The following is a 71106-nucleotide window of genomic DNA, read 5'->3' as shown; positions in this document are numbered from 1 at the left end:
CTGAAACCTTCAGCATCACTGTAGGAGTAAACTCCCGTGTGAGTTTACCCGTGACCCCAGGAGTTTACCGGATGAGAGCCATGTCTGAGTCTTGTCAAAAGAACAAACTCGAGTATGGGGCGCAGAGGTGCAGCCAGCCGGTTTTTGAGGTAGAGCAGATCCAGTTTGCTAAGGAGTCCTATGTTTAAAAAGCCTATCCTTCCTCTTTGCACTGTACAAAGTAAATATTGTAAAAATAGACATCTTGCTAATCGTTTGTAGGATTTTACTTTCAAGAGACAAAGAATAAGCTAGCTCTGCATGAACTTTTTTTTCTGAAGTGTCTGTCAGCTTGACATGTCACATCCTTTCAGCACAAGAGTTGTTGCTGGTGAAGACCTGTGTATCATTATGTAAAAATGTAAGTTAGTGTGCTGTACATAACCTGTTGTGTGGGAAGAGTAGATAGCAGATAATAAACAGTGTTGTACTTGTATTCCTGAAATGACAATTAAAATGTTGGCAGGTCCAAAACCTGTCTCACCTTCTTTTTGTTTCCTGTATTGTCACAGACCCTGTACCATTTGTCATGCGTGTGTGTGCTCCAGGCTGATGCAGTGCTTTGCTGGTTCTCTGCATTAAAACGTGGGCTGGCAGTTACCCTCATAGGGGAAGAGCTGTTCTGTTATCTCGGCCACTTCAGCACTCTTCCATAAACCCCCTGTACCTGCTGCCATTCCATCTTCCTGCTTGCTGTGATAAGAATGATCTGACCATTAATCAGGATTAGTGTTGTACACTGAACCTGGGGTTAGAGCTCTATAAGGCCATTATGGGAATGTGTAAAGTAGCCCTCATGTGTCCTGAGGTGCTTTTAGACTAAATACACTGGACAGGTGAAGAGACGAAGAGAGAAAGAGAGAAAGAGAGAAAGAGAGAAAGAGAGAAAGAGAGAAAGAGAAAGAAAGAAAGAAAGAAAGAAAGAAAGAAAGAAAGAAAGAAAGAAAGAAAGAAAGAAAGAAAGAAAGAAAGAAAGAAAGAAAGAAAGAAAGAAAGAAAGAAAGAAAGAAAGAAAGAAAGAAAGAAAGAAAGAAAGAAAGAAAGAAAGAAAGAAAGAAAGAAAGAAAGAAAGAAAGAAAGAAAGAAAGAAAGAAAGAAAGAAAGAAAGAAAGAAAGAAAGAAAGAAAAAGAATCCTCAGGCTTGCTTTTTTGAGGACAACAAAAAAAATGAACAACAAAAACTCCAATAAGGAAATATTCTGGATTCCAGCTTTAAATAGTTAAAGCTCATTAAAAAAAAAAAAAAAAAAGAAAAGAAAATACTCGGTGGTGTCCTTATAACCTTGTAAAAATGACTGGAAGTGCAATGTGTTTTTATGGCTCAGCATAGCCTTAAACCAGGAGCAGGGAGACTTTTTTCTCCTGTGTAACTTCACTACAATAAAACATTTCTCTGCATGAATGCTTAACTGTCCGTTGTCAGTTTTTAAAACATCCAGGCCATACACATACTGTACCAACCTTTATACTATTCTACAGGTACTGCAGGTCTGCTTGAACAACGTGGCATAGCTGAGTAGCAGAAAGAAAAGTAAATGACCAGCAGTATCACTGCTGCTGTTGTAAGAGGCTGCAGGCTACAAATCCCTCTCTTTGAGGAAAACAACTTCTGTTGTTACAACCATGTAACAGCAGTTAAACTGCAAAGAGGTGATGCTGCTCTGAAAGTGAAACACATTAAAAATGGCACACCACCTTCTCAAGAATGATGTTTTCCAGGTATAGGTGTTCCCAGGACACAGAGAAAAGGGAAGGAGGGTTCCTGACCTGAGAAGAAATTACATGAGAAAAACCATATTGGTAGTCTGCAACTAGAGAAAACGTCACTTCTCTTGGCCTCCCAAACCGGCACTCTGCTTCCACGCAAGCTGAATGAGAGGGCTCTGATGCAAAAGGTGTTTACCTTTTTCTAGAATCTGCATCTCCTGGGTCACAGGATCAGTGAGGCTTGAGGTCCTCCTGTCCAACCCCACTGCCCAAGCAGGGTCAGATAGAAGAGGTTACCCAGGATCATGTCCAGACAGTTTTTGAATATTTCCGCAGATGGAGGTTCTGCAACATCTCTGGGCAATCTATTCCTATGTTTGACCAGTCTCACACTGAAAAAGTGTCTACTTGCATTCAGATGGAATTTGATTGTATTTTAATTTGTGCCTATTGCCTCTTGTTCTGTGTTTAGTGGAATTATATTTTTCTTGTGTAAAAAACCAGGCATCTTACCTTTGTGGAAGAACAAGTAGGAAGAGATAATCCATGTGCAGTGAAAAGGCTCAGAAGCCATAAAACAGAAAACACGAACCTTGAAATGTAATCTAAAAACAATACAGCTCCTTCTTTGTTAAGTGACTCATTCTTTTTTGACTGTGAGAAGACTAAGTCTCCCAAGAAGATTCCTGCCCTGTAACTACACCAGAAAACCCAGAGAAAATAAGCACGGTCACTTCACCAGAGACAAGGAAAGTCTCTCTTTAGGTCTAAGGTGTCCTAAGGCATATATGACAATCTAACTCAGAAAGTTCACCTGGGCTTAAATATTCAATATAGATGAGTCTAAATCTTCCAGCTCCTGAATAAGAAAAAACATTTGGAAAAGACAATTTTCAAAAGGAAGAGAGAGAAGCTCTACACATTGTTAACAAAAAAGGGGTAAGGTGAAGGAGTTCTATAAAAGAGTGGCCTAGTCCCCCTCACCCTGCTCTTGCATTTCTTCAAGTCCAGGAAATACCATGATTAAAGAAAATCTGAATGCAAACAGACCCCAAAAGATAGTTGCCTCCTCACTGACAGATAGCTTTTGACTTTCTTCACCCCTTCAGACTTGACTGTTTAGTCAGCATTATTTTCATGTCATGTATTTCCATAGAAGTGATTTTTCTGCTATGCAGGCAGATAAGAGATCTCAAAAGACTAGAATGACACAAGAAGTAGAGAACTTTGCTTCAGCACTTACTCATCGGCCTTTGGCTCAGAAAACCATTTCATCATACTCCCAGTCCACTCTACCACATTCTAAGACCCAGACTAACTACCCTGGACTCCAAGCGTAAGGCCCTTTAACTCCTGTATCCACCAAGTGGATTATCTGTTTTACAAGTGCCTTGCCAAAGCTGCCTTTGACTCCTCAGCCAGAAAGATCAAACACCCGTTTACAACTGGGTCAGCTGGAGATGGGTTTTGGGACAAGAGTCGAATGATGACAGTCAGCCTTCCACTCTCCACAAGTTTGTCCGTCATCAGTATTGTACCACTTGCTTCACACACAAAATTTTCTAATTAAATTTCATGAAGACACTCCAAACATACAGGGCAGGTAGAACTGGAAGAGGGAAAAAGCAATATTAAAGCAGAAAATCCAAGCCATTGCCTTGTAAGGCAATGCTGGAATTAAGGCTGGTGATGCAGCTTGAATTCAGTTCCTTATGTTTGCAGCCTGCTGTTTTCAACCACATGGCTCACTCTATTCTTCCCCATAAGATGCACCTGCACCGGTAAGGAATCAAGGTTGTGCAGCAAAGGAGAAAACTTTAGTTCTGGCATTCCCCAGTATAGTTTGCCTAGCAGGCATCCAGGTTTTGGACATACATCTATGTCTCATTTGCCAGGATTTGAACGAGCAAACAGAAGAACAAAGGAGTTCCTTATGGAGTAACTCCTTCCTTAACCATGTTGTGCACCAGGAAGTTGCAAACTTGTTCTCTGCCACTTGAATTAGGATGGCAACTTACAGCAAAAGGATATTGTCATCAACTCTGTGGCCAAACATTAGTGAAGATTGAGAGAAACATCATGCCTGCAGGTTTCACACACAGTCAGACTGCAGGCATTCAAACACTCAGGTGCAAACTGCAGATGTAGACACACATTTATTTATTTATATGCAAGCATATAAAGCCTGTGCTTCATCTTCTGCACAGTCTGCAGAAAATGAGGCAGAGGCTTTCTATGTCTCATCTCTCTGGACTGCTGGGACTGAGCTGAGTGCAGGTGGAACACAGTCGTCTGAAAGAAGGTGTCCTTTCAAGTCATTTGGATATCTTAGGGCCATAGGAGTTTTCTAAGGCATCAAAGTGGATACAATTCCAGACATTTAGGTTGTAAAATCCTTCCCCAAAATCTTCTCTGACTGTGATGTAAGCTTAGACTTTCACTTTACATACACATGCTACATTTAGATACCTTAAGTAGGTCTGTATAATCTAGGGCTGACATTTCTACTGCCACTACCACAGAAACAGTAACACTTGGGATTTTAGGCACCATCTATACCTTCAAAAGAAGCATTCTTGAGCAGGTATGGGCCCTTCTGCTTGCCCCCCTGTCATGGGTTAGCAAAGCATAGTCCCGGAAGTGATGTTCTTGCAAAGGGGTGCTTACAGCTCCTCTATAACCTGACAGAACCTATCAGCGGCCAGTTTGAATATGGACAATTCTTTGAGACACTTAAAATTGTGACCGCCTCTGTGATCCACACTTAAGAATAGACAAACCCCAGGCAGACTCTCTCTCTCGTTTCTGGTGCTGGGACAGGTGGCTGTGGGCCCCGTGCCGGGGCCAGCGGGCCCGGCCCAGGCCCTGCTTGGGCTGGGCCAGGCCAGGCTGGGCCACGGCCATCCTGAAGCTGATGGGCCCTGTTCCACCTGTGCCCCAGCCCTGCTTTGTGCAGACGGAGCAGCTCGGCTCCCCCTCTCCAGTGCAGCCAAGATTCAGCTGAAGCTGCCCACTGCCCAGCAAAGATCATGTGACCAACAGCAATAAGTAACATTCCAGCTGCAAGGCCTAGGTGAGATTAACACTTTTAGTGCTGGGAAGAGCTGAAAACCTTAGGGAGGAGAAAGAGGAGATGCTTAAAGCTGAAATTCTGTTGTGAAGCTATGAGGTATCAGAGTACCCGTTGTAATTTCATGAAGGCATGGGGGGTGGAGCGTTCAGCTTGTACTTGTGAGCAAAAGCACCTGCGCTGAGATAGGCAGATGCTGAAGCAGCTGTAATTTAATGAGAAGTTTGAACAGGGAGAGATGGGAGCGATAAGGACTTTTGCTCCAAATGGGAAAGGAGAAAACCTCAGTTCCTAGAGATGCTCCCAGAGATAGTCCTAGAGATGAAGATGAGGAGGACCCTTTGCTCCCAGGGAAGGAGGAGGGCCTCTATTCTTAGAGATGAAATGCTTCCAGAGATGGGTGAAGAGAACTTTTGTTTCTGAACGGCTCAACCTTAAAATTGTACCCCAGTGACTCAAGATTGGACCCTCGAAAACAGTTGTGGGAAAAGCTGCAAGTCAGGGAAGGGACTCCCACATGATGTGAGCAGAGAACCAACCTGGGCAGCTCTCTCGTTGTGATAATGTCTCCATAGTATGGGCAAGAGAGACTCCTCTTCCTAAATGGACTGAACAAGGTTATTATGGAAGTGGTAAACAGACTGAACATCTCAAAGGTTGTCTTTTTACATTGTCAGTGGGAGAAGGGAGAAAGGTGGGGGGAGAAGTGTTCTGAAGGTGTGGTATGATTTTTTTTTTCTTCTCTTATTCCTTATTTTAGGTCTATTAATAAACTTCTTTATATTCTTTCAAGTTTTGTGCCTGCTTTGCTTTTCTCCTAATTCTTATCTCACAGAAGGTAAACAGTAATGAGTATTAACCAAAGGAATAATGAGTAATGAGTAATGACCAAACCACTATACCCCCTCCAGAGTTTGGGGATTTCTGCTCCATCCCACCACAGAAGACCCTGACTCAGACCTCTATCTTCTCCATCTCTGACTCCTTATCTCTGCCTCATTTTTATTCCCTCCCAATTCCCAGCTTCCATTCCTGACCTCATCCAGCTATTTCTCTTTTAATCGACCAAGTCCCAACTTTTGACTTGTTCTCAAAGTACCAATTTCATTTCCTCTCCCTCCCTGGACCCACTTCTCCCAGTCAGCCAGTTTCAGTTTTCCCCTTCCAATTCTTCCACACTTCCCCCTCTTATCTGCACTGGTTGTTATTGCAATAAGCCCCATCAAAACTCATCTAGTCTCAGTCCCTTCCACATGCCCCACCTTGTTTTAGCCTCTGCAAATATAGAGAATCAGAATAAGAGAAAAAAACTCTCTGCAAGCTACAAGAAAAAAAATACAGAATTTATAAAATCCAGTGGTGACCTCAATTCACAGCTGTAATCATGGAAAGCCTCAGGATGAACCTTCCATGGACAGAGGTCCTTGATTTTTTGGGATTTCAGCAAGCAGTCTGCACATCTCTTGTTGTGTGGAAATACGGGCTGTCAGCTATGATGGAAGGAGATTTGGAGCTAGGTTAAGGTGAAATAAGGAGTCAAAATAAGCCATTTCCCTGTGTCTCATGAAAGCAATTCACAAGCTATGGTGTAAGGGATATTTTTGGTAATTTGCTCATGTTCTCTGAGAAAAGGCATTGTCAGTAAATTTTTTTCTGCCTCTGCAAGCAAGGTCTTGGGGGAGAAACCTTCTCACCTGTCTGACTTCTTCTCAAAGCTATTATCTGAAGGGCACTTATTTCTGGGAACTGTGAAAACTAAAGAGATAATGAATCCTTCACACCTGAGAAAGAACAGCTTCTGGCCGCTTAGCAATGAGGCACAAGAGAATTGTTACTGCCGTGGTCACTTTCTGTGATAGCTGCCTCAACATAACCCAAGAAAGCCTTTCACTAGTCACACTCACACAACAGAACTGCTGCTCTACGTAAGACCTTTCTTTTGTGTCTTCCTCCCATGATTGCTGTGTATCCCAGGCACAAGATGCAACGCTGATGCAATATTTGCTGGTACAAGCCCATGGCAAAAATATTAGTGGATGGAATTACACCAACCTTATTGCCCACACTTTGTTTTTTACATTTACCTCTTTACAACAAGGACAGCTGGCTTTTCCTTTTGTGTGTGTGCATTTGGCTCTTCAGAGTTCCTCATACTTGATGAAATAGGATTTGAAGTCTTCTTTGGACATCGTGTAACCAGTGGACAAGACTGCATACCCTGCATTGACAGGTAATATTAGGGAAGGTAGAGCATCCTGTTGGTCACCCAGAACTCTGTTGCTTTTGGGATTGAACCACTCTGTAGGATGTGACTGCACTCCACAACTCTTTCACTTAAAATAAAGCCAAGAACTTCAGAGGGTTTTTTTGTGATGGGATTGTATCTCTTTGGCCTTTTGCTTAGAACTAGATCTCTAATTTCTTGTAACAATAAAGCCAAAATTGATAGTTTGGGGATTCTGCTTGGGTTATGTATATTTTAATGTTAAAAAGCTAATATTGATGTTAAAAGTTAATAACAAAATTACTGCTTCATAGCTCAGTTACATATTGTAGGGAGTTCCACACAGATGGTTTTTACATAATGTTCCCTCTTGTAATATTGCTATCGAATGTCTCCAATTATAGCATGGAGAAGTATCACAGCTGACAAAAATCCCATATGTGTTGCTTTTTATCTGGGAATAGGAGTTCTTATTTCTGTACTGCCCGTTCTGGTTTTGGTGCTGATACATCACAGGAGACCAGGCAGTTTGCTGCAGCACCACACCAGGTTATTCCCAGGCTGACTCATTCCTTGTTCATAAACTGCAAGTGACAATTTCAGCTTCCCATCCTTACCCAGGCAGGTCTCTTAACCTGAGAAAAGAATATTACTTTTATCACAGTGAGGCCACTTGGCTATCGCAGGGGTGAACTCTGAACAAATAAGAACACGATGCTACCCTGGTAGCATGAGTCAGACCACAGTTAGTGTGGCTATCTTGTGTTTCCAGGAGGACAATTTCTGACTACAGGAAAAGGAAACCCACCTTGGGTAGGCATTCTGGTTACATTTTTCTCTGAATTTTGTTAGAAGTCAGTCCTTATCACAAGTGTCATCAGAACAGAGTGAAAACTTCAGACGAACTTCTGAAAGCTAAAAATTCAGAAGAGGGAGCAACTTTTTAAATAAAAAGTCTGACAGTGATAGAGAAAAAGATCCATGGGAAAAGCGCAACCACTGTTGGAGAAGTGATATAATCCTCATATGGGCAGCTGACTATCATATATGTAGCTGTCTGCAAGTCTCTGTGGATGCTAAGTAAACAATTGTTTTTTCTGCCTGTTATTCAGAAATGCTAATTATCTAATAATAACTTTTTCTAGAAATACATAGCTTTTATTGTTTTAGTAGTTTTACCATTTATTTATTATTTACCAATTTATGTATTATTTACCAATTATTTACCAATAATTTATTGTTTTACCATTCACTGTGATAAATACATCAATTTAAATTTCACTTCTGAGTGAAACCTATTCCAAATTTTACCTGTTCTTCTACTAAGGAAGAGGAAACCACAGATTATTCTCTGTTTCTAACTGAGGTGTCAGCACATAAGTCTGAACAAATGGTTCACAAATTTTAAACACAGTTGACTCCGTTGAGCTCTGCTTCCTCTGATAGGTAATAATATGAAAAGGTTTCTATGAAGGGTTTCACACTTTCTAAACAAAACCTGCTCTTCAGCCAACAAGTCTATTTACAGAACTGATCCAACGGCTGCTCAAAACTCTTCCTTCCTACAACCCACAAACCTCCCACCAACCTCCTCAACAGATGCAACAGCCCATATTCAGGCCTGCACCTTCAGTATCCCACAGGCTACTCTGAAAATTACAAAACAGTATTTAAAAAAAAAAAAATTAAAGCCAAATCCAAGCAGTTTCCAAGTCAGGTGATCAGAGAAGATGCTCTTACAATACAGATTAGGGATTTTTCTGTTCTTCCACATACTTGCTGCACAGTCTTGGGCCATGAAGTTCTCTCTCCATCGTAAAGTTGTGACTTCACACAGCAAGTGCACCTGTGCAGCTGTGCCTGTGATACACCAACCAGATTTCTTCAGCACAACTGGTGACCAGGTGAGACAGCAACCACAGTATCATTCAACAACTTCTCAGGGCGCTGTACTCTGAGGAGTACACAACATTACATGATACAATACAGAGATGCACACCCATCTTGTGAGCTACAGACACCAGAAAACATGGCATTTGAGAAATCCTTGGGTGTGATAAAGAGCAGAGCAGCCACTAGTTCTCCACAGTTCACCAGGGAGGATGATCTTGAGGTAAAGACCAGTTAGGGTGTTCAACATCCTGGTCTGCTTTTTCCAAAAGGCCTCCTACCCAGTGCAGTTTTTGGACTGTGCAGTTTATCTCAAATTAAGCACAGGTGATTCTGATCTACCTCCCAGAGATGTGATAAAGGGTAATTTATATCAAGATGGACAAACACCAAGACTACAGTGAAGGAGCAAGAGAAGCCTTGTTTCTTACTCTGCAAGTTTAGTGCATTTGAACAAGTGCCCTCAATACAGGGAGAGGAAAAATAAGGCAGAACATCCTGAGGCAAAAGGATGGAGTGGGAGAGCCCTGTTCAAGGCAGGGAGAGGTAAGAAGGGGCTGGAGCAGGACAGCAGCACACAGTCTATTTGAGCTTAAATAGGAAGGTCAACAATTGATTTTTTATTTGGCAACTGTAGTGAATGACAGTTTAAAATTCAGTGTGCTCCACCCTCTAAGGTGCTTTATCACCCCTCCATAATTTTTTCTAGTCACTGTCTCTGAAAGCACATGGTGGTAAAAGGCAAGAATGCAGCCCCAAGAGCAGGCTTGTACCACCGGAAAACAAAGTTTGTGGGGAACATGGAGGGAAGGCAACCTAGGGAAAATGGTCCTGAGGGTCAGAGGTGAAGTGGTGGGGGAAATTTTGGCTGGAAATCATGATTAATAAATTCTGGTTCTTCACTAGTGTTAGAGAAATTAAGGTCTTGAGAACCGAAACTTTTCAGTCCTGCCCAACCCCACAAACACAGAACTGCTGCTGCAAAGAAAAGGAAGTTTAATAACTTGGGTTGAAGATACGAGTGATAGGCTCTGCACTTTTTTCTATTCATGTTTACATATCAACAACCCTTCTTAAAAATATATTGATGTCCCCAGCAGAACTCAAGTTTAGCTCCAGGATTTATTTTTCCTTCTATGTCTCTCATCCATCAAAAATATCAGGTTGGCACATTATATTTTTTAAAGCTAAGTGTCTCCCTGTTAGGACCAGGCCTGTATATCTCTGATGCACTGAGCCCAGCTCCTACTAACAGCAGCCAAGACACCATCTGTGGTCTGGCAGACACCACTGATACAATACTGACACAGTATTGCTAATTCTCTTTGATCATGTCTCTGCAGCAAGTTGAAATAGGTTTCAGGGCACTTCTATTAATTGTTCTCTCACAGCATCAGGACAAATAGTACATATACACCTCACTGGGCTCTGTGATTCTTTCATCTTTTTAGTCACACTGATAGCTCTCCACATTTGTTTTGTGTTTTTTTGTATTTCCATCAGACAGGGCATTGATTAGCAGCAGCATGATGATTTCTGGGATTTTCAAGGCTACTACAAGCATCTCCATCCCTGTAGATTTTCAAAAGCTGTCAGGAGAAGGTCCTGACCAATCTGATCTATCTTTGAATTTGTCCTGGCTTTGGCAAGAGGATTACACTAGAGACCTCCAGAGTCCTTTTCAGTCTAGATTGCTCTGTGATTCTTTGATGTCTATTTGAAAGCAGTGGCATTTTGGCCTTAAATAGATTACTTCTAAGACTGGGAGATCCATGCCTTTAACCGCAGGCTCAAGGGGGTAAGAATCATAGATTAAAATTCCATCTCAGGGCCATCGAGAACTAAGTCTAAACCAAATTTCATATAATTACACAGTTTTACACCAGGGAAGCATTCCTGTGATTTTATAAGCAGCCATGGTCCTCCTCCAGACAGAGAAAATGCTCTAGGAAAGCATTATGCTCCTCTCTGTCCTTCCTTGACAGTTAAACATTGCCTATACCCATAAACCTCCTTCCTTTCTTAGTTATGAGACTAAGCTGCAGAAAGTTAAGATGGTAGAAACCGGACTCAGCTGGTCTGCTCAGCACTGTGTTGTATGATGCACTGTGGCACAAGGTCTCTCAATCTAGCAACATCCAAGCTAGGGCCACAGGAAGACCCAGGCTCAGCACTGTAGATCCCTTATATTGTATTTCAAGGTGTCATTCACTAGTTACAGAATGCATCCCAAGTGTTGCAGGAAACAGTGGGTGTACATCTTCTGTTACTACACACTGGCACCTTCACATTTGCTTTGCTGTGAATAAACTTGTTTCACATCCAAAAAAAGAAAGCCAAGGGCATGCCATAAGGCATGGTACAATGCCAGGAGATTCTCATGAAAACAAACAAACAAAAAGGTATGTTTTGGCTCCAAGGCCTTTTAACAGACCCATAGCAAACCTGGAAAGAGATAAAGCCCTTGTTCTGCAGCTTTCAAGTCAACTGAAGGCACTTCAAAAGACCTTTCTTAGCTGCCATATGGGATATGGGCTGATTCATTCCTTGCTAGGTAGGCCTATTTCCCAGGCAATACCTCTGGCACTGCTGTCGTGCAGGTCCAAGAAAATCCTCTAAAGCATATGTGAAACAGTCATTGCTACTATGAGATCCAGAGAGCAACTAATGGCAGCAATCTGATTACAATCAACATGTTTTTGGATCCTGCTCCACTCAGTCTTGTGATGACGCAAAATGTTCCTGAACTCACCAGCTATTTTTAGCAAAAAAAAAACCAAAAAAACAACAAACAAAACAACAACAAACCAACATAAAAGGGACCAAGGGAAAAAAGCTGAGTTTTTTTCTGGGCATAGCTTTGTCACTTATAAACCTGCAGAGACCTTTGCACTGAACTGCTAACTCAGGGGGTAGCAGAGTTTCACAGAGATAAGGAGGAGAGTCACTGCCATTCAACCAACGAACATATTAGCTGAATGAGAAATTCTCCCAAAAAGTGAGACACCAGCTGGGGCCAGCTTAACAAAATGAACCTGTGATGCAATACCTTCATCTTCACAAGATTTGTGTGCAATAGGTAACAGGCAGCTCCTCAGGAATCCTTGCTCCAGTGGTTACAGGCCATCTTCTAGTTGCCCTCCTATCCAGTCCATTCCAGCCCAATTTCTAGGGTTGTTCAGCAAGCACACTCTGGACAGATATAGACTGACATTTTTAAGGCTGTGCTGCAGCTGTTTCTCACGTGAACAGAAACACCAGATCTCTAACAATTTTGGAAAGGTCTACCCAGATTTCAAGTCCCCCATCTAATAGCAGTAGAGCCAACCATAAAAGCAAACTTAAATTTTCAGAAAATGAGTCAAGTTTCCAAAATCAAAGGATTGTATTGGTTCTGGTCAAATTTAAGGACCATAGTACTCTGGCTTGGCTGGATCAAGAACTCATTAATCAACTTGCTTGCCCAGACACAAGCAAATATTGAAGGACTGCTCTCCCCTCCTACCCCAGTGACACTTGCACTGTACTTCTGCAGGCTCATATCTACTTGTCCCACCACCTAGCTAGCAACAGTGGAGTCAACACAATTCCCATTCCTCTATTGACTCTGCAAGCTGCCCAATAATAAATTACAAAAACATTCTTTTTTTTCCCCCTTGCCTGCCACACCTGGCTTTTTGGCAGGCTTTTCTTTTAGTTTGGGGTGGGTTTCTTAACTTGTTTTTCAAATAGTTTCTCCTGCTCCACAGGATGCTTCCCTCATGCCTTTGAGGCCTCCTGTGAAGTACTCTCTGCTGTTTCCAGTTTTTTGCCTGGGACTGTCTACTTGGGGCTGCGGTGGAGCACAGATGTCTGCAGCAGTAGCTCAGATGTCTGAGCTGAAATAAACAGAATTTAACACGTGAATTACATTTAAACCAAAGGTTTCAGAAACAAAGGGCATAGGCTATTTTATATGCTAAATCTTGCTAAAATAATCAAGGTGTATCCCTACCCACGGAGGTTAAAAGAAAAGACTATCACTGTATCAGTAACCCTTCAATGCTTTTATGTTTCTCTTAAAAGAAAATTTTTCCAGAAGCTGAAAACACGTCCTCATGATTTGCCCTGGCAGGGAGTGCAGCTCACCACGGGTGGGATGGCATAGCGAGGATTCACCTCATCTTGTATCTGTCCTCACAGGACACCTTTACAGTATCCAAATCTCCAGCTTGTGTGGAAAACACAAATTTGGAGTGCAGCTGTTCGAGCCGGTACTTCCAGGACACCAGTACTTAAGCCACCAGCACGCCATCCAAAAGGGTTTCGCGACCCCCCAGAAAACCTTCTCAGGCCAGTGCTAGCGCAGATCGGGTTAAGGCACCTCGCGTTTCCCGGGAAAGCTGCGAGTCCCGGGGGAGTTTGTCCGGAGGCGGCGGGAGGACGGTGACACCTCGCGGTCCGACGCCCTCATTGCCTCGCCCAGGGCGGGCCCCGCAGCGCTGCCAAGCTCAACCCGCTGTGGCTTACGGTGATGCTTTCCCAGGGACCGGCGGGCCGGCTCCTCCCGAGGCTTTGGCTCGCTCCCGGCAGGAACAGCTCCGTGAGGGGGAAGGCCGCGCACAGCAAAGGGAAGGCTCCGGGGTGACCTGACCACGGCATTCCAGTACCTGAGAGCCAACAAGAGAGCTGGAGAGGGGCTTTTTACAAGGACATGTAGTGACAGGACAAGGGGGAATGCATTCAATCTGGAAGAGGGTAGATTTAGATTAGATTTTAGGAAGACATTGTTTGCTGGAAGGGTGGTGAGGCACTGTAGCAGGTTCCCCAGAGAGGCTGAGAATTCCCCACCCTGAAAGTGTTCGAGGTCGGGCTGGATGGGGCTTTAAGCACCCTGGTCTAGTGGGAGGTGTCCCTGCCCATGGATGATCCTTAAGGTGCCTCCCAGCCCAAGCCATTCCCTGATCCCCCGAGCGGCCCGCGGCCGCCCGCCCGCGCATGCGCCGCGCGTTGCCCGGGAGACGGACGCCGTTACCGCTCCCTCAGGCCGCGCCCGCCCCGCGCGAAGCCGGAGTCGGAGCCGCCGCACGGAGCCCACCATGGTGCCCATCCGAGCGCCCGAGCTGGACGTGCCCTACAGCTTCTGCAGCCAGCCCCGCTCCCTGCTCCCCCGCCCCAAGTACCGAGAGCAGTCCAACGCCGCCGAGACGTGAGTGCTGGTGTCCGGCGGACCGCGCCGCCCTCCCCGGGCCGCTGCCCCGCTGCCCTCCGCGCCTTTCCCCTCGGCCCAGCTCCCTGCCGGCCCTTCCCGGGGAGCGCAGCCCCCGCCGCCCTGCCTTTCTCGTGCGCGGCGTGCGGGGGCCGCAACCGGCGCTGTCTGTGCTGTGCCGCAGGGAGAAGGGCCCGCGGCGCTACGGCAACATCATGATCGACCCGAGAGTGGTGCGCGGCAACGCTTTGTCCATTCGCCTCCTGCCGGAGGTATGGGAATTTTTAGTGTGGATCATACTACAGTTATGTTGGAAAGTCATAGGGAGGGCAGCAAAGCTGTTCCTGATTTATAATTTTAACTACCGAAGCTGTAATTTTACTTTCAATGTTTCACGTAGTCACAAGCTCTCCAGTTAAACTAGCCTCTGTTTCCAGCTCATTCTTAAAGCATGTAGTTTCATATGAACTTGTGCAGTTCTGATTTTTTCCCTCCCTTTGAGTACTTGATTCCTTCATTTTCCTTCTCCATTTCTTTAGTGCAATGGTCCTGAGCACGGGTCATTACTGGATAATTTGTTATCCTATGCAAGGTGTCATCAGGGAGAATTACAGCTCTTGGGAAATTGAGTCGTGGGGTAGAGTTTGTTTTTTCCTACCATAGAAGCAGAGCTAAATGGTCCAGCTGTATGCAAAAGCTGCTTGTGAGGATACCAAAGTATTTTGTTTGTATTACTGGTATATCCTGATACAATAGTAAATAATGGAATCTTAGAATGGTTTGGGTTGAAAGGGACCTTAAAGATCATCTAGTTCCAACCCCCTGCCATGGGCAGAGACACCTTCCACTGGTCCAGGTTGCTCAGAGTCCCACCCAGATGTGATACTTTGTTTTCAGAGAATATTTCTACATAGATAATTTGATCATATATGAACTTAAAGCAGTCTGTATTTTTTAAAGCTACTGTTGAAAATAGCTTTGTGTTGTTCAGTAGCTGTTTCTTAGAGTGAATTTTATGTAAGTTTTGTTTAAGAAGTTCAAAACTGATGTTTATCTCAATCCATAAGTAGAGTACTGAATAGAAAAGTTATTGTGAGTTTCTTGTTTCATCAACAATAATTGGTCCTAGAATTTTTATCTAGCAAACAATTCTGTTCATAATATGATAACTGGACTTAAGTCCATTTGACCTCTCAAAATTTGAAAACTCTCACTTGTCAGAAAAAACACACCATTTTAATATACTTTATCTTACAAAGTTCTGTATACAATATTTACTTTCACATAACTAATTAATTAATTACTCAGTGTGAGATGCCATTATTATGTGCCTGTAGGCAGCTAGCATAACTTACTAATTTCATGCCATACAGTCTTTACATCAACTGAAAATATAGAGCCAGGACCCAGTAAAGTAAATCCAACATACTAGATAGCTAGCATTAAAATCAAAGAGCAACCTTCATTTTTCTGTAGAGGCAATTGAGTATCATTTTCAAGTACAAAGTTTATTCTGTTTTGTGGGTGTTTTTCTTCTTCACCCCTGCTCAGAGTACCCAGCCCAGTACCCCTGAGGTTAAAAAGCAGAGGAAAGCCCAGAAAAAATTACTGGCCAGAAAGTTTACACACGTGCAAATCCGACCAGGAACGCCAGAGCCTGTGGAAGGCAGAGAACATGTTCATGTGCAGACAGGTAGAAGGCTGCCTTTTTTTCATCTGTCTGAAAAGAAAAGCTTGCTGATCTATGTTCACTTGCTAAATTGGTGATGAAGTTGGTAGAATCACACAAGGATAAGTTTAAATCATAGAATGCTGGAATCAGAGGTTCTAAACTTGTCTAATTAGTGACATTTTCCCAGAAGGTCTGTTTTTCAGCATACATTCTTGAACATTAATCAAGACTTCTTCATATATTTCCATTTTCAGTATAATCAGAGAAGTTTCATATATGCTTAAAATTGAAGGTTTTAAAACTTTTGTTTAAGGTGAACTCCTGACCTATGCAGCAAACTGACCTGTGTTTCGAGAGGCCTTTTTTTTAACTTTATAGATAACATTTTATTGCAATCTTTGGATGTAATTCAGAATGTAGAGTCATCAAAAACAGTTGAGAGATAAAATAAAAAGAATCCCACTTTGAGTATTCATTGTGCTTTTGTTTCTAGAACTGTATTTGGAAGAGATTAGTGATCGGATAATAGAGGTTGATGGAGAGTGTCAAACAGATGAATTTTTGGACAGACCACCCACTCCACTCTTCATACCAGCCAAAACAGGAAAAGATGTGGCCACACAAATAGAAGAAGGGGAGGTATGAAATCAGGTCCACAAGCGCTGTCAAAATATATCTCCCATACAAAACACATTTCTGATACAAAATTGAAGTAGAAACAGAAAAGAACTAATCCTCACAGAACATGCAAAAAAACCCCAAACCCAACTCACCAATGTCTGCTTTGAGGTTAAGTGTAAAATTAAGGAAGATGTATCTCCATGTGCACTGGTTCTGCTGCTTTCAGCTATGAACTACAGTGTTGAGAAATGCTCTCTTCTGTAAAACGTGTCCAGCCCAAGAAGGGAACACAGAAATAGGGTCCAGGTAAGTGCTTGGCAGTCCACACAGGGGCTGTGGGAGGGTGTGTGGTGTCTCCCTCCAGCCCACTCACTACTTAGCCCCCAGCAGCACTCATGATTCTCTCTGCCTCAACTGACACTGGTCCCCCACCTGCACCTGCATTTATCCAGCCTGACTTCAGTACAAGGGCTTTTTTATCCTTTTTCTCCTTGCCAATCTTTGTTAAGAGTAACTGTGATCAAGGGACATTTATCTCTGTTTTTCTGACTCCCATCCTCAGTTGTTTGACTTTGATATTGAAGTTAAGCCAATCCTGGAAGTGTTGATTGGGAAAACAGTGGAGCAGGCTTTGCTGGAAGTCATGGAGGAGGAAGAGCTGGCCCAGCTGTGGTCACATCAGCGTGCCTTCGCAGAGCTGCGTAATGCAGAGTTTGCTGAATTGCAGCGCTTGGAAGAGCAGGACAGGCGAATCAGAGAGGAGAAGGTAAGCCTTCCTCAGGGCAAGGCCTGTCTGAATGATGTCAGAAGGGAGAAAAACATTTCCAGTGCAGAACGACAAGCTGTGATATAAGCTGGGTATGCCCAAAAGGGTACTGTCAGCTTTGATATACCTTTAAGCATTTTGGTGACATACAGCTGCACTCTGCCACTTGCTCTCGTACAACAGCACCACACTGTTGCGTTTACTTGGAGCAGTCATACTTGAGTGGCCTGGTGTAGTTGGACGCCTGGTCAAAAGGTCAAACCCAACAGCATTTTCTTCTGTACCTGGTGAAGCTGTTTCTTGAGCCTTTTCATTATAATAACTAAACAAATGGAGTACTTGGAATTAAGAGAGACACCTCCTAGTCTTTCACACCCAATGCATGAACTACTCTGTGTGTACATCTCAAGATCGCCAAGTATTATGCTATATTAATAATACTTACTAAATAGGAATAAACAGAAAAGGTAAGACTTAATTACTTACTATTCATCAGCTTTGTATAATTGTGTTTTCTAATGTTTTCCTGAACTAATTTGAGTTTTAATATTTTTGTACATGAAATAGGATATAATATTGGAAGATTAAAAGTTTGGGAAATATTTATCCAACCTCATCACATTCCAAGGCCAACAAACAGCTTGATCTGCAATAATAAAGCAAAAAGTCATGAGATTAATGTGTACTAAGGCATCAGAAAAGGGTTTCATTTGGCCAGCTGTGATGCCCTTATTTTATAGACTTGCCATAATCAGAAAAAGAATACTACAGAAATGTGTTTCCCTGTAATTTGGGGGTATTTTAATACTCCATAGATAAAGTACAAGCTTGCTTTCAAGCACTCTTTAATGAAATCTTTAGTGAAAGTCAGAGGCTGCAAATACCAGGTAGAGATCATCATTACCTGTACTTTTGACTATCTTTTCTATTTATGAGACACACACTGTGATAGTTCTTCAAAATCTAGATCAAAGGAGTCACAGCTAAAGGCCTCTAAGTTTTACATGCATAATTGCCTTGACAGGAACGTCGCAGACTTGAGCACCTGGAAAAGCTGAGGAAACAGAAAGAGACTGCAGAGAAAGTTGCAGCTCGGGCATTTGCTCAGCGTTACCTGGCTGATCTCATTCCCTCAGTCTTCAACAATCTTCATGCCAGTGGATTTTTTTATGACCCTATAGAAAGAGGTTTGTTTTGTTTTTTTCTTTTTAAATATGTGAGCAAGGTAATATAAAGCTCAAAACAACCATGAAACATAGCATATTGTCCTATTATTTAGAATAATGTCATAAGACTTTATTAATTTACATTTGTGGCTGAACTCATAGTTTTAACACAAACAAACATTATTGATCATCTGTACAAATAGTGAAGAATAAGCGAGAGCTGACAGTGTGACAATGAGAAGAGTTGCTTTGGAACTGGAGAGAAATAAATGGGTGGGTAGGATTGGGAGAGAGAGAGATCCAAATTGAAGTACATGTATTTTTATAGAACAGACAAATCAGTATGTCATTCTGAATATTTTTTAATGATTATCAGAGCAAGGGAGAAATTAGTCAATTAGAATTAGGCCCAGAAAACAATTTTGGAGTTGTATATCAGTGGCTTCCAAGCTGTTAGAATCAGCAGCATTTCTTATGAGCTACTTTGCTCCACCCCACTTCACCAGTCTCCACATGGGCACAGACCACAGCTTGGGAATGGTTACACTCTAGCTAGGATAAATCATGGGATCAATGCAGAAACTGAGTGTGGTTTTCAACCAGGGCAGGCTTTGGGATCACAGTGTACAAATAGTATCATTTGAGAAATACACGGATAAGCAAGAACGCCTTAGTCAGAGAGAACAAATGCTTTCAGCAGACCAGAAGCCAAATGTCTTTGGAAAGCAAGGCAGGAAATGTTATTCTCCTGACTTGTTCAGGATAGTTATTTGGATCTCACTAGAACGTGGCTGTGTATCTCATCTCTTCTGAGCCCTTCAACGGTGCCAGACCTCTTTGTAAACAACTGCAGTTGAGAGGACTCTGCTCTGAGTCTATAATGATGATGAACCTCAGTAAGAGAGGTTGGAGGTAAGAAACCAAACATCATCTGAGAGATTTTGTCTGACTCTTGCAGAGCAAGTGCCTTTTGGTGGGGGGGGGGGTCATTCCTTAATTGTCATAGCAAATAAAAACAGCCACCAAGTCCTATTGGTCATCCTTTATAAAGTGATGTTTTCTCTTCGTTTCTTCCTGCTAAATTCTTACAGATATTGAGACAGACTTCCTTCCATGGCTGATGTCAGAAGTGGAAGAAACACTACAGAGGAAGGTTCTGGGAAGGATGATGCTTGACTGTAAGTTACCAAATCCTGGAACGTAATGTGGGCTGCCTGATGTTCTTGATTGTTTTTTTGCTGATCAGAACAAATGTCACATTTATATGCTCACTGTGGGTTAAGGTAGTGATGCCTTAAGAGGCCTCCTAGACACAGACTGGACAGGAGTAAAAGAATAAAATAGGTATTTATTTGAAAGGCCTTCTAAGGTACCCCCTGGGAGCCACAGGCTATTGCCAAAAATGGACCCCAAGATGGATGACAGGTCCTGAGTTCTTCACACCTTGATAGGTTTGGTTCATTTGCATATCAGGGTTAATTCTCCAATTAAAACTTCAGTTCAATGATGTAATTTCCCCTCCACTGGCCCCCCCCTTAGAAGCTCTTTGGATTATACTTTTTGGGCCTAGGATGGTCTGGGTGACCTTGGAGAGCAGGCCTGGAGAGGCTTTGTTATGTCTACCTAGCACAAGTGAGCAGAAACTAGCAAGGTACAAGAAACCTCAGAGTTACACTCTAAGCAGTACAGAATCAGGAAAATATAAAAGTTAAAACCTAGGCATCAGTAGGAGGTGACATTTTAGGAAAAGCTCCAAGTACCCATGGCTTTTTGTGTTGGGGGTTTTGTTTATTTGCGTTTGTTTGTTGGTTTGTTTTTTTTTGCTATATTAACATGTTTTAATATTGGAAAACTACTACTACATACAACTAGGTAACTGATATTCAGCTGAAACAATGGAAGTGTCAGTCATGCTGCAGTATCCACTCTCTTCTGGCTTTATACTGTTTGAGATGTGTTAATGCTGGGAGATACAGCACATATGTCAGGAACAGAATGGTTAAAAAATGCAATTGTTTTTTTCTGCTATAAAGCTTCTACTTCCTCTGTGTTATGCAGCCACCACTGCTGTAGTGTTCTCTGTAGTGCACCTGATTGTGCCAGTGGGAACCGAAAAACCCACCTTGTGTACTGCCACATATATACCATGAAAGTCTCTTAATCTGCTTGTGTAAGCTCCCAGGGCTATGGATTATTCTCCTACATGAAAGGAGGATGATGGCAGGCCATGGTTGACTAAAAAGTGAGGTGACCAATATTTTTCATCAAAACAAGGGCTTATCTCCTTATCAGTCAATAATCATGTCCTTGCTTTTGAAATAGATTGAAATATCAGTCTCCTTTTGGGCTAGTTCAAACTAAATATTTGGGCTCTTATTAGTTCAGAGGCTGTAGTTGAAACACCTGAAAAACCTGGACTCTGTCTTGTGTGGAAACACAAAACTATGGCGTATGTGTGCCCAGCTGTGTGCACCTAGGTCAAACCACTTTTTACAGTTGCATCTTCATTCCTATAGTTTTCCTCTTACTGGGATTTTGGGTTTGTGTTACAATTGTATTTGCTTCCTTTGGGTTTATTGTTAGTTTAATCAGGACTCTGAATTTTATTTTTTAAGGCATAATATGATTTGGACAGTTACAGCTGGTCTGTTAGGTATTTTATGCTGATATATGTGCCAGTAAGTACACTCAAGGATCACTTCTTCATGTAGCTCTTCAGAAGGAAGGGACATTTCTCTTATTTTAAGAAAAAAATATTGTCTGTGAGTACTGAACAAACATCCTAAGGAGAATCTTGCTACAGGATACAGTATTGATGAGAATATCTATAATTTTCTTGTTAAATCTGTTTAAGTTTTTAACCAGATATCATTGTCTTGCTCCAGTCCTAAGACATACCTGGGGCAGGTCAGTAAGTAATGTAAGCAGCCCATTTTGCTATTTATCATCCATATTTCCTGACTTATACCCAGTCACTCACTGTAAACATCATCTCTGCAAAAGGAACTGCAAATCATATTCCTCAAATTTTGTAGAGGATATTTAGTGGCTTCTATATCCTCTTATGTAGAAACATAGGGAAAGTCTCTAAAGATCCATTTTTAACCTATTTGAATGAAGACAGCCGAAAACATCACCTTGTGTGTAACCTGACCAGTCCTTGTTTGTGGTGGGGTGACCTGCTCTGGGAGTGAGAAGCAACTGTGAGGAAATCAACAAAAATATCCAAGTGCACTCTTTCAAATTACTGCTGTGAGTATAAACCAGTCATTTGGCTACAGCAGCTGAAATGTTTTTTCTCACTTAGGTATTCCTTCATTTTTAGAGTTACTTCAGGGTTCTTTGTCTATTTAAGGATTTATAGGTCAGTAATATATTAAAAAATCTCAAATTATAGGGTTTTTCCTTCATGTTTGTTAATGGTGGCTATCTCTGTTTCAGCCTTGATTCGTATGGTGGTTGAAAAACGCTTAGATGAATTTAGCCATCCACCTCCATCTGATCAGACAGAGGCACCTGCTGAAGAGCCCAGAGCAACAGATGCAGCTCCCCAGGTGTCTGGTGAGGCAGATGCTGCTGACCAACTAGTTGCAGAGAAAGAAGAGACTGACCAACCTGTTGCTGAGGAATAGCCTTCAGATTCCACCTCTTCTCAGTTAGAATAATCAGGTCAAGAAGGAACACTGGATTAGGAAACTGAATAACAAACAGGCAAGTCATCAAGTAAATGGAGACCAATGGCTTAGAAACAAGGAGTTAATTCCTATCTGTTTACAGGTATTGTGCCCTAGTCATGCTGAAGGATTAACCTAAGCAACAGTAGAGCATTAAAACATGTTTTCCATATGCTGGAATTGCTGATTTCAGGCTGTAAGAATCAAGAGAGAAGATACTAGTGCAATGAATGGCAGGGGAATTCTGTCCCCTTTTACACAATCCAATCCATCAAAAACCTGTGAGGTTTATGGTTGGAAAGAAATGCTGTCCCACACCCTGTGCTACAAGGTCGTGAGAAGGATATTGAATGCATCATAACCTTTGCAAGTGCTTTGATAATGTTCTTGGAAGACTATTTCCTTACTTTCCTTATTTTGAAAGGTAGTTACTACAGCAATTAAATAAACTGCTTTTCACTCATGTTAGTCTTTCCTCACACAAACTTGGATGGACATCTCAGCAGGTAATAGAGCCAAAGCCGCTGTTCCTCAGGCTTGTCAGGTTCAAAGAGTTACCTGCCCCTGGGAATTTCTGCCTGTGCAAAATCCTCCTTAGCATCCTCTCTTAGAGCCCCTCCTGGAGGTGAGGGGCTGGAGCTACATGCAAAGTCCAGTCTCGGTTTTCTTTGTAATCGTCCTCTCCTGCCGGTACACTGGAAGCAGTACCAGACATGACTGACAAAATGTGCCTTCACTGCCGCGTGTAGTTAGTTGTCTGTTCACAGGCAATTCCACAGGTGGGGCAGTCCCCCTCACAGAAGTACATCTGTGCTACTTTGCAGCAACACCGTTTCCTTGCTGGGTCAGTGTTCCCAGCAGCAGCTGTCCCCGGCAGGCAGGTAGGGCCGCAGGGTGGACGGCTCTGAGCCCACGGTGGCACGGGGGGTGCACGGGGGTCTGCAGCTCCTGGGTGTGCGTGCAGGGGGGAGCGGAGAGCGGCCAGAGGGAGCTGGCGCTGCAGGCACTAGAGGGCAGGACAGCCCACGGCAACCCGGCTGGAGAAACGGGTGGAAAGACGCTGCTGGCGTCACCTATTGCACATTGCACACCCTGCACTAGCGACACCCATCTCAACTTCCCTCCTCTGCTAAACCCCAATGGTGTCGAACTTTTGCAAAATTTACTCATTTATAACGTGAGGAGCCAACTTTGGAATCAGCCAGTGCAGTTCACACTGGCTCATAGAATGATAGTTTGGGTTGGAAGGGGCCTTACAGATGATCCAGTCCAACCCCACCCCTGCTATGAGCAGGGACACCTTTCACTAGGTCAGGTTGCTCAAACTCCCATCCAGCTTGGTGGTAACGGAAAAGGTGGGATCATCTCCGCGGGGATGACCCGTGATAGTACCAGAAGAAACAGCCACTGCTCGCTTCAGGGGACGTGCACACACTGCCTTCCCCTTCGGCCTGGGGGATGCGAGTCTGCAACTGAACCCCAAGTCAAGGAAGCAAAACCGGGACGTGTGTGCAGGACATTCTAAGTGCTGTGAAGTGCCTTCCTGAGAAGTTGTTAACCACCAGCAGTGCAGGTCAGGGCGTTCTGTGGATCCCCACCAGCTCCGTGGCCACGGCAGAGGCAGTATCGGCGGCCGGACAGCCGCGGCACTCGCACTCCGCTGAGAGCAAGTTTCGCGGCAGCGCCGCCGCAGAGCGAGCGCTCGGGCACCACCGGCGGCGGAGCTGCACGTCCGCGCCGCCCCCGCGCTCCGCTCGGGATTCGCCCCCCGCCCCGCGCTGTCCCGGCGCTCCGCAGGGGCGGAGCGGGGAGGGGACGCGGCGCGGCCGCCCCTCGGCCCGGCCCTCCCCCGGCCCGCCCGCCGCCGCCGCGCCGCCAGGCGTCTCCCCGGGGCCGGGCACTGCCGCGGGGACGGGAGGAGCCGCTGCCGCCGCCGCCGCCGCTGCGCTCCCCGGCCCGGCGCTGGGGGAGCGGGCGGCGCCCGCGGAGCTGGGCCATGAGGTGAGCGGGCCGGCGTGCGGGGCCGGGCCGGGGGCGCTCCGCCGTCCTGCAGCGGTGCCGGGGCGCTCGGGGGAGCGGGGGGCCCTCTCCGGGCAGGGCGCTGGGGGGCGGGCGCTGAGCACCGGGACTGTCGGACCGGGCCTGCCGCCGCAGGAAAACTGTGCCACAATGCGTCCGCCTTCAGGAGATGAGTTTCGTCTTTACTTATTTATTTTCCGCTGCTCCCCCTCGACTTTCCCCGCGCCCCGGCTGCCGTGCAGGCTCTCCCGCTTGTCCTCCCGTAGCGCCGTGCACCGGAGCCCCGGGATGGGCGCCCGCCCCGGCCCCTCTTGCCTCTGGGCACAGAAAGGCTGCAGGACCGGGAATTTGGTGGAGGAGGGGACATCTCATCTCTCCTTCGTGCCTCTCTCCAGCCCCACGGCCCCCACGGGGCTTTCAGGGCACAGTGTGGGGCAGCGGGCAGTGCCGTGACCCGCGTCTGGCGGTGGCACCCCGTGACGAGAGACTCGGATCATGGTCCGGGAGGTTTCTTCCCCTGTGGAAAAACATAGAAGGCCCCAAAGGTGCTCCCGCCGCTCGCACACGGGTCTCGACGCCTGCATCAAAACCCCCGCCGACAGAAGCAGCCGCAGCACGGTTTGCACAGTTTTCCATCTCTCTTCAGCAGGCTGACAGCTTGCCGAGGTCAAGCCTTGAGCTGTCATTGACTCCTACGGGACACACGACTTTTTTTTTTTTCCTGTGGGGAAGACGAATATACTACATTATAGGATTTGGTTTTTATCTTAAAGTGCCTAACTTGGTTAAAATTTAACTTTCAGTTGTTTTTTATTTCTCTGTTAAAAGTTTCTGTCCCTCAGTCAAATGACAGTTCATTTTTTAGAAAGGTGAATTTTGGACAGCCAGAGTTTTCTCTGAGAGCTCTTGCTTCTCCTGTCTGACTTTAGCACAGCAAGTAGGTTCCACCTTACAATGGATGGCCAGTAAGGCAAACTGCTTTTGTAGAAGATATTTAAAGTAGTTGATGAAGTGTACAAAGTAGTAGCTGTCTTTAAAATGTGAGTTTACACACAATCTTCCCACCTCAGCTGATATTTTTAATTTATAAAGGACTATACAGGACAGAATCCAAGCTATGTTTTTGGGTGCACAATATATCTACATACATATTTGTCTGTGGCCACTTCATCTAACATGATGAGGATCTTCATGGATAAATACAAACGATACATACGTTCTCTTTCCAGGAATCAGTAGGAGAGAATGTGCCTGGCATTATAACCAGGAGATTAGCAAATCCATCTCTGACAGAATGGGGAAGAGGTTCTCAATCTGAGCACTCACATCTCAGTATTGCAGTTGGAAAATTAACATCAGCATGTGTGACCTGATTCTTGGTTGTCCCAATGCTTAGCAGAAAATCTGGCTGTTTAATTCTGAGATACCTAATTACATGCAGCAGAACAAGGTGTCAAGCAGTCCTGTCCCTTCTTGGCACTTCTCTTTTTTGTTGCAAGGTCTGCAGTATGCCAGTGACCCTGCATCATCTCTGTTGCGCTCTGACCCTTCACCGGGGAGAAATAAAGATGCTGTCATTGGGAATTTCCCTTCGCTGGTCCTTCCTGTCCCTGTTGTTGGTCTGGAGCAGTGCATGGAACACTGCTCTGCCTCTGTGCATGGGCAGTGGTCACACTGCACAACACAAAATGGGGCTGTGTGGGGCAGGTGGCTCTGGGTGGAACGTGGGGCGTTCTGCTAAACAGAAGTACAGGTACAGTCACAGGATTGGTGACAAATTGTGTTTTTATTTTTTGATATTTTGTGTGTTTGCTGTTGTGGTGCCACTGTATGTGCAGTATATTTTCCACCATTAGTGTGCCCTGAATTGTAAGTGAAAGCAGTCAAAATCTCATTTGCAAACCTAATGGGAATTGGTATAGATCCTGGAGTACTATAACTGTGTAATGGGCTGACTGCCACTGCTTTTTGAATTGTTCAGTGCTCTGACATGTAAATAGGACCTGGTTGTTCTGATCATGCAGATGCTGAAAATTGATAATAGGATTATTTGTGTAAGAAGCAGAAGATGGGATGAGCGGGAATAAAAGAGAGAAACAAGATTAGAAAGACTGTACCTGTTCCTCTGGACCTGCGTATCAGAGTGAGGACAGTAGTGGGAGGTTTGGAGAGTTTGATACCAAAAATCACATAAATACAAGAAAATAAATAATTATTTCCTAAAGGGGGCCATTAAATCGTGTAGTTTATTCTCTGAGTTTAACCAGGGCAGGTTACAAATTCATGCTCACTAAAGGCAATGACTTCTATTTCCTTTAATTTCTGTAACTTTCTCTTTATCCAGAATCTCCTTGTGTGAAGTTTTGTGAGCACTTGCATGTCTTCTCTCGCTGCCTGCCCTTCTGCCAGGACTCAGTGGAAAGGAAGCATCATAAGATAATTCCCCTCCCTTGACTATTGAGAGACATTTAATCTGCAGTGTATTGCCAGGGCTGGGACCTGAGCTGCTGTCCCTCTCCCTCAAATTCTTAATTTCTTGAGTGATGATTAAAACGCAAAAAACATCAACCCCCACCCTGCTCATAAGTGAATACACACTCTATACTTAAGGCAGTCAGTGCTGGCATTGTAAGTCTGATGCATTTGAGCACTTGACCTTACACCTAACTTTGCAAATCTAAATCATCCTCCTCAGTAGGAGCAATCTGGCTCACAAGATGTTTTCAAAACTAGAGTATTGCCAGCTAGTTCCCTACTGGCCCTTCTGACCTTTTATTTTAAGATGTTCCTGCTTTCAAAGATAAGTGTGAGGCAAACAAGACTGCTCCAAATACCACGGGAACAGCAGTCACACACTTCTACTTTAGCCTATGCCACCGTGCAAGCGGCTGCACCATTTAATTGTCACTAAACCCAGAAGAAACTGTTTGTTCTTTTCTTGCGTGTGTGTAAAGAAGTAGGAAATCTCTTTGAATGATGCCAAGGATACTGCTATTTTGTGATAACTAGCAGGAAATAACAAGAGTTAGGACAGAAAGAAGGTCAGTTGACTTGAATTCTGTATGGGAAAATCTTGAAAGTTGATCATAAAATTTAGTTCTACACATATCCTGGGGATAATCAAATAAATATTTTGCTTCCAATTTTGCTTTTTTTGCTGACTTGTCTTTATCTTCCAACTCATTCTTCTGCATATGGGCTATTTGCAATTTGCTACACAAGAGCATTTTGGGTTCCAGATGTCTCTGACATGACAATCTAGAAGCAACAGTTCTTTCCAGTGGACTTTGCTGTCTCTTTGTTTCTCATATTTCCTCTTTTTTCTTGCTTTTTCTGCTTGTACTGATTGATCATGTGTAAAATGGCATGAGTTGCAGTGCTAAATCAGGATCAAGGATGCCTTTTTGAACTAGTTCTGTCTTGGAGGACAGAGTAAATCTGCTTTTATCTTTCTGCATCTTGCACCTAGAACACTATTTTAGGAGAAGGTGTTTCACAAACAGCTTGAGATAGAAAATATAAGCTTTCCAAATAGCATTAGCTACTTACCATTGCAAGCTGGAATCGTGATATGATGGATTGTATCATAAGGCATTGATTTTTAGTTCTAATGAGTTGGAAAGATAACTTGATCACACTGATTACCTCCAGGTGTTTTCTTCTGCACTACAGATTCTGTGATTTTTTGAAGTGCATCCCTGAGGACGGACACTGTATATTCCCTTGCTTAAACCCTCAAAAACTGCAGGTGGAATAAAGTAGAAGAGCATGCATTTCTAGTCCTTTTGGTGTGTCATAAAAGGGCTTAAATTAAGCTCAGTCATGCAAACTTGGTTACAAAACATTTTTGTTTGTTGTATTTCTTTCCTTGGGAGATCCTCAAGTTTCACATATAAAAAGATTTGTCTACAAATTCTTGAAGATATTAGAGAACTATAAATAAGAACTGTAGTTCTTGTGAGTATCTGTGAAAAGACTGAAAAAGCAGTTGTGTGGAAGAACTGTGAGCATTTCACCTTCTATTCTTAACTTAGAAGTATAGAAGACGATGTAGGAAGTATCTCAGGAATATCATCATGGTCTGCTGTGAGTGGCACCTAGTCCTAGCTCATCAATGATTTAGTAATGGGGAAGAACTTCCAGCTCTCACAGAGGTCAGAGAGTAAATGCTGATGTTCATCCCAGCCCAGCTGCTGTGTAATGTAGAAGGATTCCCTGTCTCAGTTGTCTCCTCTGTCTCTTGTTCCCCTGCTCTGAGGGAGGTGGGAAAGGGTCTGTTCTAGGAGGATGTTTCTTCATTGCCTATTTTCTCTGTTATCTTGGGAAGGAGTAGGGGAATTGTCTCTTTTGTGTGTTGAGATATAATAGAAAAGGGTTCATCTCTTGGGTGTCAGGAATGTTAGTATTCTTTTTGCCTTACATGTGGCAGGCAAAAAAGTGTGACAGGGAAACCTGTGCTTATGGTTAAGGTAGCTCAATGGATGGCTGCCCAGACCTGGATGTTTCATTTAGAGGTGTCTCAGTGCTAAGTGTCAGCTTTGGGTGCTGAGGGGTGTTGCAGGTGCCCCAGACATGCCTCATGGAATGGCTCACCACGTTCATTGTGCAGATGGCACCATGCTTTGTCTTCATGGTGATGCTAACCATGCTGGAGGAAGTCTTGTGCTGCCACTTTGGGAGCTCTAGTCACTGCAGAATGGCAAGATTCATCCACAGATTAGTAAATTTTCTGGACTTACCCTGTTGGGAGGCACTGTCCCGTGTCAAACTTAGATCATCAAATGATCATCTGAAGAACTGTAGCAAAAAATGCATTAGCAGCAAATGCAGAATAGCAGCTGTAGATGGCACTTCTGAAAATACTAGTGCAGCAGTATCTAACCTGTGCTAACATGCACAACAACAAGCAAATGTAGTGCATTGAACAATATTAAACTTAGCTACTCCACTCACTGTCTTGTTTCCAGATTCCTGTTGCTGTTCATGGTGTTGAGGGACTCTTGAGGAGAAGCAAGGATGTCTTCTGCAAGAGTGTCACATGTATCTTTCAGAGAGAACCACAACAGGAAGAGTCCCATGTGATTATTTGGTCATAAACTATCACTGGACTTTTGTTGGTGTACTTTAGCTAGAATGTTATTTCAATCCCTGCAGCTGTATAATGTGATCGACAGCTTTGGTTTGTCCCGTCCTGCAGATATAAGTAACTTCAGATTCAGTATGCCTTTTTTAAAGATTACAGTAAAAGTGCTGTAAAACTGAGCAATAAACAAGCTATTTATATAGCATTAAACTTCTATTTTGCCTTGACGGGTTGATGCCCAAAGAGGACACCAAGTGTCTAATCATTACATTGTCCTGCAATAATAGGCAGTGGAAGGACCAGTGAAGCACATATTAAAGACAAAACTAAACTAGTTCAATGCTTATTTTGTTCCCAGAGAGGTAGATATTACTTCTTTTCCAGGTGGAATTGTCTCTAGAGTCATTGTCACAGATACGGCATGCAGAGAACCAAGAGGAGTTTGAAAGGAAAGGAAGTAGAGGTACTGAACAAAGATCTAGAAAGAGGCAGTAAGCAAAAGGCAGAGGGAAGGTATTAAAATGCTGGAAAGTATTAGCTAGGAGAAAGCAGTTACTAAAAACATAACTGATGTTGGATTGCCATAACAAAAGGGAAACTCATAGATAGGAGTACAAAACCCCCAGAGATTTGTTTTGAAATCATAAGTTCTATTTTGATTCAATTTTCATTCCGTCTTAGCAACCAGCTTAATTTTCTGTGCAGAGAGGCAACCTTTGTAGTGCTCCAGAAATGTTCCATGCATAGTCTAGGATGCTTTCTGGCTCCTGTTTTTTTCTTTGTTATGTGCTGGGAGTCATGGCTCACCTGCATCATTGAGTAAGTAAAAGGCATTAAACCCTTTTAAAATGATTAAGACAAACCAAGAAGATGTAACGTCATCTTTTTCTGCTTCAACTGTCCATAGGTATCTCAGCAATCACCCATATTAATTAGGCAAGTGACTTAATATCTCTCACAGTGAGAAAGAGCAGCAGGTGATTTGCCTCCTGAAGCACTTATGTTTTTGTATTCTCGGGACTCATCCAAGAAGACCAGGGCTGCCGGCCAGAATGAGTCCAAATGCATTATGACAAAACCACTCCTCTCTCTTTCAGTGGAAACTAGCACATGAGGTATCATGAGTAGATACATCATTTGCTTCCTGTAAACCTGGCAGCCAGATAGCCCTTCCTCATCCCAGTGGTGCCAGGCGCTGGAAAGAGATCACTCTGTGTTGGTTCTCAGTGGTAGATGCCAATGAAAGTACAAAAAAATGTCAGGTGAGGATTTCCACAGTTAGGCTGTAAGACCCCAAATGAATGAAGGTAAATGAAACTTCTCTTGTCCAGAGAAGGGCAGCAAAGCTGGTGAAGGGTCTGGAGCACAAGTGTTATGAGGAGCAGCTGAGGGAGCTGGGGTTGTTTAGCCTGGAAAAAAAGGAGGCTCAAGGGAGACCTTATCACTCTCTTCAACTGCCTGAAAGGAGGTTCTAGCCAGGTGGGGATCGGCTCTTCTCCCAGGAAAACAGCAACAGGACAAGAGGACATTGTCTCAAGCTGGCCCAGGGGAGTTTTGGGTTGGCTGTTAGGAAGAAGTTCTTCACAGAAAAGGTGATTACACATTGGAATGGGCTGCCAAGGGAGGTGGTGGAGTCACTGTGCTTGGAGGTGTTTAATGAAAGGCTGGATGTGGCGCTGAGTGCCATGGTCTAGTTGACATGGTGGTGATTGGTCATGTTGCACTCAATGATCAGAGGTCTTTTCCAGCCTGATTGATTCTGTTATTCTGTAACTAACAATTTCAGCAAAATGTAGCACAGCCTGTAGCACCTATTCATCACAAGCCAGTGAAACTGATACAAGTCTGCAAAATGTTTTGGTTTCAGTTAACTCAGGGCATTCAGGAAAAAATAAGTTTACTGGAAATATTTTGACTTGTTCATGACTCACTTGTTTTTACGAACCCAACACTCTTTCCTCACAAAGCAAGTAAATATGCAGGCAAAGCAAACACATTTACTATAAAATGTGTGATACCAATATTCTGTAGTTCTCAAAGGTATTCTCAGCTTGCCCTTATTCAAAACCATTTGAGGGGGTCAGGGAGGTGTTCATATGGTGACACTCACTATGTCCTGGCTTGGAAACCTGTTGCTTTGGATTTCTAGTTTTGCTTAGAACAAAAGATTGCCGAGGCATTTTGCATCTCTTGGGGGTTGCAGATGGATCGTAATGATATTCTTGTCACTGGTTGTGCCCGGCAAGGCTTCTGGACCTTATTGCTTCTCACATAGCAGCTGCCAGGGACAAGAATAATTCTCACGCTTGGAAATCATCTTTACTTGACTTGTGCACATTTACATGCTGTTCTTCTCTAAAATGCTCTTCGTGTAAGTGATAGAAGGAATTGTCTCCCATTTTAATCATTGAATTTGCTGTACAGATTTTTTGCTGAGTCTGTGGAGGGCATTGGCTAATAAAAATGTGTCCTAGTTTTTAAGCATTTATAGAATGAAAATAAGAAAGGCTGCCCTGGCCAAAACAGAGAGATTGACAAGATAGAAAACAAAGCAAGGATAAATGGGAGAGTAAATTGCTTTCCACCCTTTGTTTTACTCTAATAGAAAAGATAAGGATTGAAATGATTTTTTTTTCCTTTAAGTTGTTCTTATTGTTTCAGCGATTTGTCAGCATTGATGCCTGAATCTCAGAACACTTCAAGTTCTGGAGGCTTCAGGACCTCTACAGCCAAATATTTACAGATTTCTAGACCTCAAGCAAAAATGAAATACTGAGTTACAGAGTGTATATGAGGATGTTAGAGGTCATCAAAGTGACCTGACTGAGAACGGGTTGTGGTCTCAGTCCTTTAAAAAATAAAATTATCAGATTTTTGCTAATTTTTTCATACCACTTTTATCAACATCAAAAATCTCAGCATTATAAAATAATTTAAAAATAAACATTAAAAAATGAGTATGAACTTCTTAAACTAATAGAAAACAGAGAATATGAATAAGATTATTTTAAATATTTTTTACCCAAATCAAAAAAGCAGTTTACAAAATAGTTGAAGACAGTGTAGAATGAGTGTCTTTTTTTGATCTGTAAAAATATCAGCAGGATAGATTACTTTGAAAATTTTTAATTGTCAAACAGACTAATTTTTTAGACTGTATAAGTCTCTGAATTATCTTTGTGGTCAGTGATTTGCACTGATAACTTTATAAATTTAATAAATAATCATCTAATTTAGAGAGACCCGTAGTCAGGTTATAATTTTTAATATTAAAATCCAGCCTGATAGCAAAAGTTTTTGCACCTCTACTTAGGTATTATGGTTACTATCATACTTCCAATAATATATTTGGGTCCCAGAATCTGAAATTGCATTAAATTTTAATTTTAATGTCATGTATTTTGACAGGGATATTATTCCAAAGTTGCATTCACGAAGTTTACAGAACAATTTAAGATGGCATCACTGTGGAGAGTGTGACCTGTGCCTTCATTTTGTCTCAGCAGAGCACTGACTCCTGAATCATATGGATTCTCCCAATATGAATCTGGTTAGCAAGTCATTCGTGACCATTCATTAGAAGTCTGTTTTTGTTAAGATCGTAGTAGATGTTGGGGATAAGAATGTCATGGTGCAACAAGTAAAATACACCTTGGTAGCTGTTGACAGAAAACATCCAAGTATTTGATAGTGGGCACTTTTAGATAATCTTAAGTTCTTCCACTTGCAGACCTCACATCCCATATAAACATCTGACAGAATATGTTAATGTAGGTTTTTTATAAATTACTAATCCAGCCTTCTGGTGACTTGGGCTGCAAATGCCAAACATCTGAGTTGTTTCAGGTTATTTTTCATTAACTCACAGAACCATATTGAATGGATGTTTTAAAAGTCGGAGTTGAAGAGGTCATGCAACTGGGTGAAGAAATGAAGACAAGCGACCTCTTGGTGAATTTTAATAAAAGGTTAGAGATCACTTAGCTTGTTTTTTCTACATTATTGTAACTTTTCTATGTCAGGATCACTTTTAAATGAAGAAATTGTGTTCTTTGCCTCTGTTGCTAGAGCCTGTGGAGATGTTAATCAGATTCCAAGGCTGTCTCTGAAAAATTGGCATACAGACAAGTGACTGCAATAAAAATGCCAAACTGCTGAAATACAAGGTGTATTTTGTATCAGCCTGCACTTGGTATTCATTAATCTATGGTGCACCATATTCCAAGCTCTTTATTTGGTACTGACAGGAGAATTAATGGTGACTTGTTTTTAAGTTGTTTTTGTCATTCTGTGGAGGTAGTGGCTCTTCCTTTACCAGTCTCTACGTCATTGACCTTGTTATCCTGTTTTCATAATTCCTTTCGCGTTCTCTTTCACTGAACAAAAGAAACTTGTGTAGAGAAGAGACAGTCTCCTTTAATTTAGTCAAGTGTCAGTTTTGCAGCAGAAAACAGTAGAACAACATTGCCTTGCAGGATGAAATTTTAAACAAGCATGAACACTGTGTGTGTACGCACAGTGTATGTAATTTTTTTGGCTTCTTGTTTGAGTAATGTGCAAGCGGCACAGAATCCCAAAAAGGTTTGTATACCATGCAATTTCAGTCCAGACCTTGGAAAGGCAGGAGTCCAGTTATAACTCTGTGTTACCAGTTGTCAGTATGGGAGAACAAGAGGTTCAATGAATCTTTAGTTGACAGTGGGGAGCAACATTTTATCTCTCTTTTATCTGAGAAACAGGTTACTGTGCTGAATATGAATAGTCTGCATCTGTATCTGCTTTTATTCAACAATAATCTGTGAGGCACAATTTGCAGATTTTTGGACTCATTAAATGGCTTGATAACCAAAGGAAAAATTAAGGAAACAGCTAAGTAATATTTAGGAACACATGTAGCTTTCCATTATTAAAGCATATGTGCACCATTTGGAGGATTTGGATATTATTAGAGTTGTGCACCTTAGGTATTCTGGGCACTACTATGAAAATATAACCCCTGAAACTAACATACTTTTTAAGAAAGGGCAATAAGAAATCACTCCTCAAGTTACAGTTTAGTTCCAACAGAACCAGTCCCTGACAATTCATGTGCTGGCTAGTTTCAGTAGATTAGTTCTAATAATTATCCCTTGCCTCTGTACCTTCTGAAGTGGTAGGCTGCATTTTCCATGCAGTATCCCACTCCAGCCAGTCCATGTGTGTGAACAGGAGGGAAAGGATGTGGGTGGTATTGCTGCCGAGTTTGCCGCTGACACGTCCAGCTGCTGTCCGAAGTAAATCTGAGCGTGCCGGTTGAAGCAGACAAATGGAGCGATGTGACAGGCAGCTGTTACCCACTCTCTCTTGCAGCGTTAATTAAGACAAACCAGCTCCTGCTGTCTCTCTGCCTCGAGTATTAAGTTCTTAGTGAAAACTCTTTGCCTATGCTTTAGAGTTAGAAGGATGTATTCATGTTACATACATTGCTTACTTCAGGCAGCTCAAGCAAATTTCTTAAGTATGAGGCCTTTGGGAGTGGAGCAGAAAAAGAAAACATTTCTACTAGCCAAGAAGCTTTTAACAAACAGTGAGGCATATTGTGGAAGAGCATTAATTGTGCTTTACCACGTAATTTATGTAGCTTTTATGAAGCAACTAAAGAGACTAAGCTAAACCCATTGGAATCACTGTGAAGATCATTTTGCATCTAAAATAACTGAAAAATACCAATACTCTTGACCCAAAATCCCTTTTCAGGTTAGACTTCCTCACTTTTACAAGTTTCTGAATGAAGCAGAATTTCACAGCATTGAAATTTAAAACTGCTAAAAGTATATGAGAGTGAGCAAAACTGAGAAGTGTAATTTGACCAAATAATTTGAATATAAGTATTTACATAATATAGCAGCAACATTACACACTGCATCACATTATTGCAATAGTGCTTAGCATGCATCTGTCATAGATAATGTGCAAGTTTGTGAGCATTTTGAGGGTGGGAGGTTTTAGATTACCATAATCTAAGCAAGATGTGTGAGGTAAGGTGTTGGCTTCCAGATGATAAATCTGTTTTTTTGATTGCCTGAAATTTATTGACATTGCCAAAGTACTGGCTAAATGTGTATCCCCCTCTCTGGTCACACTGTTGCACCGTGTGGGAACTTGTCTGTTTGTTTGTCTCCGCTGTGGGTTTTGCTCACCACATTTGGAAAGTTTTCGGCTGCTAGTGTGTGTTATTTGTATCAAGCGTATGAAAGAAGTGAGTGTTAAAATCCAGGTTTTTGTCAAACCTTTTTTAAAGCCACAGACTTTTTGACTCTTTGGGGACAGCAGCTTGAGGATCCTGCAGGAAAGGGATGGGAAATCTCCCTGCTGACCAGTCTGTCCAGCAGAGAGGAGTGCCTGTGCCCTTCCTGAAATGAGTGTTGGGATGCAGGCCTGAAGTGATGAAAAAGAGTTTAGCCAAGGTATTGAGGGAGAACAGGAAAAAGTGCTTTTTCACATGACCTTGTACAAGTGGGTTTAGTGTTTATTTTATGCTGGGGTTCAGTCCTGAGTTTCAGCCAGTAGACCAGAGTCCTCTCCACAGGCTCATTGAAATGGAAATGGTTTTGCCCTGCTGCTATGGAATGCAAATTATTTTAGGAATGTTCCTGGGTCTTGAGGCTTTCTAAAGCTCACACTTAAACAAGATTTTTTTTTTTTAGCTCATTTTATCCAATTCTCATAAGAAAATAAGGATCCAGAAAGATGATTGGTGCCTTGATCCTGACCCAGCAAAATATGAAGTGTAGGTTTGTCTTCATGTGTACAAATAGTTCCCTGCAAGTCAGTGGTGGAAAAACATGGGAAATGCAGAATTGCTTTGCTGGATCGCAGTCAAAATGCTGAGTGCTTTGCAAAGCCAAACAAGAGCAGCCCTCAGTGAGGCAGGCTGGCATGAGATGCCGTTTGGTATCGTTCCCTAGGAATTTGTCTCCCTTTTGTTACTATCTCTTTTTAAAAATGCTATTTAATAGCATTTCTTGTTATCAGGGCACTGGAGATGGGCAAAGACTTGTGTTTGATGCCTTGTCTGCCACAGGTCTTTTGCTGACCAAAATAGACCAGCGTCAAGTGATACAGGCTGGGAAAATTATGGTGAGAGACAGTGCCATATTTCAGAACAGGAAGAACTTGCTTTGAAACATGGAGTGGGATTTGTTGATCTTTGTGTTTCTGGTATCAGGGCACAGGATATAAAACGTATTTACTTTTAATGAAAATTGGGGTTTTTCTGCTTTAAACTGAAAACAGACTTAGATAGATTAGGTGCCCATGTGTGGACCATATTTGATGATGCTACATGTTGAGATGATCATAACCAGGTTATAATATTGTTTGGTTGGTGGAGGTAATGGTAAGGCAGGACTTTTTTATGTGTCCAAAATTAATGCTCAGTATAGCTTTGCCAAAATATTCGGTAAGGGATCCAAAAATTTTCATTAGGATAACTCTTGACATCACTGGGAACTGACAGGGCTCTTGGTTGCTTGCATACTACTGCATTTAATCTGTAGAGATGCATATAAAGTTTCTTTCAGCAGTGGGACTGGCTTATGTATTTGTATAGTGTCTGTGTGTGTGTAAACACAATTTAAAACATTATCATGAAGGCATACAAAATATCCTTGGTAAATGCATTAGAGAAAACATCCTTGAGGACATGACTTTTGTTCATTCACAGTCTGCTTTATGATTTTGTACAGTTCTTTTACCTCTGCATAGTCCTTTACAAAAGAGAAACATGTTACATTTATAATTTTGGGTTTTCCTTATTTTTTATATTCACAAATAAGACTTACTTAGGGAACTTCTGCAATACTAGTGAGCCAGATTTCTGGATCAGGGACACAAGGTTTCGTGTGTGGTACTGCTCAAGTTGTTTTGCTCAATCAAGGGAAAGATGCAGAATCCTGTACATAAAGAAGGAGATGATGGCAACACAGTTATTCTGTTTTGTAATTATAGAATAATTCCATGACATGAAAAAAAACCCCAAGTAATTGTAAAAGTACAAACTGTGCTATTTTATATTGTAAATAAAGTGATTTATAATTTCATATTTTTCATCAGTGAGGGACTCTACATGTGGTAGATAAAAAATGCACAGAATATCACTGTTGATCAGTGATACCAAACAGATCACATGTTGGATCAGTTGTACTCAGCATGCACTAAATCCTGATGTGGAGGTACAAGTGGGACTAACACAAACTTCAGGAAATCTGCGCAGGTTTCTTTATATGAAGATTTTGGCCCTGCATATTCATTTTTCCCTGTTGGTACTCTGTTAATCTTAAATATTTTCTATATCATTATGATTTTCTTTCCTGTTTATGAATTTGGGAGAAATTCAACAGTGTCAACAGTTAGCCCAGCAGAAGCACTTGCAGTAGCCAAAAGAACACAAGTAGGGACACTAGTGGAATGCTAACACTGTGTGATAAATGTGTTGTCTCCTGAAGGTGTTTTCTTCTGAGGGATGCAACCTGAGTCATAAGGTGTGCTGAAAGTTAAACCCCAGCAACTGATTTCTGTGGTGGGAGAAAGAGTCCTTCCTGATTTAATCTCAGTGTAAGTAGGTTAAGTGTGGTTTTCCTGTCACATCTTTGCTTGTGTATTTTAGACAACTGCAACTCTACTACTTACCATAGATGTCTTGAAAAAATACATTTACTTATGTTTTACCTTTATGCAGTTTAAATATGATAAAAGGTACTTAGATAACAATGTCACTTACATGAAGGTGTTGTGAATCTATAAATGAGTTGTGCCAGGCATTCTTCTGAGTATCCAAGGAATAGCAGTGTCCCTTTTCAGCTGCATGAGTAAGGTGGACAGATGACTTCACATCATGAAAAGAGTCCTTTGGTGACTGATTAGCTAATGTGCCTCTTTGGTGAGCAGCATGAAGCTGAGGTTCATTTGAGGGCCATATGATGTCAGATCGCTACAAAGAGTATGCTTGTGTTGACAGTTGTCAATGTTTTTGGGCATTGTGTGGAATTCTGTAATAACTTCTGAGGACTTATTGGAGGGCAGAAGCTGAGTGGTTCGAAACCATGTTTCCACTCACAGTGAGTTCATCATTCAAAAGCTCTGATCCAGGTCTTTGTCTCTGCATGGCATAGGTCTCTTTTGCAGGCACCGTGTTCTCTTGTTATCTACAGATGGCATCGTGTTGCAAGCACAAGGGTATCACTGCAGTGTGAAAGCTTTTCCTGTTGCTGCCACTTATGGCTCTTCCCACATCTGGCCCTGCTTTTCCCTTGGCTTTCTGTGGCATGATGCCAGGGAGGATAGATGTACATCTTCTAAAAGGGAGGTCAGTGGAAGAGCTCTGCCACATGAAGTCACATGAGAATCTTTGGGTGTTACATGCAGGGCAGCTGTCTTGAACAACAATTTGTAGTCTCATGTTGCAGACATTGCAAAGGTCCCTAAACAGTTTCCTGGCTTCCCTTGTCATGGAGTTTGTTGTCTCTGGTAAAGATGAGCTTCAAGGCCAGGGAAATAAGTGCTTTTTGGTAAAACCTTGTCATCCTCCTAGAACTCTGCAGTAAACTGCAGTAGCTGTAGAAAGTGGAGTCTTTGCTGCTCTTCCAGTGTGAACCACTGGTAAGCAAGGAAGTTGTCAAGGCCTATGCTGGCAGCCTTCACGGATGTCTTGTGCATCATGAACAGCCCCATAGGTCCTGTGCAGGCTGGTTTTCCTGTGCATTTCATTGTGGGAGGTACCTTTCCTGTAGCAGTGACCTTGATCCTCATTGTAGGTCCTCCTCATGAACCATACTTGGAAAATGCTGCCTGATTTCATTACTTCCACGTCTTCTGCACCACAACAGAACAGGTAACAGGCCTAAAATTGTGGCCTTTCTTACTGTGGACTCTGGGCATCCCAGGGCAGTCCCATCACCATCATGTGTATCTATCCTGAGTCATACATGCCCACAGTGTGCCCACTACAATCACTTATAAAACACAAAATGTATAGTCTGTGAATTTTTGGCAATGGTGGAGCAACTGAAAATAACCCAAACCCTAGAATCCTGGCTCCTACAGAAAATACACTGTGACATGTCCTTCTAGGCAGTGCAGAACCCATCCCCACTTCCTCTAACGGGTGCAAACCACTTTCCACCACCACAAAGCATTGAACTTTTCATCATCCAAAGTGCCTGTAATCACTGCTTTGCTATCTCTTGACTGTTAACCATCTATTATATTAACCCATCAAGTCCTACTCAACCTAAATGAGTATTTTCCTGATACCTGAAAGCCTGTAAAAACCTCGTTAGGCTTTGCCTCACATTTTCAAAGCTCCAATTTTCACGTATGGGAAACATCCCCTACTCTGCTTCTCTTCCTCTTCTGTCCATTCATTGATGAGAAAGGAGGATACTTAAGAGCAACCACAAACAACTTCTTTTGACTCTGTGGGCAGCACAGCAAATTTGGCCAAAAAATGGCCAATATACCTACAACACTTTGTCTAAAGGTCAGTGTGGTACATCAGTGTCGTTTACAAGGAGAGAAAATACAGAAGATTGGCCAATGTTAAACTGAGGCCAGCATGGCCACTGGCCAACCACCTGAGTTTAGATGGACAAGTGACTGATGTGGCCAGAAACTACCAGACACTGTGCCTGGTTGGCTCAGCGCGTGTGGCTGCCACAGCTCTGCGTCTGTTGGAGCCCCCTTGGGCAGGGGCAATACACTGCACAAGGGGTGCCCTTGTGCCTGTGAAGAAGGAGAGGGATGTATGGTGTGGTTTTGTGCAGCTGGGATGACAGGCAGTTCTGGGTCCACGTTGAGGATAACTGCAGGTAAGAGCTGGCATAGCTTATGAAGGAGCTTGTAGTTCTACTTAAACGTCCTTGCCCCTGCAAATACACTTTGCTGTATTTATCCTCACTGTGTCTGAGATAATGTCTGAACCAGCTGCTGGAAGAGGAGCAGCACTTCCTTGTGATGCTGTGCCTGGTGTTCTTCTGCTGTGTGAGTGGGTTGTGTTGCAGTCACTGGGTGCTTCCTCTTGGTCTATAGTTTCTGTGCCCTTCCCAAGGGCTGGACTTGGGCACTTTGGGGTTGCTGCTGCTAGGACCACTTCATCATAGAATTGTATGGGGGGAAAAAATTTCTCAGACTTCAGTGGCCTGTGGAGAAAAACATTTTGGTGATTTACCTCCAAAATGACATCACAGAACAACTCGGCCAAATATTAATTGGGGTGTTCATGGACCACTGCATGTGTCACTGCAACAAGGCTGGATGGAGGATGTGTGGGGGCCAGGGAGGGCATGGAATGAGGCTGCACTTTCTCATGACAGGAGGCTGCTGCAGACCAGATGTGTGAGGGGGAAGGTATAACTAATGACTCAAACCATATGGGAGGAAAGAGCTTGTTGTGTTGCGGTTTAACAAGTAATTGCCCTGCCGATTGAATGCCAGCACAGTTAAATTATTTTATCATGAATCTAGTTATTCAATGGGGGAAAAGAAATCTTTATTAGTTGATGGCCCTGGTTTGACAGTGATAACATGTAGCCTGCTGTTTCTGGGGATGACAAAGCCTGGTGCGTGTATAGTCACATATGGATGCCATTAAAATCCACTGTTCCCTCTGCAAGGCCTATATTTTTAGAAATTAACACCACAAAGAGTCTTGCTCTCAGCCAGAATGGAGTCAAACTGCAGAGTAGATTTTTTTCAGAAATAAAGTGTTTTCTGGATGATGGAAATCAGACTAGGACACTTGCTGCCTAGGAAGCCTGCTCTCAGCATGCGTGTTTTTATCTGGAAAGAGGACTCACTGATGTGGGCCCCTTTACTGCTGCTTTCTCACAGCACAACTCAGTTCTTGCAACCAGCTCCAATTAATTTGGAAGTATCTTACTAATGATCATTGTATTTTTAAAAATGAAGATGTTTTCTTTGACCTGTTTCAGTCAGCAACAAAATACTGCTGTCTTCAACCATTAACCCAGCACTGCCAAGCCCACCACTAAACCATGTCCCTAAGCACCACATCTACATGTTTTTTAAATATCCACAGGAATGGGGACACTTCCCATGGCAGCCTGTTCCAGTGCTTTGACAACTCTTTCAGTGAAGACTTTTTTCCTAATATCCAGCCTAAACCTCTCCTGACACAACTTGACGCCGTTTCCTCTCGTCCTGTCCCTTGTTACTTGGGAGAAGAGACTCATCCCACCTGGCTACAACCTCCTTTCAGGTTGTTGTAGAGTCATAAGGTCCCCCCTGAGCCTCCTTTTCTCCAGGCTAAACAATGCCATTTCCCTCAGCCGCTCCTCAATCAGACTTGTGCTCCAGGCCTTTCACCAGCTCTGTTGCCCTTTCCTGAACTCACTCCAGCACCTCAGTGTCTTTCTTGTAGTGAGGGGCCCAGAACTGATCACAGGATTCAAGGTGTGGCCTCACCAATGCCAGATACAGGGGGATGGTCCCTGCCCTGCTCCTGCTGGCCACACTATTTCTGACACAGGCCAGGATGCCATTGGCCTTCTTGGCCACCTGGGCACAGCTGGCTCATGGTCAGCTGCTGTTGACCAGCACCCCAGGTCCTTTTCTACCTGGCCACTTTAGCCACTCTTCCCCAAGCCTGTAGCACTGCCTGGGGTTGTTATCCAAGTGCAGGACTTGGCACTTGGACTTGTTGAACGTCTTTCTTTCACCCCAGTTCATATACACACACACCTTTAAACACTGCCTGATATTTTCAAGATTTGTACAGGGAATAAAATGGCATACAGTGATGTGATTTGTACTGTTATTTGTGTGTCTCCTTATTAATACATGCATTATTATTTCTGTAGCTCCAAGTAGTCTTATTCAGTCATTGGGATACCCGTGTGTTGGGGATTGCTCAGACAGCTACAGAAACCTCTGACTCTGCTCCTATGTGCTTATAGTAAAATCTCAGTCAAAAGCCAGCAGATGAATGGGAAGGGAAAAAGATGAATGAGTTCAGCAGAAAACCAGAAGTCTCCAGAAGTCTTTCAAGAGAGCAAATAAAATGTCTTGTCCTATATTTGGTTAATATTCTTTTTGACTCTGCAAGGGTCAGAACTGTTAGGATGAATACCAGATATATCAGGCATAAACACAGAATAGCATGCAATGGGGTAAAATACATGATGCTTGAAAATTCTGTTGTAATTGATGCCTGGAAAATATATAATAATAAATGTTAATGAAGATGTGGAATACATTGAACTGCTCTTATTTAAAAGGCATTACATTAATATTGCCAGTTTACATTGTCTGTGAAATGAAGTGGAATCAGTTTTTCTTTTCCTTTTCCTCTACAAATTGAAATTCTTCCTTGTAAGATTTCTGTAGATATGTTCTTCTTATTTCCTAAAGAGCTAAAAGACTATGCATGTGATTACTAGCATGAGATATAAACATGGATAGTGCTAGTTCAGGAAACTGATAATTCTTTTTTCATTTATTTTGTGTAGGTTTCCTTTGCCTGATCTGTAAACATGTCCACAGACCTGCTCTGTAAGTACATTTCCATCGTCCCACTGTGATTTTTTTTACCATATGTTTTTATCAGATTCCCAGATGTATTCATGATTGATGTCTTTTATGTGAAGTATAAAGTCTGCTTTTGCATTTGCGTTTCTTCTGAGACATCTGTGGAACAATATTACCATTATAATCAGCGGGATTATTCTTGGAGTAAAGCATGACTTAATATGAGTAAAATTGTAAAAATCTGTCCCAAGTATAAGAACAGACTGGTTCATTGAGACTTAAAATTGCAATTCTGTCTAAAATGTTTTATCTATCTTTGGCACAAATACCATCCCAGATTACTACAGAGTGATGTGCTCGGGGTTTTTAATCATTTTGTGAATTTAACTCCTGTGCTTCCAAGGCATCATTATCCCAATCACATCCAAATCTCATGCCTTATCACTATTATTCATCCTTCTTCTTAACAGACAAGTGGCATATCCTTATACTTTGCAGTCGTAACTACCACGGAAGGTGGCTGCTCACAATTTCCCGATACTTGCACTCTCTTGCTCCAGCTTAAGTTATCTGAAGCATTAAGCACATTTTTTATGCTTATTGATCTGATCTACATGCTTTATTTTGGAGTCCCTCCAGTTCCTCAGCTGCCTTTTTTTATCATTGCCTCCAAGGGCTGCCCAGATGCACACTGTGCAATATAAGAGAGGGAAAATTCAGACGCCTTTTATCATTCTTCGTTACTTCCTCAGAGGAACAAAGAAAACAGGGTTGGGGTTTTTTTCATTAATAACTATCAGTTATTAGTTAATAAATATAAATATAAATAGTAATCAGTTAATAAATATAAAACCATCAGTGGCTTAATGGCAAATAGCAATTATCTGTGGGGGTGAAACATATACTTCAAGATCAAGTTATTTGTTAAAATGCATTTTTTTAATTTTACCTGTGAACTGGCAATTTCAGGGCATGCTTAAATGCCATTTAGATACAGAGAGAACCCTAAAATAAGGAATGTCATATGCCTGACTGTATTGTATACAACAGGCAAAACTGTTAGCAGGAGTGAAATATTAAAGAAAGCAGAGGGCAGGTTGACTGCAGGGGTCATGGTCAAGACTCCTCAACTATACTCAGATGTTTGTCTGCTTTAGCAATTTTATGCCCTGGCAGTTTCACTTCTCTTTTTTTTCAGCTCAGCAACAGTGCCTTTCTCATGTTCCCCCTAATGATCAGTGTGTTAAAGATGCTGTCACCTGAGTAGAGGCTGAAGGAGCTGGGCATGTTCCACTCAAAGAGGAGAAGGCTGAAGGGGATCTAGTGTTGGTCTTTCAGTACAAAAATGGTGGTTATGGAGAAGGAGTTGGAAGCAGCCTTTCCTCAAGCAGGCGCTGTGACAGGACGAGAGGCAATAGCCACAAGTTGCTTCAGGGGAGATGCTTGTGGATGCAAGGGGCATTTTCACTGGGGGGTCGATCAAACACTGGAATAGGCTGCCCAGGAAAGTGGTGGAGTTGCCCTCACTGGAAGTATTTGAGATACAGCTTGCAAGGCCCTGGGTAATGCCATTAAAGGGCCTGAATTCAGCAAGAGGCTGGGCTAGTTGATTGTCACAGATCTCCTGCAACTTCAGTAATTCTGCAGTTCTGTATTTCCTTGTGTCCTCAGCTGTCTTCTGCGCAGTGAGCAGTCATGCCTACAACCTGTCCCTGGTCTTCTCAGTACTGCTTGTGCTGTGCCAGGTCCTGTGATACTTGCTCATGTTAGTGGGGCAGACAATTGTCTTCTCACTTGGAGATGTGTCAGTGGCCCGGAGTCAGTACCAGTGCTGAGGGGGCTTTCCAGGTTCCACCTGCTGGGTGTTTGTGACAGACGGGTAGTGCCTTGGTAAAACATCTGTGTGCAGGGGAATGCTAAAGAATGACATGGAAAATCTGTACAGGTGTGCATTGACTTCAGATCTTTATGGCTGTATGTATATAAAGAAATATTTCAGGGCCAGCCCGTGAGCTCAGTACTAGCCTATACTAACAAGCAACAAACACTAGGGTGTGTTTGAGGGATAATACCTACCAGACTGTGTTCCAGGTAAGGAATTTGGATATAACCAAACTGTTTGTGGGGGAAAAGAGAAGGAGATGAAGGGGAATCTAGACAGACGTGTGGAGCTGATGCCAGGTGGTCTCAGCACCAGGTCTCTGGCTCTTACTGTTTAGCAGTAGACATGTAGCCTAACCACCAGTCCTTAAGCTTGACCACAGCATTGTCTTTTGCTAATGCTTGGTTCAATAAAAGGTCAAATTTTAGCATTAAAAATCTTGTTCCAGGTTACATTAATGAAGACAAGATGTATAATTTTAAAAGTAAAAATTCCAACGAAACTGGAACAAACCCCCTTAAATTCCTTAGGAAAAAACCCTACTGCAGTCTTAGGGCAAATTGCACAAAGAAAATATCATAGTTGCACAATACAAGGGCTGCTGCAGCTAGACTTCAAACTCCAGCAGCTAAGTCTTCAAGCTTGTGAAAATAAATCAGAAAAGCCAACATTCCTGAGAAGTTTCAGCACAATGAATTTGAGGTAGCAAGTGTTTCTCTGGTTTAGATGGAGAAGCTAAGAAAAAAAAGACGTTTATGAAAAGTCTGTCAGCTACTGAGGCTCGGCTGGTCAGGGAAGCAGCAGACTTCCCTTGGAGCTTGTTTTTCTTTTTATCCTTGGATGAACTAGTGTGCAGTATATTATGCTGCCTGAATGTAGGGGTTTGTCACGGTTAGCGCTGGGGGCTGTCCCGGGAACGTAGGAAGGCGATAGGCATGAATGGAGCGTGCAGTGGTCGGTGAGGATAGAGCCCGCTCTTCAGGAAACCTGTTGCTGCTCCTCTCAGCCCCGCCGGCCAAAGCCAGGCAGGAAAGGAGGTGGGTCTTTGATCTCTTTGTTGTAGCTGCTCCCTGGGAATTTGCTGAAATCAATGCCCTGTTTTCCTGAAGAAATGAATGGCTATGCCTAACTAGCTTTGTGAAGCGCTGGGGAATTCACCGCTTCTGTTTATTGACAGCTGAAAAGGAGCACATGGTCCTGAATGGGTCCTCCTGGGGAAACAAAACAGAGTGGAGTTAGACTTAGTTGAATACAGGGGCATTTGCAAAAGTCTGCTGAAGGAGGATGGCATGATTCCTTATACCCTGTACTAGCACAGCCTGACATTTTACTAAGATTGCCATTTAAAATAAGGTAAGGTTTATTTTGATTTCCCATATGTAGTGTGATTATGAAATGTTTGCATTTCTGTTCTTGAGTGCAAAACCAATGTTTGAGTTTTATTCTGTCATGGGAAACACCTAAGTGACTCTTGTGCTGTTTCTAGCCTCTGTGTGTGTTCATTTGTTCTTTATCTTACGGTGATTAATGAATATGAAAAGTAATAGAAAATCAGTATTTGGGTTTTCCAGTTAGGTCCTGAACATCAGTCATTTATGTAGGCTATTATATGCAATTTTTTATGCCTTTGAGAATCAGCTGAGTTTGCATCAGATGATTTCTTAACTGGTACAGACTGCTGTGTTAATACACACAAGGCAGTGACTAACAAGAGGGCCTGTCTGGCAGAAAATCTGGGAATTTTAAAATCCTTTGAAATGTGAGGATGCATTTCCAAACTTCTGTTTCCATGGGACTCAAGGCAAGAGGTAGACTTACCACTACTCTTGCTGCTGGCTTTAGGTGTACAGGGGTTTTTTGTAAAGACAGCAAAGAATAGCAAGAGGAGGATGATAATGAAGAAGCAGTATTTTCGTTGTGCAAGTCCAGAACAGTTTATTAGACCAAGGGAATTTGGTGTGTAATTCATATGTAAATTTTTTACTGAAAACAGGAGAACAAATTGCCAGGGTTTCTATATTAGTTTCTGTGGTGATTGAAGGAACAGATTTCTGGGCTCATGCAGCTACAGCATTCAGGTGTGGCCCACTTACGATAGCAGGAAAAAAAAGTTAAGTAATGTAATTTCTTCCTTTGTTATTTGAAGTGTAAGGGCAAGCTCAGAACAGAGTAATTGCCGCCTTGCAGCCTCGTTCTTACATGGCAGTAGGAACTGCTATGTTTTTGTTGCAAACAAAAAACATTAAAAGTGTCTGTGCATGGGTGCAGTAGTTTGAAAACTCTCAAGTAGTCCCCTCATTTTGAGAGAAGTGCTTGGGAAGTTTCATGTTTTGTTGGAATAGTTTGTGTTCCTCAGTCTGGCATTTTTTCTTCGAGTGATTTTGAGCTAGTCATCTTACTAGTTTTGTCTCATTTTGTGCTTTTCCCAGCAGATAACTTCTCTGTTTTTCTTGGAAGAATTTGGGCTCCATATACAAACATGCTTTCTTTAGATTACATTGTGATCCTTGAAATGAAAATACATTGCTTAACTGTAGAGCATCAACATGTTTGCTTGTGGCTTCTGCTGTTAAGTTTCCAAGATTTTCAGAGACAAAAAGCAAAAAAAGCAAATGCATTTATAATTTTGACTGAGATGTGAACACTGAACTCAAGCAAGCAGATATCAAAGTTTGTGGGCTCTGTTGTCATTATTGTTATCCAAATGTGTCAAAACTGTTTTTTGACCTCACTTAAGTGTATTTATGCATGATAGGCATTGGAAGCCATTAAAATGTAAAGCTAAAGCTAATATAAAGTTAACATTTAAGTTGGACCTGAGATATATTTGTAGGTCCTTTCAGTGCTGTAATCTAGATATGTTATGAAAATGTTGAACAGTGAGGGTTCCTGGGTACTTGTAATGGTGCAAATAGAAAAGAATCACGGTTGTGGAAAGCTCAGTTGATCGGGGCTTTTTTAGTTGGTGTAATGGAGAAGAAAGTAGATGATTCATGTGTGACACGGAAGGTGCCACTTGTTCTCTGTTCCTCGGGCGATAAGACAAGGCAGAGTGTGTTATGTTTACCTTACTGGACTGGAAGGTGCTCAGGCAGATGTGATGGGGAGGTGCATAGGGATGTTCTGGCAGGACAGTTGTCACTTTGCCTCTTCTAATATCTTTATAAAATATGAAATTGTTTTGACCTATTGGCAGTGTTGAAGTGGAAGAAGTATAAAATATTTGATTTCTAACCAACAGAGTAAAGTATACCAAATACAAGGTGAGATATGTAATCATACAGAGCTTTAAGTAAATATGCATGTTGAATAACCAGAGTTATATAAATACATATCTGAGAAATGGTTCTCCCAAAGTGATGCCGTTACTGTCTGTTGATCTTGTTCTTCGAGCTAGGAAAGTATGAAAACAGGAACAAATTCTTTGCAATTTTGCATTGCAAGATTGCTTCTTAGATTTGAATAATAGAGACTACTGTTATTGTGTGTGTGTGTGTGTGACTTTTGGAAATAATTTAAAGAAACTACAGATTGATCAGAAATGTAGAAAAAATATTTGATTTTTATTTGATCTCAAACTGAGATGACTGTTGGCAGAATAAATAGAGCTGTATGGAGATACTTTCTAATCTGAGTTGAGAGCTTCATCTATGGAAAAAAATCTGCAATTTTTTAAACCCACAAATTTTTGAAAGTCTCATGCAATTCTCCTATAATAATCTATAATTATGTACTTTGTATTTCTGTATCTTACAGGACTGCCTTTATGCCTGAGGAGAATAGTTATTGTGAGGAAAATGTGCTATACTGCTGTCTAATTTGTTGTTCCCAATTTTATTATCCTTTCTTAGTCAGTCTGTTAAAGAAGCTCAGGTAGACATAATTTCTTTAGTATAGTATCAGTCAAGACATTAGCTAATTATCATATGGTTCCCTATAAAAACCTTTTGTGCAGAGAAAAAGAAGTAAATGTTAGATCTTAGGAAAAAGAAAACAAATAAATGGAAACACAGATACGATACTTGCACATGTGAGTTTTTTTTCATAGAAATAGATCCCTGTGTCTGTTCAGCAGCAGAGCTTCCCAATGCCTATGTGGTGTTTTTTAAAGAAATCACTTCATGCCTTAAAAGAGAAGAGTAATTTAACAGGGTCATAAAGGCTAAGGATGAGAGTCTCCTACCCATTTTGTTCCCAAAGAAGCTGGGAATCAAGCATGCTTTTCCTGTTGGAAATGAAGCAAGGAATAACAGAACTTGTCTGTTATGAAGTGGATGCATAGTAAGAACTAAAGCTGTTCTACTAAGCTGTTAATGACCCTTCATTTACAAAAGCAAATGCTTTTGAAAGAAGACTCCTTCATTTCAGTATTTTAGATATATACTTTAGGGTTCATTGATCAAAAAAAACCCACTTTTTTTTTTCTCTTCGTTGAGTTGGAATATCAGTAGGAGGTTTGGATGGCTCATTGAGGAAGTTAACTCATTTTCCAGTTTTATTAATAGTGTTCACTGAATGTAATGTGTACTGGAGTGTTCTTTCAGGACTGGCCCTCCCAGGTCTCAGCCCTGACCAGTCCTAAGTGTCCATGTATTCACTTCTCTGCATGGACTTCTTTCTTTCATACTGTGGCTACTTGCACATCAGTGGAGCCAAGTGCACAGACCAATACCTGCAGAAGTGGATCCTAGGGTTTAAGCACTGCACTTTGATTCCCAGTAGCTGTACTTGCTTCGTGTTGTTTTATGTGCCTCTAAAGACATCAGGTTCTGCAGCCACAGGATGAGTACAATATCTCTTCGCTCTGCATGCCATGCTTCCTCTTTGCATTCTACTGTAAACTCCTGTTACTTTCTCCAAATTGTGTCTACCTGCCTGGTTCTTTCTTCCAGGAAATATATCCCAGCTGCTAGTGTTTTTGCTGGTAAAGTTCCCACAAGTCCATGCTGAAAGTCACCAATGGAAAATCAAGCATTGATTTGGGCTGGTTTTCTTAGGAGAGGTAGCTTTTGTCACCCAGTTTTCCACCAGTCTCCCCCATGCAACATCTGGACTTGGTGCCCAGTAACAACCAAGTTCAATGAAGGAGCGAGAGACTCAATCTAAGGTTCCCTTTTAAGGGAATGTTGCAAGGCTTGGAAATATTTCAACTAATCGATACTAAGCTTTAGTCATTATAATTGCTGCACTTCATTTATCAGAATTGAAACTGTGGTGTTGACCTGCCATCAATAAAACTGTTGACTGTATTAATGCACTTAATGTGGTGTGTGTGTGGCTGTGTGCATGTGTATTTATACATATGTGCATTTAGGAAGATGTACTATTGGAGTTTTTTCTGCTAGAACAAAGATGGGAGATTCTGGCATCTGTGTTGAACTGCCACAGTAGCATTCACATTTTCCACTAAAACGTCTGACGCTAAAATAAATCAACCATCCTGCCAAAAATATCTCCAAAAGAAAAGTTCTTGATAAATATAAAATACTTCTGCTGTGGTAGGTAGAATCTGTGGTACGGGAGATGCAGATTAGGGGGTCCAACATGTGGCCCAGGAGCCACAGGGTGCTTATGAGCAGTTTGGTGGCTGTCTGTGTTTCTGTGAACAGGGGGATTTTAGTCTTGCTGTCTGCAGTATAGAAGCAGCACAGTTTGGACAGTGCTAGTGAAGACCTAAAGCAAGCAGAAGGTGTCACAGCCAAGGAGCCACAGCCTTGCACCAGGTGGGACTGCTGCTGACTGCTGGGGAAAATGGGCAGAGTGCAACAGGAAGGCTTTCCTCTCAGGAAGCTTTTGCTGGGCATTTCATAGGACCATGCTATGCTGACTCGGGTTCTTTCTCATAAAAAATAGTTGTTTCTGTGAATTTGCTGTTAACCTCCTTCCTTGTTTCTGGATCTAATTTTATATGATTTCATGCCAAGACAGTGGAGGGAGAGGGAGAGGGAGAGAAGGGAAAAAAACCCCTGGAAAATCCAACTGCATTTTTCAATATGATTGTTTGAAACGTGTTCAGCTTTCAGCAGAGAGAGAAGTCTCTTTGTTTGCTCTGATTAGAAGCTATTACATGTAAACTATGGGAGGTGTCTTCACTTGAACTGCGCTCATTTATGTGTATGTGTTCTGATAACAACCAAACCCCATGTGGTGTACTGGAAATGTGACACATAAGTTTTATCCCAAGAATAACCAGAAAAAGATTATGTTTTAAATTAGCTTTCAATCAATCAATGAATTTTTTGACCCCAGGTCATTTTTAGATGAATGAACATACCAAGAACTTTGATAACCTACTTTATCAGACTGCAGTGAAGTTTGCACCTACATGCTTTCCCTCCTGTTTGGTTTGTTGGGGGGTTTTTTGTGGTGTTTGGGGTTTTTTTCCCCTTTAATTTTGCAGGAAAGATGTGTTAGTTAGTTAGTGCCTTTTCAGGTGTTCAAACAGTGAAGGTAACTTTTTTTCTGTGGAGTTTGTAAGATACAGCAGAACACAGGTATGCTTTTGCTGCACAGCCTTCATGGGAACATGCTGAAACTGCTGAATTTCATAGCCCAGCTGTGCTCCTTGGGGTTTCTCTTACTTTTTTGCTCCTAAGATTTGCTAGACAGAACAAGCGTGGTAGAAAACCTCATGGGGATTGGTGTGAAACTGACTTTTATGGAAAGCTGTTTAAATTCCTTCTGGCTATGCCTGTTGCCATACTTCATGGCCACCAGGTGAAAATCTTACTGTTCCCAGATGTGCTGAACTATCATCATGATTACTCCCTGTTAGGAGTTAGTAACAAATCATAGTGTTTGTTATCCCATGTGTTTGGATAACAAATAGTTTTGCAGTTTGGAAGAATTTACATATTGGAACTTGTGTCTGCCAGAAAAATGCACACATCCTTTGTGTTAGGTTTCTTTACAGTCAGGTAAGTGCTGAGCCACCCTTCTGGAGGCATTCTTCCATAAGAACAGCTGGTCAGGATCATACTGCTGTGAGGAAGGAGCAGGTGCCTTCACAGATGATCTCCCGCTGCTGGAAACCCAAGGGTGTGCTCTCCTTCCAAATCTTCATTCTTCTTGTGAACAACAACAGGCACACATAGGAGGGAGGTGAGGTGAGGGAAGGTATCACAGCAGATCAGTGGCTGGGTCAGGGTGCCTGAGGGCTGGGTTCACCTCCAGTGCTGGGTCCCAGTTTTAGGGAATTAGCTTGACCTGCTGGTCTGACTGAATGTATGGGGTGGGGTGGCAGTAAGGCATGTTTGCTGTTCTCTTTCTCTGTTTCTGTGTCCAAATATAGTAACTCATTTTTAAAGTTTTACATTTTAATAGAGTGAGGTCATGTTCCCATGAATATGTTTAATGTTCAGAATCATTTCTGGGGATATTTGCAAACCACCTACCGTTCTCTTTCCCAGGGAGGGGGCCCCAAGAGCAGTAGGCATTTACGTGCAGGGTGCCACTAATGCCTGAACGGGACCAGGACTGCTCCTCACCCTTCACCTGTGTCTCAGGAGCTCCTGTCCTCTCACCAGAAAGCCTTGACCTGGCAGCACAAGGCCTTTGTAAGGGGCCAATATTGCCCCAGCAGCATGTCCACAGTTTCTGTGCTGGTGCCACCAGGTTGAGACTGCAAGGCTTCAGGGCTTCTGTGTGTCAAAGACATGGGAACTCACTGCTTGAAATCTAAAGTTTCCCTCTCAAGCACATAGGAGTAAATCTGCTTTTTTTTTTTCCTTCCTTGTGAGGGTGCTGTTATTTTGGGTGCAGGGTTATGTAAAACACTGCACCTGCTTCCCATATAATACAGTGTCATGCACAGAAGTGCAAGTTTTCAGTCTTTATGCAGGTGAGTGAGTATGATTTCAAAGTCAGCCTGGAGTGTAGTTCCTTGATTATTTATTTTTTCTTTTTTTCCATGCAGAGCTGAACAGTTGTATATCTCTGCTAATACAAGAAGATTTTGGTGTATGACATAGAAGAGAAAAGGATAGATTTCATAGAAGATGAAAAGGAGACATTGAGGAAATGTTCACCTGTTTTGATGCTGGACTAGGGATCAATTACTGCAGTTAACAAGTAAAGATCAATCTGTAGACAATTTAGCATAACAAAATATCAGAAGTTAATGGGATTTGAATAAAATTATTCTGAATTCTGGTAATTATAACAAGCTCTATTTTACTTCAATATAAATAGAATAAATTATTAATCAGTTAAAAGCTTCATTTTGCACATCAAACTTGGGATATAAGGCTTCTTTCATAAATGTTTTTTACAGAGGGAATGTGTGTTGGTGGCTGACAATAATGGGAAAATAACTTGTGATTAAATGTTTGCTAATTGAGTACTTTGAATTTTTTGCCAAATAAATTGTAGAACAAGGATTTCAAGCTTCTCCAGCACAGAGTGCTGCAGAACAAACCTCAAGGCAGGAAATCCTCATGCACCTTTGCTGAAGAAGAACCAAGACTGGCATGTGCAATGTACCTCGGACAGAAAATGTACAGAAGGTATTTTTGCAGCGTTCCTCTGTGTGAAAGCTGAACAAGGCTAGCGGAGCGCTACAGTTTTACTCCAGGATAAATTACTGTTGTTTGCTATGCAAATCTTATGATTGTAATTAGGCTAGGATTTGGACTGCTGTGTACACTGATCTTTGTTCCCTCTGCACATGGGAGCTAATTCTAATGCTGCAAAATAGCACAGCAAATGCTGAGGTCTGCTCAGCCTCTGATCATTTCTCACAGGGTGCATTTGCTCCAAGTGGACAATTGAAAAGGAATGATTTACCTCTGCCTTCACAGGGAACCTAATTGTGCTGTGGGCTTCTTATGGGCCACTGAAGTGTTCAGGTACTGTAAAGTCTCGCTTGAGTGGGGGTTGGAGAAAGCGCAGGAAGGAGGTCCTGATAGGCATCTAGTTTTTAGCAAACTGGTTTTAAAAAGTGATGTTCTGCTGCTGATTGTTTAAGGATCTGGTGGCATGTGTGATCTGTCATGACAGTGATTGCAGTTCCTAGTATGGCTATGTATAGCTCCCGTTATCTGTGCAGCAGGGCTCTGTGTAACCGCAGCCGGTGGCTCCTTGCCCACACTAATGAGCTCTCCCTGAGGCCGGACTTGTGCTTGTGGGGGTGGCACAGTGCTCCAACCGTGCTGCTGTTTTGGAAACCAGTTTGTTGACTGTGCTCAAGTCCAGCTTGCCCAAGCTGCCTTGCCAGCTTTGCTACTGTTGGCTGCGGGAGCTTGGCCCAGTGCAGCGTGGCTGGCCTCAGAGCTGTCTGGAGGACGAGGCAGGCTGGCAGCTGAGGCTGCCAGGCTGTATAGTCTGCAGCAAAGGAGAACTGTCACCTAGACCTGGACTGGGGGGAAGCACCAGCATGGTGAGGACAGTACAGGTGAGCCACACTCACAGCCCATTCTCCTCCTTGGGAACACACCTGCCGGTGTCTGGTCAGCTCATGTGGTGGGAGTGCATTCTGCAGGCAGAGGGTCTCAGTTTTGTGAGCCAGCCATGCCTCCCAATATGTGGGAGAAATGGGAGCAGAGGCATTCAGGTGCAGGGGTACCAGCTGGGGGTGTCGGGGAGATGTACCTTCTCTTAGCCCCTCCAGCGCTGGTTGGCAGGGGTGAGCACCTCGTCCTTGTGTTTGAGGCGTTGCACACCTGCAATGTAGTCAGAGCCTGCATCTGCACCAGGGCTGGGCTCTTCTGTATGCCTGCCTCCCCACTGCTGCAGTGAAGTTCAGCAAAATAAAAATCTAACAGCTACAAGATCAATTTGCTTGTGCAGTTTTATCTACAGACAGATAAAAAGGCATTATTTGGAATTTTTTCAGAATCACTGCAAAGACAGAGGAAGAATGAAGAAGTACCCTCTAGGGGACAATATAGCATTGTTTTTCTAAAGATATAGTAAATGACACAATCTGTTTTTTAAATGCTTGTAACTCCTGTAAATCTCATTTATTTCTTTTTGTTGCCTACTCATCTAAATCACACCAAAGCAGACGAATGGTGGCAGTTTTACTTTTTCTTGCATGCTTGCACATGACCTCACATCCATTAATTTTGTTTGTGTAAATACAATTTAAGGGAGCAAGGAAACTGAAAAAGCATCGAGGTACTAAGATGCCTAACAAAAAGCAGAAGAAATCTTCTTTGCAGAAAGTGATTTTTCTGACCAAGTGTATTTCATTTCTAGTGCTAATAAGACAAAGTGTGTGTTGTTTCCATAGCTGGATGGCACCCTATTTCAAAACAGGTTAGAGTGTGTTCTGAGGCTGTTGTTGAAAAAATATATTTTACTTAATTAGCCAAGTTAAAAAGGGGCATAAAATTCTGTGTGAGCTTTACAAACTGTGTGCTGTGGCTCTATGTACATTCCTTTGCCAATGGCATCTGTAATTTAGCATTGAAATACAAAGGATCATGACTTGGCCTGTAATGATCTCTGAGGAAGAATGTGAACTTGACAGTTTTGCACTGTTAGTTTTGGGGAGGGAAATTACAAAGATCCCTGTTCCCTACAGTAGCCCCTAAAGTTGTTCTATTTTCAGTACTCCAATCCTGTTGTTCTGGTACACTTGGCAATTTTTAGAATGCAATAAATTTGCAGTCAGGGTACTAACATGTTGGTGTGGGGTCAGAAATACAGTGTAGTGAATGTAGTTCCAGTATGCTTGTTATTAAATAAGTCATTCTAGTTATCTTCATGACCTGTATAATGAAACATAGAAAATGTTAGAGCAAGCATTGGACAGCTCTGGATATTTCACAGAATTGCAGAATATTCTGAGTTGGAAGCGACCCACAATGGTGATCAAGTTGAACTCTTAAGTGTATAGGGACTGAATCCACCACCTTGGTGTTATTAGCACCATGCTCTAACCAGCTGGGCCAGCCTCATATTTCAAGGCGTTGGGCAGCTATGCCAGATCAGAATTCCAGGCCTGCTAGCAAGGTGCTTGAAAGCTCTGCAGGTAATTTTGTTCAGGGCTAGCTGCTGTCTTTGTGCTGCTGCTGAGGTGTGCTGCCTGGGGAGCTGTCTGTGGGGCTGCTCAGCTTGGAGGTCCTTACTCAACACCTGGTCAGATGCAAAGCAGTCCCTGGTTTTAGAGGAGAGCCTCCCCAGTACCCCGGTGTGAATCATTTCAGACCTTATACCTTGGATCTGGAGGACCAAGGAAGGTTAGCTAATGGAGCACTACTGCAGAATTTGGAGGCTGTTCAAGAGATACTGTTTTTCCCCTGCTTTCCCTTTCCAGCCTTCCTGTGAGCTGCCCACCCTGGGGCCTTGGAGGTGGGCACTGCCCTGGGGCAGCTAGAAGGTTTGCTCAGGAGCTTGCTAGTGATGAATCACAGAGGTATGGCATGGATTGATAAGGTCGTGTACTTTACGATTAGACACATCCTTCCTCTAACAGCAGTTCTTTGTCTCCATTTTGCTTTTGGTAATGTGTTTTGGCCGTTTGCATACAATGACTCGCCATGCAGGAGCTGTTTGACTTGAGACAAAGTCACTATTATTCTAAGCAAGCTCAGGAAGCCTTCATAATTTTGTTGCCCTCAGAAGGGTGAATTTATTTAAAAGCCAATTAAGTTAAATCACCAGGGAAATACTTTTATTTTCTTGCAGCCTAGCTGTAAAGGACTTTTGGGTACATAAACAAGTGTATAACAAGAAAAATCTGCCTGGCAGCTGTGTTGTTGGAGTTTTTGTGCATTTGAAGTGATGGCTGTAGAGGGGCATGTTCTGTATCTGTAGTACTAGGAAAAAGAGTCATGTTTTTCAGCTATTCACAGTGCAGGTGTGCAGCCTGACAGCCATGGCAGAAGAAAACTTACAGGGTCCACAAATTATTGAAAAATTCTGACTATTGTAGTGCCTGCAGCCTGACCAACACACAAGTCTATCTCCTCAGTTAGAATTGATGGAGAGCCCAAAGAACTTGGTGGGAGTACTTTAGGCTTATCTGGGGACATTTTGGACTAGAGTCTCAAGGTGCATGTTTCAGTCAAGTGCCTGCTTGTGTTTACAAACAGAAACCTTTTTGAGGTAACCTGAACATGACATTTATGGTGCTACTGTCCTTTTCAAAGACCATCTCTGATGTCTCCCCAGGCAGTGTCTCCTGAGCCCTTTATGCTCCTTGGTTATGAGTCCCTGTCTGTGGTGCAGCCTCACCTCTCCTGCCACAGTCTCTGCTACAGTGTCCTGTTGCTCCCTTGGATTCTCTTGGCTGTTCTGGCTCCCCTCCTCTGCTGTGTATTGTCACTTACTGAATAGATTTGCTCAGCAGAGTTTTCAGAAGGAAAACAAAACGAGGTAGTCATGGATGACCAATATCAGCTTTTCCTTTTAACTCAGTTGTAAAGCATTGTTGGCTCACTGGTTTGGTTTCTACTGTCTATAAAAAGGTTTTGTGCGAGAAGTCCCCTTTTTCCCATCATCCTGTGTGATGCTCGTGCTGAGATGACCTTCTGCTGGAAAGTCTCATTGCTCAGTTTTGTCACTGCTCTGTATGGGTTTCCCTGGCAACCAGTTTGAGCTGCACTGAACCAAAAATATCTCACAGTGCTGGGGGAAAGTCAGTTTGCAGGCATGTATTTCTCTTTAATGAGTTCTCTGGATGGTCCCTGTGTTCAGCCTGCAGATGTCATTATTGGGAACCAACAGCTGGGAGATGTGGTGTGCCCCTTTTTCTTACTTCCACAGGCAGCACAGCCTACAAGAAGGCTGCCCCTGCATGATTGTCAACTGAGCTGTGATTGTGGGACCCATCATACTCATTTCTCATGGTACACTGAGGGTCTCATCTTCTACTGAGAATGGTCTGTGCAGCGGACACAAAGTTTTTCTCGGATTCCTTGGATCTCTGCAAATTTCATAATTTCATAATCACAGAATGGGTAAGGTTGGAAGGGACCAACCTTACCTTGGTTATTGCTGACAACTTTGTCCACACTTCTGTATAAATATATGCACCTTGCTTTGTAGCTGGGCATGCAGTGAGGTGCAGTTTTGCTCCCATCCTAATCTTGAAAGGCACAGTTTGTGACACCTCCAAATAAACATACTTATAAATCTTTGGAGGTCAGGACCCACCAATTTGCACAGGAGAGAATGCACAAACTGGAGGTGTTATTGCAAGCCTTCCTAGTTCAGTTTTGGCTTGCAGATAATCTTTTCACTACCTAATGTAGAACACTGATGTGAAGAAAAGCATTCGTAATTCCAGATGTGTTCTCAAGACGACAAAATTAGAAGAGACTAAATTGGAAGGCAGGATGTCATTTTTAGTAACAGGTTCCCTTTTCTGGATTTGTAGGGTGTGAGGATTGCGGTAAAAGCCTTATAGGAGAATGCAAACTCCACGGGCCGCTCATCAGGGCTAAAGATAGGGTTATTCCCAGCCGAGCCCGTCTCACCCTACCTCACTACCTCACTTTGCGAGTGTTGGAGCTGCGAGCTGGAAACCAACAGAGTAAGTATTTTAACTCTTTTTCCCACATTTGAGAAAGAAGAGACAAAAACACTGGCCTGTTTTCATGAGTAATGCAAGGCATAATCATTGGGCATTAGCATTATGAAGACTGTTTTCAGCTGAGCACAGCTAAAGCTCACAGTCAGCTACTGTTTTTTATGGCTGATTTCTGGTAACAGATGCATAGACTGATGGCAGGACATTAGCCAGAGCTGGTGTGACATTTAGCTGTGAGCAACCAGTTAGCTCTGTTCAGTCAATCCAAGTTTAATGAATGTTGAATTTGTATCTAAGAATAACAGCCATGCACTACTACTTTTTTTCTCTTTTCCCCAAGCATGCAAAACAGGAAAGAATATTCAATGAAAGGTCAGAAAGAAAGTGGTAAATGACATCCCTTATCCACCCATTGCAAACTCAAAAGATCACAGTGGATCTTTTTTACCTTTTGTAGCATTTTAAATTCATATTATAGAAAGACTGTTGTTTCCATCTAAAAGCAAGGCAATTTGAATGCCCAAATGTGAACAAGGGAATGGTGTTTTTAGCGTGCAAATTTCCCACAGCTACCTGTGTAAAATTAGTCCTGCCTAGGTTGCTTTTCAGAAAAAGAATGACAAGATGCCTATACTGTCACTCCATTGATTGTGGCAGCAGAATAACTGGAATGATTAAGAAGGCTAATACTGTGTTTTTATAGATTCTCTCCACTTATATCAGGAGAGAACAACCTCCCAAATTATGCCAAAAAGCAGAGGACTATGGTAACATCAGTGTGTAGATGGAGAAGTATCAACAGGTTTGTGTTGCATACCCAGTTCAACATCCTGTCATGGATTTTCAGCACTTTTGTATTTGATGTAGTTCCCATAAAAAAAAAAAAAATTGCTACCTATTTACATCCTTTTTAGTTTCTTCACCTTAGAATTATTTACAGAGCTTATTTGTCTAGAAAAAGAATCCATGTGTTCTATTTTGTTTATCTCCATTTTCAAAACTGTAAGCATCCAAGAAATAGTTTGTGATGTCTATATTAATATTAGACTGGTCTTTGTTTTGTTCACAGTCCTTGGTGTATTTGCAAAGAAAGGAATACAGAAGAGAACACAATTTGGTCCTTATGTTGGTCAACTGTCTACAAAACTGACCTGCTATGATGAGAGCAGGCTAGTCCTGCAGGTAAAAACCCACTGCCTTTCTATGAAGTGCATATATGTCTTTAGCAGTTCATACATATTTAGGTATTTTAATCAGTCAATTTGCCATCTGATCTAGTTCATTAATTGTACTTTTGATCTGTAAGCATGAGTGTAAATCACATCATTCAGCAGTACAGTATAACCTGAAGTACCAAAATGTTCCTGTATATTGTGTTTTCTAGAAGTTTGCATTCCTGCATTCTAGCTTTACCATTTCCAGGGTGTTAGGCCTATCAGTCTAATGGCTCTTGATAAACTTTTCACAGAGCATGGCTACTGAACTTTCTTCCCAGATAACACAAAAGGATTTGTGCACTGAGTTAGCAAGAGTGACAGAAATATGCACTAAGGCACAGGCTTAGTAAGGAGAAACAGTGCAGGGATAGGGAAACACTTCTTAATTATTATTAATTGCTATTGTTATTAATGAGTAATAATTGTTAATTTATATATAGACTTTGACACACAATGCACTAGCTCAGTTTATTAATCAGATTGTTATTTAGGGCTGGTACCTTCTGTTGCTGCACACGTAGGTACTGACCGTCTCACCCGGACCATGACACTGTTATTTGTACTTTATCCAGAAAAAATTGCGACTTCTCCGGACTAGCCCAGCTTAGACAAAGCTACATGCACATCCTTTCCCACAGGAATTCCTTGGGAGTGAGAGTTGATCACAATCCTCTGGGCCCCAGTCTTTGCATTTTGCTGTCGGGGTCGGGGCTCAGCACATCTCTGTGTCATACAGTGAGTCCATGGTCAAGCTACAGCCTCTGTCAGGACTTCCCATCAGGTCACGGTTCTTCCAGAGTTTGCATTTCATATCAGGCCCTCTCACCCCTGAATAGAGAGACACCAGCAGCAGCTGTCCTGTGACACACTCTGTCTTCATTTGAGCTTTCCCCAGAAGCCTGGGACTGGAAAACACTCTGTGTTGTGAGGAAATATTTCTGAACTTTTGTTTGAGAGCAAAAGTAATAGCTTCAGTAGTTGCTGTAAATGTCATTTGCACATGGAAGTTATGGGAATCATCTGCCAGGAAAATAACATTGTCCATCATGAGATTTTCGTGGCATGTGGACAACAGAAAGGATTTGTTCTTCTCTATAACTAAATTTCTTCAGTCTTTTTATTAGACACTATTACAAATGCAGAAAATGTACTTCTCTAACAATGGATAGATGAGCTAAGCACCCAGTTCCTTCCTCTTCACCAAGTCATTGTAAACCACACCCTATCCTCTATCAGTCAGCACCGTTTGCTTAAAAGTATACAGTGATAAGCACAGCTCTGGCTGATGAATGGACTGTTTCTTCAGAAGAGGAGATTAGAGTCCCAGATTTCCTACATGACAGCAGGAGCTGCCTTGCCTTCTCCCTAGCATGAGTATGTGACCAAACTTGTCCAACAGGCAGGTGCTTTCATCGGAAGCATGATGAAGTTAGATAAAAGAGTTCCCAGAAGCAGTGAAAATGCACCTTTTTTTTTTTTTTTGCAGTTACTTGCTCAGTTACATGGTTAGTAGAACAAATACATGCTGTGCTGACATCTGTTGTGCAGCTTTGTCCATGGTCAAGACACTATTGCAGAAAAGCAACTGTCTTGTTTGACGTTGGTAGTTTTTGCCTCATAGGGGCATTCTCTTGGAAGGGAATCTGGGAAGAATGAAGTAAAGCAAAAAGAAAGAGATCTTTCTGGCACGATTGTTCATTTGTATTTACTTTTGCATTGTAAAGGGGAAAAAGAGAAGATTGTTAAAATGCCATTATGTTGTATGTTACCTCTCTGGACTTATTAATACAAGTTATACAATTGTTCCATGAAAAATGTAGCAGCACTGAAGCTTGAGATTATCAAGTGTTCAGGAAGTAGATTAAGGCATAAAGCTTATCTCTCTACCTGCCTGCACTTAGTTCTTATAATATTATCTTCATATAACATAAAAATGATGAAATATAAACTGGAAATACATACAAAGGCCTACAGTTATTTTAGTAGCAGGGTGCTCAGCAGGTACTTGTTCTTCACTTTATTTTGCACTCAGTGTTCATTAAGAGTGATCTATTTCGAAACAACCATGATTTCAAGGGACATATGACCAAGACAGGGTAGATAACTGATAGCTGTGGTTGCAAGTTAAAGAAAATGAATATGCCTCTATGCAGGACTTGGTTTGATCATGTTCGTTCTCCTGTTCTCCCCCTTTGTTTCAGGTATTGAAAGATGGAGGGAAATACTTTCTGGACACTCCCAATGAGGACTGTGGAAACTGGATGATGTTTGTCCGGCTAGCCCGGAACCAAGAAGAACAGACCCTTGTGGCTTATCAGCACTGTGGAGAAGTCTACTTCACAACAGTTAAGGTAGGTAAACCTACATCGCTTCACCTGTCATCCAAAAGGAAATTTATAGGCAAAGGTTCTGAAAGACTAACTCTTTTACAATGAAAGATTGATTACATTCTGCCAACGGGATCATTACGTACAGACCACCTTTAATGTCATTTAATCCGTAGTAAAGCAAGCAGTGTATGGGGTTTGTTGGGAAAAGGTGTTGTGTACTTGCTGTTGTGGGTAGTGAAGAAACTGAGCAGAGGAAAACAGAAAAACATTCCCTATGATAGTGTTTAAACTGAACGCTTCAATCCCAGGTAGCTATATGATGACATTGGCATTATTACATTCAACAGTACTTCATTCTGGAAATAACAAATTCCTCTCTTTTATTACATTTCTGGATACATATTGTTTTCTGAGCACCTTACCCTGTGCTCAGGAGCAGGGTGTTAAGTGAATCTTTATGTACAATTTTCCATGCTCATTAAATCTGAAGACTTGACTGCAAAACTTAGAATACTGCAATGTTGCCATGAAATGATAAGTTTATGTTAGAGATTCTGGACTGCATCTTTGTCTAAAGAGAGAGAACAAGGTACTCTGTGTTTATAAACAAAACTAGAACATACAGTATTGGTTTTTATTGTTTTGGCCACTTTTTTAGGCAGAGTTTGTTTTAACCAGAAATAACTCTTTTGCACACTTGGGAAACTGAGATCTATGTGTTGAACATAATGCTTGTGTGTCATTGTGAGCAACATTTAAAAAAAAGAGTATTAGTGAAAAGAAGTTACTGTGAACTAAAATCCAGCATTTCAGTTTCATTTCCAAGATTGGCACATATTTCTGTGGCATAGTAGTATTTACAGTTTTTCCTTCATTTTTGTTTTTCCACCTGCACTGTGAGAAAAATATTTACTGTATATTGATGATGAGATAGTAACATTTCATAACCTAAAAGCCTTTTATAATAGCATGGAGTATAGTTGGTTTGGGGATTAATATTAAAATAATTATTAAGAAAATAAAGCAAAATCTGAAACAGTATGTGCTACTCTGAGACATACTTAGACTGTGTTTGAGATTCTCATGCAGTCCATATCATTTGAGATTTCAATTTAATTTGAAATGCATGATGTGTTTGCAAAATTGACAGGATTACTAATACTTTATTTGGGAATCATGAACTTTTGAAGTACTTGTTATAAACTGGTAACTTAAAATTTCCAGTGTAGTTTAAATTCTATTCAACCAACTCTCTGCTGACTTCAGCAGAACTCTGCACATTGGCATTAATGGAGAGTTGTCTCCTGTATACTGACACAAAGAGTGTCCTAGTACGAGGCACGTGTCTTGGAACCTTTGCTGTGCTGTGTGTCATAGGGCATTACTTGGGTTTTATTTCTCTGAAGTCCCGGTATCATTCAGGGTACTGTGGCATCCTGCAGATTTTGTCGTGGTCCGTGAAAGCAATGGCCTTGTGCTACACTTATGCACACCCTGCTGGTCAGGCTGTGAGGCTGGCTTAGGGCTGATTAAGAAGATACTTTCTTGAGATACTTTTAACAAAGTGTATTAAGATGGGAGTAGGATTGGCTCCTCTTCCCCCTGTTATTACAAAGAAATTGGATTTCAGTGACATGGAACTACAGCACACATGTAAGTGACATACTAATACCACCATTAGCTTACTTGCTCACCTAATGGCTGCAATTCCTAGAAATAAGTGCTTTAAAAGGTATAGAATTGTGAGGAAATAAAAATCATCCATGGTTGCTGTTGGTCTGATCCCAGGAGAGTTTCATGTGGGTGCTGCAGTTCTCTTATTGGTGCACTGATGGCACAGAGTAAAAGACAACTTGTGGATTTGCATACTGGTATTTAATGTCAGTTTTAATGAGATTAAAGCTTTTGAATTACTTGTCTGTTTCACATACTGATGCACTTGCTCTCCCTCAAAAGTCACATTGACCACATCTCAGCTTCCCATAAAGGAGATGGCTGCTGGTCCAGGAATGCTGGGCAGGAAGTCATGACAGTGCTACGCTGTGCAGTTTTTTGTGTGTACCAGTCTCAGGTGTCACAGGTGAAGGTCCCAAGACATCCTCAAATGTTTGTCTCACAATACATGATGAACCTCCTAGTTAATGGCTCTGCCTCATGTCTTTAATTGAGTGGAGAATTCAGGACAGACCATTTATATTTAGGCCAGGTGTTATCAAAATGTACACCCAAGCCATACTATTTGTAATTAGCAGGCAGGCTTGTGCTTGGCAGTTCAAAAATTCAGTTTTCAGTATTAAACCCACAATTACCTCTCACCTGTCAGCAGTCACAATCTAAGTTGTCTTTCCCCTGCCATGCTTATCCCACACCAATGTTACAAAATAAGTGGATTTTATGATGTCACATTTTCTGGAATAAAACTCAGCTGCTCTCTTTCCTGGCTAGTTTGGTTTTCTTTCAGTGGCATGAGTTTACCTTAGTTAAAATAAAACTACGTGTACAGTTTGGCTCTACCCCTGTTGCAGTAATGTTGGTTTTTATTATAGATGAAAAAAATTGTGCACAGCGTTAGGGAGTCCTACAAATCAGGACCCCAAAGTTTAGTTTTCTCTTTTGCATTTAAAGAACTAATAGCTCTTTAGCCAGTGAGTGTAATCACTCCTCTCTTTTTCTATTTGCTGTAGTATTGACTGAAGGTATTTGTCAGAAGAGGTCATAGTCCAGTCCCAGGAGAGATTTGGGCAAGCATGACTGGATGGGAGACTGCAGATTACAAATTCCTTTAATCCTGTGGGGGAAGGCTTCAGTGGCAGGAGGGCAGTGTTACAATAAAGCACACTCATAGCAAGCCCGACACATTAGAGCCAGTGCATGGCAAGGCGCCCATTTGCCTTGCAGTCCATGTATTGATCAGCTCTGCCCCCCTGCTCAGTGTGACCTATCCAGGAGACATCCAAGCTCTTGTGCATGCGTGATGCGTTTTTCCTTTGTATGTACTCCGTAGTTAAGTGTTGTGCCCAGTGGGCTTCCAGACATCAAGGAATGGGCATGGGATATTGCTTGGAAAGAGTGCTGGATGTCTGAACATCACAGACAAATACATCTCGCTGAGCAAAGATCATGAGGATTGAGGCATCCCTCCTGCTACTGGGCCCCCACGGCAAATCTCTGTGCATACACAATTTTGCTTTTAGAAACAGAAAGTGTCAAGCCCTGGTGGGTAGTAATGCTCAAAAAGTGCTTGAATCTTGAAACTAAGTTACCAATAATTTGAAGAGAATCAAAAATGCAGTTTGGGTAAGGACAAAACACTGCACATCCCTACCCCACCTATCTTTCTTGTTTTTTGGTTTAGGAAAATTGACACAAGTCAACAGGTGTTGGTTTTTTCCATTCACAGCCAATTGAACCCCACACAGAATTGAAAGTATGGTATGCTGCCGATTACGCCAAATTTATGGAAGCTTCTGCAGTCTTCATTAAAGAAGAATCAGATGTGTCTCCTTTGCCTCCAGTAGCAGTAAGTACCCCTAGTCTGCACTGAAGCCTTTACTAGATATATTATATTATGGTTTATTTACATGTTTTCTCTGTTCATGTAACTCTAGTAATGCAAGTGTAGGCCATAGAGTACTTTTGGCAATTTTAGCCAAACAGATACTCAGAGAGAGGTTGTTCTTCCTCTCCCATGTCTGTAATCCAATGGAGCCATCAGATGTAGTCAGAAGTAAGGGGCACCACTTGATTTATTGGAAAGTCTTAAGATTGGTGCTAATCTGTGGATAACCAAGCTGTCCAGCCTCAGACTTCTTTCACCATTTCCCCTTCTTTTGCTCTGACTGATTGGCCAGAGTACCCACTAATTATTTCAGTCTGTCCTGTTCAGTAACCCTTCTCTACTAATTCAAATACTTCCCCTCTGTATCATAGCAGAAATCCTTAAACTGATAGCAAAAGTTTGTTAAGTGTTGAAAACATGGCTGTGAAAAATCAATACTTAATCTAGAAGGAATGTGAAACAGGGAATACAAATGAACTAGGAATTCATGCTCCATGAAGGCTTGTGAGGCCTTCAGAGTATACCCCAGAAGGAAGGTGTGGGAGAGCCACAGCATCAGACACGAGTCTCAGCAGAGAGCAGAGCTCAATCTGAAAATAAAGATGGAGTGGGCACAGCCTCACCATGCTCTCCAGAGCAAGCTATCCCAAGAGCAAAGGAAAAGAAGGACAGTTTATGAGAAGCTTACTTAAAAGGTAGATGAAATTGAGGAAGTACATGGTCATGTGTTAATTGAAAGTACATTTCATTAGTGATCGAAGTTTTTTGGTAATTGTTTTTCATCAGAATTTTTATAATATCAGTATTTAAAGTGAATTCAGCTGAATCCAGTAGAGCTCTTATTTCCATGGAAATAATACTTCCAAATAATACACTGTTTGCAAAAAAAAAAAAAAAAAAAAAAAAAGGCTTTTAAGTTAATGATAGTCTAATGCCAAATGTCAAACTAAGTGAGGAGGTCTCTCCTGCAGCCATTGGCCATTGCTGTGTGGTAAAGCATAGAGCTGGCCCAAGGCACAAGGAAATCTGTATGGCTAAACCACATTTCTGAGCAGAAACTCATCCCATTTTTGTGTGGCTGAAATAGCAGATAAACGATGTCAGTCCAGAGATAAAGTACAACTTAGAACTGCTTTTATGAGTAATTTCATAAATGCAACAAATGTAGAGACTTTGAAATTCAGTAAGCACAGATGATCAAAGGTGAGGGACTCAGGACTGTTACAGTAAATGCTAAACAAAAACATGTAAATCAGTATTTAGCCAACCTTACTTTTCCTTTGAGTTTGTTCTCTTAGAGAGAATCTATTGCCAGTCGAACAACTGGGTGGTAGCACATGGAAGTAAATATCACCAAAGACAATGATGGGTCTTGGAAAAGCCCGGGAGAAGATGAGTGAGAAGAATATGACCTTTCCTTAGAATGGCTGGTAAGAAAGACCTGTCTCTGTTCTCATTGCAGAAAGAGCCCATAGACCCTTGGATATGCTCCAGCTGTGGAAGTACTTTTGCAACTTTTGCTCTGCTGGAATCTCACCAGTGCATCCATAAAGACCGAGTCCTTCCTACAAGGTTCAGACCGCCAAATAAATTGGGACCTGTAAAAGCAAAAAACAAACTCAAAGGGAAACTGAGAGGAGCATCATTAGGCAAAAGCATTACTCAATGCTTTGGGACCATTTCCTGTTCCTCTGCTGCAAAGTTCAGCTGTGCCAGCTCAGGAAGCACTTGTGATGCTCTCGTAAGGTTTATACCTAAATGGAGAAATGGTCGGTCTTCACTGCTGAAGGGAAAAGAAGTGAAGCAGCCAGATAATTATCCCTGCCGACTCTGTGGGAAGATATTTGATTCCATTGACAAGCTCACAGTCCACACTTATGCGCACAAAGGGGAGCGTCCCTACAAGTGTTCCCAGCACGGATGCACAAAAGCCTTCATTTCCAAATATAAACTGCTCAGGTACAGCTCTGAAGGCATTCCTTTTCTACTGGGGGGGGGGGGGGGGGGAAGACATCTTTTTTGTTTTTCCTTTGGGGTGTTCTAGTGACAATTAATCCCTGAGATCCAGTTTCTATTATTCCTGGTTTTGATAGTTTTGGAGAAAACTAGTCTGTTGAAGAATGGTTAGAGGATCAGGGGCATGGGTCATTGATAGAATTATGGGATCAATAAAGGAACTGTACAAGCAAAAGGCCTGCAAGCAAAAGCTAGTGTGAGAAATTGCCTGCATGAGAAAGCACCTTGTGTGAGAAACAAGCCTGAGAACAAAAAGGGAGTTTTGAAGAGGTGCAGCTGTGCAGATAAGATGTACTGACCAGGAGAAGGGAGGGTGAACGCTGAATTCTTTAATCATAACCTAACTAGTAGAAGCTTGCCAATGTACTCTAATTATGTAGAAGCAGAAATGCGCTTTGATAGGTTTAAGCCACTTAAGAGTTAACAAGCTGGTATACTATATAAGTGCCTCTGGATTGCTAATAAAAGGAGCTTGCTTTTATAAATCATATTGGTTGCTCTGCAATTTCTCCCCTCGCCAAAGTCCTCAAACTTTTTCAACATTAGTCTCCCTGGATTATGGTGGCTACTCAAAAAGATGATGTTGAGCAGTTTTAATCTACTCTATGCTTTATGATTAACACCTTCCTCACCCCCAAAACATTTAGGCTTTTACTAATAACCTGAGAAGTTGTGAAAATGCCTTCCTTCAGTAGTTCCAGTGTTTTCAAGTTTTGAGGCTGCAAGAGTAAAGGTACTAGAATAAATATAAACACAAATAACTTTTGTGTGTGTGTTTTGCTTTTTTTTTCTCTTAGGCATTCGGCCACTCATTCTCCACAGAAATCTCACCAGTGTGGCTACTGTGAAAAGACCTTTCATAGGAAAGACCATCTAAAGAATCACCTTCAGACTCATGACCCTAACAAGATGGCCTTCAAGTGTGAAGAGTGTGGCAAGAAGTACAACACCAAGCTAGGCTATAAGAGACACTTGGCTCTTCATGCTGCCACCAGCGGGGACCTCACCTGTAGGGTGTGTGCCCAAGAGTTTGGAGGTACCGAGGTTCTGTTGGAACACCTCAAAAGTCATGCAGGGAAACCAGCTGGCAACATGAAGGAAAAGAAACATAAGTGTGACCACTGCGAGCGTCACTTCTATACCCGTAAAGACGTGCGACGTCACATGGTGGTACACACCGGCTGCAAAGACTTCCTGTGCCAGTTCTGTGCCCAGAGGTTTGGGCGGAAGGACCACTTGACACGCCATACTAGGAAGACCCATCCACAAGAACTGCTGAAGAGCAGGTTGCAGAATGGTGACTCAGTGGGTCTCCTTGACCAGCTCTTTTCATACAGACTGAAGGAAGATGCCAGCATGCTGTCCCCTCTTCCTGAAAGGGTCCCTGTGCAGAATGGAATTGTGAATAGTTCAGAAACAGAGGATTACAATTGTTCACATGTTCATTCCCAGCCAAGCTTACAAACTGCTCTTCCTCTTGAGTCTTCTCCTCACTTGCAAAGGATGGGCTGTGCAGACAGTCTCCCAGCTGTCCCTCCCACACCATGTTCAGCAGCTGTCCCTACCAACCTGCACCTTCATCAGCCTAACAAATATGACCTTAGTTCTACCTCATTTGCAGCAGGATCCCTCAAGAATCTACCGATAAAAGTGGATGTTAAAGGTTACAATGTGCATCTTCTCGAGGACCTGCCATTACCAGAACCTCAGTCTCTCCACAAAATCAGTATGGAAGAAGCTTCCTCAGGGCCTGTAGGGGATACTAACAAGTACCCAGTGCACAAAGAGACAGAGGCAGCAGCTGAAACTGCAAGCCTGCCTTTCATGGATCTCACTCATGTGATGGGTTTCTGGCAGCTCCCACCAGGTGACAACCAGAACACTATTGGGGACATCACAATGGCGTTTGGCTCAGAAGAACCATCACACAGGCTGAATGGCCTCAGCCAACAGCAAGGTCTTCAGCTAGCAACTGGTGGGATGGCCATAAACCAGCTGCATCATCTTCCTCGCTCCTTTCCATCCACTACAAATTCTGTAACATTGCCTCACTTTCACCATGCCTTCAAGTAACCATCACCCTGTGTGGGTCTTTTCCCTTTTTTTTTTAAAGACTGTGCTTCTTACTTAAATCTGTTAGGACTGGGGTGGTTTTGGTTTTGTTTTGTTTTGAAGAAAAACTGCCCCAGATGTTTTCAAAGCACATTATGAACATGGTAGTTAAATTCAGGATGTTAATAAACAAGAAGCTCTATTTTTCATACTATTAGTTTTTTAGCATATGACAACAGTAGAGCTAACATACTTCCCTCAGCTCCCTCTATATTTTTGTTTCTTGCTTTTCATGCAAACAACTGAATAACTATCTTCAGTGACAGCAAAGTATCATAACAGGCAGCTGCAATAAGAGTAATACGGTTGGGGTGAATGGGAAGAGGGGGGAAATCACAAAGAAATCAATTTAAATAAATCACAGCAAAATTGTACACATGGCAAATGTAACAAATGATTTATCAATATCAGATAGATTTCTGTTAAGCACTTAATTAATGAACTTTATTAATCCTTAATTTAAATCAGAATAATTCCAAGAGTAAATATTATGTCCCTGTTTCGCTTTATTCAAATGAAGATCATCACTATTATGATTATGTTAAACTAGATTTTATCTTCTGGTGGGCAGTTCAGCTGTGTGCCTCTCCTGCCTTTTTCCTAGGGCTGGAAATAGCTACCACTTCTGAATGACTGTTAAGAACTGCTGTCTTGGATACATGCAGTCCTTAGAATGGGAAGTGAATTGTCTCAAAGGTTAGAACAGAACATTAATTTTCATTTCAAGCTGGATCTGTCAAGACATCAGACATTGCTCTCTCTCTCTCACTTTGTCTCTTGTAAAGCACTTGAGCATTTGCTTAAATTTAAGCTTATCCCATTGGGTCAACAGCTTGATTAATTTGACAGTTAATAAAAAATAATGCATTCTACCTAAGGGGCCTTTATTCACCTTTTGTTGATAAAAATGGCCTTTGTTTAGTCTGGGAAATGATCATTGTAACCATCTGAAAATGTGGGCTTTCACAGAAAGCCAACCCTGGCCCAGGGGAGCCTGTGCCCAAGCTGTGTGTGGAGCCAGGGGCAGGTCCATGCCCCGAGGGGCTGTAGTGGTGAGCTGACACTGGGCCCTGCTCAAAACCAGGTTCTGAAGCTGCCTTACAAATGTCAACTGAAATTAGCAGGTGTGATAATGGTTGAGGCCATTTTACTCACGGGTGTTCTGCTCAGAAACATTGGGACTCCAGCCTTTGTTTCTTGCAGATTAGAACCATGGACACTTCCGTTTGTTTCCTGGGGTGAATTGTCCATGAACAGTTCCAGTGGACAGTGTGTTGGTGGGACAGTCCCATCACCTGATGCATGAATGAGCAGAAATTGCCAAAATAATTTTTTCCAGTAGATGATATGGTTAAATAAACAAACTCTTCAAAATTTACTTTGTTGCCTAACCCATAGGTATAAAAAAATAATCGTGGTTTTAGGGAATGTTGCAGTTACTAATGGATTCTGTTGCAGCTAAAACAGACACGGAACTTCTGAATCTGAGTAAATTCTCAAACCCCTAGAACTACTCTTCCATTAAATCCAAAGAGAGTTCATAGTACCCAATGATCATTACAAGTATAATATGAAGCAAGCATGTTCTCTTCTCCCTCATTAATCACAGTAATATTTCCAGAGAGCTTCAAATAAAAAATAAGTTTTAAATGATTGCTGTTTTGCTGTTATTAAGCTATGGACCATTGTAGTTGTGCAATGTCTTTGAATATTCTTACAAGTTGATTGATACTTGGATTAAGGAAGGGTTGTCTTATTGCAGTTCATGAGAGAATATGTTCTGCAGATGCAGTGCTGAGGGGTATTTTTTGTTATGAAAATTTTTGGCATAAGACAAACCAAAAGGAATTTTAAGATCATTCCTGTAATG

General features: G+C 42.1%; 3 protein-coding genes across 10 annotated transcripts in view; all 3 read left to right on the top strand.

The window, feature by feature from the left end:
- The window catches only part of TAGAP (T cell activation RhoGTPase activating protein), an 8254-nt gene extending 7372 nt beyond the window's left edge, over positions 1 to 882 (top strand). The window contains exon 10 of the mRNA XM_069008545.1: positions 1 to 882. This exon is cut by the window's left edge and continues 987 nt beyond it. Coding sequence (XP_068864646.1) covers positions 1 to 188 — 188 coding nt within the window. The 3' untranslated portion in view covers positions 189 to 882.
- A 13025-nt stretch (positions 883 to 13907) lies between these two features.
- Positions 13908 to 22467, top strand: RSPH3 (radial spoke head 3). Of its 2 annotated transcripts, XM_069008544.1 has the most exons (8): positions 13989 to 14118; positions 14303 to 14390; positions 15670 to 15811; positions 16284 to 16429; positions 16974 to 17177; positions 18202 to 18364; positions 19435 to 19521; positions 21785 to 22467. In XM_069008544.1, the coding sequence occupies exons 1-8, from the start codon at positions 14009 to 14011 to the stop codon at positions 21973 to 21975; spliced, it is 1131 nt and encodes a 376-aa protein (XP_068864645.1). In that variant the 5' UTR covers positions 13989 to 14008; the 3' UTR covers positions 21976 to 22467. The 2 variants fall into 2 exon arrangements, with proteins under 2 accessions (XP_068864644.1, XP_068864645.1); XM_069008543.1 differs by having other exon boundaries at positions 13908 to 14390.
- A 1421-nt stretch (positions 22468 to 23888) lies between these two features.
- On the top strand, positions 23889 to 70889 carry PLAGL1 (PLAG1 like zinc finger 1). Of its 7 annotated transcripts, none has more exons than XM_069010559.1 (8): positions 23889 to 24018; positions 42625 to 42667; positions 57850 to 58005; positions 59072 to 59184; positions 61421 to 61570; positions 64950 to 65069; positions 66571 to 67067; positions 67922 to 70889. In XM_069010559.1, exons 2-8 carry the CDS (start codon positions 42649 to 42651, stop codon positions 69195 to 69197), a joined length of 2331 nt encoding a protein of 776 aa, XP_068866660.1. In that variant the 5' UTR covers positions 23889 to 24018; positions 42625 to 42648; the 3' UTR covers positions 69198 to 70889. The 7 variants fall into 7 exon arrangements, with proteins under 7 accessions (XP_068866660.1, XP_068866661.1, XP_068866662.1 ...); XM_069010560.1 differs by lacking the exon at positions 23889 to 24018 and adding an exon at positions 32652 to 32669; XM_069010561.1 differs by lacking the exon at positions 23889 to 24018 and adding an exon at positions 37697 to 37714.
- The last annotated feature ends 217 nt before the right edge of the window (positions 70890 to 71106 follow it).

This window comes from Aphelocoma coerulescens, chromosome 3 (assembly GCF_041296385.1).
Source record: "Aphelocoma coerulescens isolate FSJ_1873_10779 chromosome 3, UR_Acoe_1.0, whole genome shotgun sequence".
Classification (NCBI taxonomy): Eukaryota; Metazoa; Chordata; class Aves; order Passeriformes; family Corvidae; genus Aphelocoma; species Aphelocoma coerulescens.
The sequence above is the reverse complement of the archived record's forward strand: the minus strand, read 5'-3'. Positions and strand labels throughout refer to the sequence as shown.

Coding starts and splice junctions, on each gene's coding strand:
- RSPH3 (XM_069008543.1), top strand. CDS start 13,908: ATGCGCCGCGCGTTGCCCGGGAGACGGACGCCGTTACCGCTCCCTCAG. Junction 15,812..16,283: donor ACATGTTCATGTGCAGACAG/GTAGAAGGCTGC, acceptor TTTTGTTTCTAG/AACTGTATTTGGAAGAGATT. Junction 17,178..18,201: donor GGCGAATCAGAGAGGAGAAG/GTAAGCCTTCCT, acceptor TTGCCTTGACAG/GAACGTCGCAGACTTGAGCA.
- PLAGL1 (XM_069010559.1), top strand. Junction 58,006..59,071: donor GCGAGCTGGAAACCAACAGA/GTAAGTATTTTA, acceptor TTTTGTTCACAG/TCCTTGGTGTATTTGCAAAG. Junction 61,571..64,949: donor TCTACTTCACAACAGTTAAG/GTAGGTAAACCT, acceptor TTCCATTCACAG/CCAATTGAACCCCACACAGA.